Source organism: Anopheles ziemanni, chromosome X (assembly GCF_943734765.1).
Source record: "Anopheles ziemanni chromosome X, idAnoZiCoDA_A2_x.2, whole genome shotgun sequence".
Classification (NCBI taxonomy): Eukaryota; Metazoa; Arthropoda; class Insecta; order Diptera; family Culicidae; genus Anopheles; species Anopheles ziemanni.
In genome coordinates, this window is record NC_080707.1 from 6,795,768 (window position 1) to 6,867,856 (window position 72,089).

At 45.3% G+C, this 72,089-nt stretch overlaps 1 protein-coding gene across 1 annotated transcript; it reads left to right on the forward strand.

Annotated features, from left to right (window-relative positions):
- The first annotated feature begins 411 nt into the window (after positions 1-411).
- On the forward strand, positions 412-59,117 carry LOC131290940 (homeobox protein B-H1-like). The gene is made up of 3 exons (XM_058320130.1): positions 412-1,108; positions 36,101-36,332; positions 58,481-59,117. The coding sequence occupies exons 1-3, from the start codon at positions 412-414 to the stop codon at positions 59,115-59,117; spliced, it is 1,566 nt and encodes a 521-aa protein (XP_058176113.1).
- Positions 59,118-72,089: the final 12,972 nt, after the last annotated feature.

Consider the following 72,089-nt stretch of genomic DNA (forward strand, 5'->3'; position numbering starts at 1 on the left):
ACCGGAGTGTGGGGGAATTCGTGTGCGCGTGTGTGGGAATCTTTTGGGTGTGTCTGTGTGAGTGTGTGTAGGAGCAATAGAAAGAAAACAAAAGGGAGTCGGTAGTAGCAAGGAAGAGAAAAGGATAAAGAGTGGGAAGGAGAGAGAGAGGGAAGGAGAGAAAAAGAGAGAGAGAGAGAACTGGGTAGCAGAGGCAGGCACGTCTGCGTGATCGGCGATCGTGCGTTGCGTGCGATCCTCACCTTTCCTGCGCACCAGTCCCCACAAACGGCCGCCAAAATCGTGCTCCAGTGGCACATCCCGGGCGAAAGCCCCTTCCAGCACACCAAGATTAACGGCCTCGCGGACATCGTCGGGGAAGGCGACGGCGAGAGCGGCGGCGAGACGGGCGGTGGCCCACCCGGCGGCACGATGACGGTCCCGGTGCAGCGCAACTCGATGGCGATCCTGCAGCCGCCCCGGTCGCGGTTCATGATCACGGACATCCTGGCCGGCAACGGTGGCCCCGAGCCCCCGCCCTCCAACACCACCAACCCGACCGGTCCCCCGCCCGCCACCGGCGACACGGGCGGCGGCCGGGACGGCGGCCAGCAGCTGGCGAACGGGCTGAACGGGGCGGGTGGCCGCGCCGCCGGCACCAACACCGCCGCCATCGCCGGAAGCGCCAACACCAACGGCAGCAGCACCAACGGCAGCGAGGGCCGCACACCGAGCCCGCCCGGACCGAGCGATCTCAGCCTGCCGCTTCCGGATCACGGCCACGGACACGGACACGGCCATGGCCACGGCCACTCGCACGTCCCTTCCGGTGCGGGCCTGATGCACCCGGGGGCGGGGCCGATGGCGTTGCACGCTGCAGCCGCCGCCGCAGCCGCCGCCGCTGCTGCCGCCGCCGCCGCCAACGCCGGCCATCCCGGGCCCCATCATCCACACAATCAACATCACAACCCGCACCAACAGCAACACCACCACCATCACCATCACCACGGGCTGGTCGGGGCACACGCGCTCGTCGGGCACGGGCTGGGGATGGACGAGCACGAGCACGAACCGGACAGTGACAGCGATGACAGCTGCCCGATGGACAACTCTAGCGTGTGCAGCAACGGTGAGTTTAAACCTTCGCGACTCGCAACCAAAAGCGACCTCCGACGCGAAACGAGGACATAAACACACGCATACAAACACACACCCACACACACACATAAACACAAACGGGAAAGTGTCCGACCAACGTTCCCGTGACGTTGCCGTTCAAGTGTTTTGCTTTGTTGACGAGATCGGTGTCTTGTTGTTCTTTGGCTTTAGTCCCCTTTGTTAGCGAAAACAATACATTGGAATCAAAACTGCCTGAGCAGCATTTATCGATTAGTAGGGCAGTTTTCGTGCGATAACCGGATAGTAACGTCTCTTCGCTCGAGAACACGTTACAATCGTTAACCGATTATGTAACGCCAAGTGCATCGATTCCTGATCAGAACTTATCGATTAGAAGGACAACTGCATCAATTCCTGATCAGATCAGTTATCGATTAGAAGAGTTGGTTTACAGCGACAACCAGATAGTAACGCTTCTGTCAGCAACAGAATCCTTAGTCAGATCGAAGTCGTAGAAATAAAAGATCGTTTTGAGTGAAATCGTTTACTAACATCCGTCCAACGATCGGCAATAAGTACAAGAAAAGCCCCCGGACAGGGAAATTTTCCGATAATGCTTTCGATGTTAATGAAAGCAAATACATCTGTGGTATCATGTGCAAAATCGACAAGCTTTGAAATATTATTGCCGACCACTGTTTAGTTATTATTGTCCTTCACTAGCGAAAACATCCGATGGAATCAAGACCGCCCTAGTAGACATGGATAGTTTTGTCTCGTAAGCGGGTAGTAACGCTTCTTCGTTACCATGGTTAATTCCTGAGCAACATTAATCGAAGAGATGGGGTTTATTTGTCTAAGAAAAGCCTTTCATTCTGAACGAATTAAAATAGAAAACAAACGATCGTTTTCGAGTGTTTCACCGAACTGACATATCCGTTCAAATCGACAATGGTCAAACTAATCCTCAATTCAGTAGTTTGAACGCTGTCTTAGGTAAGCAAATTCGAAATAAGCATAATAAACTATTGAAGGGCAAGACGATAAAATTCCAGAACGCGTACACAAGTGTTAATAGGTAGCTCTGGCCAAAGTCGGATGTTGCACGGTTCGGCGAGCTGCGAGCTCGAAACTGACTGAAATAGCTGTATAGACAGAATAGTTGCAAAACAGTCACCAACTGCTTGCGTGTAAACGGTGCGGGGCATTCAAAGTGCAAGTGTAGCAAATTCCTAATCATTCGTGATTAGAGTCGTGTAATTCAGATTCAGATTCATGAATCTGAGAGTCGTGCTATTCCGATTGAGATTCATGATTATGAATGATTAATTGCGTTTTAGAGATTCATGAATCTTTGGATGACAGATTCGTGAATCCCAAAATTACATCAACGGATGAAAAGTGATGAGCCACAAATGGGTAGAGGGACCCTTTGGTCGCAAGATCCACGCCAATGAAAGACTCGTGAAGATTAGTGATAGAGCCATGAAAGTTTCGAAAGATTCATTAAGGTTTGAAGATTCGAATCCCTATAGATTCATGAATCCATTCGAATGAATATTAGGTGAAAGATTCATATGAATGAATCTAGCTAAAAGATTCATTAAGCACAACACTAATATGAACCGTTTATTTGGTAAGCTGTAACGGCTTTCTGTTCCGAATAAAGGCTAAGTAACGCCTCTTGATCGAGAACGCGTTACCATCGTTAACCGATGATGTAACGTCAATCGCATCGATCGAATGCTGCTTGGGCGAACCCACTTAGGCCCAATCTCGAACCAAATTGTCCACACAGACGAGAGTGCCACTCCTACCGCTCGAATCAGTCCCTGCGTCAGCACTCCAGAGGAAGAAAAAAAAAAGCCAATGTCCACGCAAGGAAACGTGACCGACGGAATTTGATTTATGTCACCAACGGTCACGGGCTGCAGGGCAGCAAGCGATAGAATCGGGCCCTCCCTCCCCCGGTTTCTTTTCCCCTCGTCACCAATTCCCCGAGGCCCTTCCTCCCCTTCCCCGTCCCGTAGCCCACCACGTTTTCGGTAATGAGCAAAACAAACCCGGTGGAAAAGATATGTTACATTTTAACGGAGCGATTAATGATTGAGCACCGTGGCAGAACCGCCGGTGTATCCGATCGTCATTAGCTCGTCAAAAGTTTTACCGCGACCGCGGTCACCAACCCCAACACATCCCCAACACCCCTCTCCGCTCCTCCTCAGTTGAGAGGGGTTCCAAAAAAAAAAAAACGTAGCACTTCTCACCAAATCCCCCCGAGCTTCCCGAATCCTCCCACACGCACCCATACACACACACACACATACATAGATACACTCTCACGAGTGCGCGCGCGCGAGCGCGGAAGGGTAAATAATGAGTGATAAATTAATTGGACCAACATTAATTGGATACCACTTGCGGGCCCCCGGTCCGTTCATTAGCTCCCGGAGCCGCGGGGTCGGAATCGGAAAGAAACCCGGCGGGACCCTCCGCCAAAACAGGGAAACGGGAGGAAGCTGTCAAAAAAGCAGGGAGGGGGCCGAAGAAAAGGGCGAAACGGGCGCACGAAAAGAATCAATCGGGGGATGACTAGAGGTATTTCGCTCCCCACAAACTCCCCCCCCCAAACCGATTGTAGAGCGGTTGCTGCAAAGTTTCGGTTTTTTGGAGGTGCTGCCTCTAGTCCGGAGTTCGGCATATTTACCTCAGCCCGGCTAAATAGCGTGAGGATTACCGGGCGACAAAAATCGATCGGACTCCGGGGGCTCCGGGCGCGTTATTTATTTTCCACGGCACCGCTCTCCCGTGCCTTTTCGGGGCGTCGGCTACCCCTTTTTTCCCGTTCGCTCCCGGAAGCGCTGAGGGCGTGTGTGGCAGTGAATTGATGAATGGCACGACGAAGGGAAGCGGGGAAGAAAGTGGCCGAGTGGAATGCCAGGGAGTTAGTGGATTTATTAGATTCGCAGGGGTGTGGGGGGAAGGGGGATGGGATGGGAGGGGGAGGTCTGATTTTATTGCACCTAATTGCCGAGAAGGGGAGCGCGATGGACCACGAAAGAAGAAATTTTCGGTAATTAACGCACAGTTAACGCGCACATAAATGAAGGTGATGGCATAAAACATAACCCGCCCGCCATCGTCCCCTCCGCGCGGTCAGAGAACTAGCGGAGGAGGGAGCTAGAGCTTTCCCGACGGGGGAGAGAAAATTTTAACAATGTTGAAACAAGCCGTAAAAAGTAATCGAATAAGTAAAGCAAAGATCATCTGTCAACCGGATCGCGTGGCTGTTCGCTAGCTTAGGTAGGAAAGGATTGGTGATGTTGGGGGGAGAGGGGGGTGGTCTTTTTTTTGGTAAAGTGCGTGACGACAGCAGGGCAAGCAGGAGGGGGGTTCACACCAACTACCACTGGACCAACGACCTAAATATTGGAGCGTTTAAAGGAAAATTAACAGTAGCTAATAGGCACCCTAGGTCGTAGAGGAACACATACATCAAAGAACTGCATAACGATAATCGAACCGCAAAACTTGGATTTTAACCGATTTCGTACAATAAGTAATAAAATATCGTTGCCCAGGGGTCGGCACACGTTTCCCAAAAATGGCCAGAAGATAAAAGAAAGACAAGAAACCGCTAAATTCCACAAACGATGTTCTGAAAGTAACATTAAACCAGTTTAAAGTGGAGATGAATCGGAAAGTAACTTACTAAAGTGATAAAAGACAATCTATTTCAAAGTGTTTCTCTTGGCCATTAATTTTTATACTTTTTTACACAAACTTGAGGCCCTTTCATCAATTTTTTTCTCTTTTCGTTGTACTTTACAATTCTTTTGAATATTTTAAAGTGATTGAAATCGCTTCGTTTCGGGAAGGTTTGAACGTTGGGAAGCATGTTTTGTTTCGTAAACTGGCAACGAAAACTTTATTCCTTGCATCTATTACGACACTGCAAAATAAATGTGTTACGCGACTGGTAACATTAAGAAAGAACAATGCTAAAAAAGGTGATCGAAAAGGGTACAAGAAGGATACCGAGACAGGGAAGTTGTCCGGTATTGATTTCAACGTTCATTACAAGTAAAACATGGTGTGTGAACGAAGCCGACACGCATTTGGCTTTGCCGACCACTGCCTTCGTGCCAGTTTTAACATACTTTCCTGAGTGAGGACTTTCCTACTTCAAAACCTTATGTTTTATATGGTTTGGTCCCACCAACTTGTTTACTGTGTGGACTTTTGGTAAAACTTTTGTTGGATTCTGTTTCCGGTTTGATAGTTTATAATTTTGTTCATGTGTTGCCGACTATAGGTCAGTACGGGGGGTTTGTTTTTGTTGCTAAAATCAAACCAATAACAGCGAGTGAGTGTCGTAAAGCGAAACAAATCAGCTGGACGTCGGATAGCTTTCGCTATAAACAGCCGTGTTCAAGCTCGCGCCACCGCTCAAGCGATAAACAACCCCCTCCCTCCCTACCCGCCCTCTCAAAGTTTGTCCGAAAACACGATTGACCTACAGTATGTGTGGTGGCGCAACGTTTAAGCGTTGTAATGTTGGGCAGGCTCAGCTGCAAACTGGAAATTTTTCAAATATATATGCTTCCTGAGCCGCACCCTTACGTACCGTGGGGGGACGTAGTCGCTCCTCCACCTGCATGGCCCTCGGTGCGTACAACAGTGTGTTCCTTGTAGCATATAATCGTGCGGAAAAAGCATAACGCGCTTTGCAAGTGTAATTTGCGTTTATTGTTAAAATGTGCGTTCCGAAACTACTTACAACGCCGATAAACTGAAACAGAGAAGGGGGGTAGATGAAGGGGGAAACAGGAAGAGTCTGGGGACTAGAAGGAAGTAGCGAGAAGAAGTAAAAGAAGGTGCTCGAAAACAAAAGTAATAATAATTAAACAGATAGAGAGAGAAAACCGCAGAATAAAGGCATCGCAGGCATGTGGAAAAGCTATCATGAATCACGTAATCGCCGGCGTGATGTGCGTGTGTGTTGACGATGGATGTTTGCGGATGTGTGTGCCGGCTATAAGCTTCTTTTGGCTGTGTCTGCTGTATAGCAAGGCGGAAAGCTCGGCGGCTCGCTAGGAAACTTTTAAGCAAGGAAGCGAGAAAAGACAAAATTTATCGAAATAAAACAAGCGAAGTGAAAAGCGGTGTGGGGGATAGAAAGCGAGGGACCGGAACCGCAGCAACACACCCCCGGCCCCCAGGACCCACGTCACACGCACGATGATTGAGGAAGTGCCTCATTGAAGAATGAGAAATAATGCTCAACCGCTGCGAAGCGATGTGAAGCGCGGTGCGTTTCCTCCATTTTCCACCTCGCCATTTGGCTCTGTGAATGGGAAATATCTTCACCTGTTCCCCAATTTATTAGTTTGCTCATTAGTGCAGAAGTGACTAACAAGTTTTATATCTCAATAACGAGAAGGGCGAGAAAAACGGGTGACCCGGTGCAAAACAATGGTGGAAATCCACCGTGCTAATGGTGTAGATACCGCTCGATCTGGCGAGAAGTGTATTTGCTGTTCGCTGCTCTCCGGTAGACACCCATTACGCACCAGGAAACTCACGAAATGGCTTGTCATACTCTCATCGAGCCGTGGTGATTTAATTTGTTTACGTATGTAAACCGATATCCGTTTAGTTTCCATTCAAGTACCGTAGAGTGCTATGTGCTTGGAGTGGCTTCTACATTATTGAAGTGTTACAAACCGTAGAACCCCGGAGTTCTGAGTCCTCTGCATATAGATTTTATATTTACGGAAGTAAGCGGCCGTTCTTTTATCACAAGTTTACCCAAAAGAAACAAAACAAATGCTTAAACATGATAACAGTACTGAGACAAAAGCATATTCGAAAGATTATACAAAACACAGTTGATTTTTGCGCCGCAGTCTTATTTTAAACCCGTTTGAGAAAGAAGAAATGACACCAAATATTGAAATGCAACACATCGCAACACTTGACAAACGAATTACTAACCCTTTCAACGTTATTACTTTTATAACTGGTTTTTCAAAAATGTATCGAATAACCACTATAGTAACCTGCATAAGTATATAGTAACCTTGAGCCCGAGTAGTAACAAACGTCATCGAAAAAAGCGCGGTAATTAATGTAAACATTACCTTTAGCAAAGTGAAATAAGAGTTAAGTGTACTTAGAGTCCGTGCTGTTTCAGTTGAAAATAGTTTTTAACAACCACTGACAACTAATCGGGCATCTAGTGCATCAACATTTCGAAACTGTTTTGCAAACGCGCTATTTGTATTTGGAGACGGGGATGGATAAATAAGTATTTTCCTACCTCTATCGAACGATGAAGTGATTCGATTAGCGCGATAGTTCGGCAAAGTAGTTCGACTGGCACGCACGCCAGCCGCTTTGGGTGGTAAAACATGGAAAAATGTGCAGCCAACTCCTCGATCTCCTTTTCCAGGCCGGTCTCCGACAGCCGGTTATTACTTACTGACCATTTCCAAGGCCATTCCTTTCAAGTTACGCCAATTAATCAGACGCTCGGATTCATGTATCCCAGCCGTTACTGCCGGCGCAGCTCCCCCCCTCCCCCCGCGCCTCTCCATTGCCGCCACCGGCTCTGTCAGGTCGTCATTTATTTTGCCTTCTCCTGCTCCTACTTCTTGGCCTACCGATGACTTCCGGTGTGCGGTGCGATCGCCCGGAAAATTCATCCGATAATTGCGGTGTCGATATTTTGTAGATAATTTAGCCTCACTTCCTCTTCGCACTGTTTTCCGTCCATCCCAGCCGATGCTGTTGTTGGGAACTAGTTGGCATTTCGTGCGCCAATCATCTGGCGTATGGGTTTGCTATGACTTATTTTTTTACCACCATCCGAACCAAATCGTTTGAAATGGATGCTTTCATGTATGAATTCAATAAACTCGAACGCCTCGAATAGGTACATTTCAGGTGCGCACTGAAATAAATGGTTTTGTCATTTCTTTTAATTTCAATTACTCGGCGAAACCAATGAGAGGCCATCGAAAACACATTTGCGCGTTACGAATACGTCCCAACAGAGGATATTTGGCTCAATTCGCATAGTTTTTGCTCACGGATTTTCTATCGCGTGCTTAAAAACATTCTGCCTACAAAATTACCTAACTTTTCTAGTTTTTTTTCTTCTCATAAATAATTTAATTTATTTAATAAAAATACTCGTTTCAGGTACTCGTCCTTTTTTCCTATAGTGTACGTCTAGTTTATAACAACATCCTGTTGGGAATGTAGATAGATTTAATTTTCCCCTAGACCTGAAGTAGGTATACAGCTACATTTTTAGTTTTTCCTATGGAAAACTTGTCTGAAAGCCGATTTCATTAAGCGGGAGGCTTATTTATTATACGCAATTCTTCCGGTGGCATATCATTTATCCACATGTTAAAATGTGTTTTTGGTATGTTTGTTTGTTTATCACTCAAGAATTGGGAGTTTTTGAAAAGTATAACAATTTTTTGATAAGCATGTTTCAGCAAACGTTGTTGTTGAAACTGTGTTCTATTATTACAAAAAAAAATAAAAAAATTATGGTAGGGTTGTTGCTGCTCACCCGGATGTTCCTCCAGATGTATTTATCGATACAATTTATCGATTTTCTTTACCGTACGGCTTATACCGGAAACTGGAGTTACGAGAGACTCAGTCTGTAGTTCAGGGAGTCGACGACCCAGCTTTAAGGGTTCGGGTAAATAATAGTTTAAGCGATGGTTTTTATTTGCCGCATGCTTAAAAATGATTGAAATATCTATCGAGACACGTACGTTAAGTTTCTGACTGCAGATTTTGATGTCAAGTGGAATGGGCGCATGGAATAATATTGCAAATTGTTTAACCACCAAGCCTACTATGATTGCGATCAAAAGCCGGAATGTTTCTACGTGGGTTACTAAAAACAGCAAGTGCGCATATCGGCGAGACAGTAGGGCGGCAAGTGAAACATGTATTTGGAATTTCTACTTCTCAAAAGTTTATCTTATGCATAACGCTACGGAGTGTAACCATGTCTTACCTTGAGAAAGGGTGTATTTACTTATTATCTGATACTTACAGATAAGTAAACGAAACAATATCCCAGTGTATTGGTGTGTGTGAAGATAGAGAAAATTGCAGTGTAGCCGCCCGTTTTTTGGCAATGATAGGGACAGATCTCGCCCAAGAGCGACGCCCACGCAATGCAATCAATCGGGTCTTCAATCAACCAGCAGTTGCATAGCTGCCATTTGAGCAGGATATTGCAACTGGTCGGAAGAAGAATAAACCCTGCGTGCTCGTCCAGCGCTTCACCAGAATTTGCCACAAACAGTCAGGTGAGTGCTTTGCTTCTTTGATCCGCCTCTCTAAGTCCGGATTCTGATATATTTTGTTTTGATAAAACTATTTTACAAGGTAGGAAGTTTCCATTCAGTGCATCAAAGCAGCTCTGAGGTGTTTGGGTTCATCCCGCCTTGTTTTGCTTGTAACCTATGATTTAATCATGTTTTTTACACTACTGTTGACAGTTGTTACTCCATCCTTGGTTTCTTTTCAATCATTATTTTAACTCGACTAATAAGTGAGCCCCTCTCAATGGTTGGAGAATATCTCCAAATGTTACTACCAACAACTTGTACGTCATCCATCATCTATCATTGGTGCTTACAATTGATTTTAGGTTATTGGAATCCACTAACTGAAACTGAAACACCCTAATGTACTGTGACGAATAACATCTCCTAAAACATGAATGCTTTGGGATTGTTTTTAATATTTAATGTGATTGCTTCGGGCATATGACACTTTACTATGCGCGTGCCAATCTGTTGTCCACTTCGTTTGCCCGACCGGGGGAGTGTTGTTCCGGTTCAGAGATGGTCATATGCACGATGTTTAGGCTGCCCAGGGCTGTTGTTTGGTTTTTATTTTTATGTTTTCCTAGTTTCTGGTTCTGATATAGCTGTCTTTTGATAATAGAATGGTATTGCGATGATTTTACATTGAACTTTTTAACTAAACAACAAGGAATTTTAGTCTTAATGACAATAAGAGAAGTTTTTTGGATTCATCAGACTAAATGAGTAAATTTTTTAAAAGAATTCAACATGAAAGAGATCATAGACCGACATCTGCCACTAAAAGGTTGGATTCTGATCTGTTTACAGCAAGAATATTAATCGCAACATACTAAACCAGGCACTGTTGACCTTTTATATGTCAAACGTGATGGGGTGCGTGAATCTTGCCTCAGATTTGGTTTCGTGTTCCCGACCCTTCTCATGAAAATGCTGTGCAACGTCGGAAGGATGATCCGGAAGCTGAGTTGTCACCTCCGAACCTTCGACCCCTCGCGTCCCGTTGGACGAAGGTAACAATGGAAAAGTGCTGACGCAGGTCCACGCACTTACCTTCACCGTTCGACAACGGCTCCAAAGTGTTTTATAATAGGAGCACGTCGAGAAATCTGTTCAACATTTCCGGAAGACTCCATTAAAAGTAGGGCACTACTATGGGGCGCCCTTTTAAGGGCTTTACTTCTGTCTGCTATACACTCCATGTTTATCCTCTATTGTGAGCGTAAAGTAGATGGGCTTAGCACATTTGTAGTCTTATCACAGCGTTCTTTCTGACGTGTGACGTCGGACGCTTATAATCGAACGGTTACGTTCTGATTTCTTTTGCCTTGGTTTCGGATAAACCCATGGTTGATGGAATCTTCCGACGTACCGTGTGCCTTACGACCATGGTTGCACCTAAATAAGAATGATGAACTTCCGACAACAGTGTTATTTTCCCTGCCGTTCGTATCAGGTAGAATCAGGTCAGTAATTTGGGCTCTAATTCTCGCGCATTTGTGCCTGTTTGGGTTTGGGTGAGTGTTCATTAGCATCACAATTCTACTGAGCAACGAGCAGAGGGGGTTCAACGGCGAAAACTGCCATGCTAGCTCGTTGGGCCGCCGTTCCTCTGTTGGCATACATACGACGTTCAACCTGCGCGATTTCCTCCCAGACCCATCGAGTGTCGAGGTTGTGTCCGCCCGTGGTATGTATGATTAAAATACTTTTTCACGGTTTGTTAAGCGATCAGTCTCTGAACGAGTTTTAGTTGCACTCCCCAGCCCTCCTTTTCATCGTGCTATCCGTTCTTGATGGCAGCCCACTGCATTTACACTACATGGTCCGAGCGTTTGGCTCTTCGCGCACCGGAGAAAGGAAGTATGAAATAAATATATGAATTAATGCATAAATATTCGTACATGCACGATAAAGCCCAACAAGCCTACGGAAGCCTCCCGTGCCCGAGGTGGTTGCTGTTATTGTTTCGTCACTTTTGCCAGTAAAAGCTTGAGTCGACAGCTTCATTCGCCGCCAGCCCGCTACCTTATAGGCCGTACCCGATTCGGAATCGTCGCGGTCAACCTTTTATTAGCTGCTCCTCTGCAAACGCCGTTGTTGGCGGTTGTTTTCATGCACCACTAATACAGCCGACCCTTTGACACGAGGGAAAATGATGAAGCTTGAATGAATGGCAGTGGGACGAGGTAAACAGGGACGCGAGAAAGAGATAGGCTGGACGCTAAAAGCGTAACGGGCAAAACCGCACAAGGAGTATGAGGTACGTCGGTGTACGTATGTGTGGGTTTGGGTGGGAGAGAGAGAAAAAGATACCGAAAGAAAGAATAAGAGCTAGCGAAAAGGGATCAAAAGGGAGACGGCAAAAGTGAGTAATAATCAACAAAAAAATAAAATTCCGCAATGAATAGTGATAGAGCGATATGCAGAAAGAGAGTCCACCCGAAGGTGTTTGTAATCGCACCATCGTTGAATCGGGGCAATTATAAAGAAAAAAGGTCACTGCCGACGACGGCAGGTGTTCTCTGTTCTCTACAATGTATTTGTTTTCTCTCGACATACATGGATAGTCAGTGCCGTCGTGGGATTCGAACCCACGCCCGCTTGGTGTGTTCTATCCTGCATACGCGCAAGGCTATCGTAGACACCCTCAGAATAGATGATTGTCGAAGAGATTAGAACATCAATGCTGTGTCATAAGCTATAGATCTTTTCAACATCGATTCTTGTGAAGTTATAACTTAGAAATAATAGTATTTCCACTTTTCACATGTTCTCTTCACCTTCGGGACTTGGAAAGTGGACATCGAAAGTTGTTATAATTTTCCTTGTGATGTGATTGCAGACCGTTCTATCACGCAGCGTGCTACTGCAGCTTCAGTTGTCGCGTTGCTCACAGCCTCTCAATCATTTCGTTGGCTGTTGCTTACTATTTTAATCAATAATGAATAATGTTCGTAGAATTGGGGCGAGCAATCCATCAACACATCCATCATTTGTAGAGTTTTAATCTGCTCGGGCGAGTGAAAGAATGGTACGGTTGCCTGCTGCTGCTGCTGCTCGTGGTTGGAAATTGAAAGACATTGTAATTGATCCGAGAACAGAGTGCCTCGGCAAGGGTTGGTATAGGCCCATCGAGATAACCGTAGCCCCCCGGATGGTGGGCCGAGAGTGAGCCGTCCGTAGCAAACGGTGGTCCGTGGTTAACGAGAAACGTGTTGATGTGACAATCATTAACTCGTTGATATATAATAGGTGCTGCTTATGTTTTGTGTTTCCCTTTTTTTTCCCCCTCTCTCTCTCCTGCTATGGGTTTTTTGTTTTTGACGAGCGGCTAGCTCTAACGCGCGACCGGTTTCCCCCCCCCCCCCCCCTCGGGGGCCCAACGTTCACGGCGTTATTTTTTCCATTTTTCCCGACCCCCCTCCCGCGCAGGCTCCTGTCTGTGCAGTGGACCGAAGGTTTTCTCGAACGGTCTACTCGCTCTCAGAAACGGTGCGCGGCAGGCACCGAACCGTAACTAAATACTATAACTTATTTGAAGCACATTTCGCCCGGCCGTAACGTTCTTACCGGCCCGACCCCGCGCCCCATTGCGCTTCCGTCGACCTGGGAGCCAGCTTTCGGCAAAAAAAAAAAAAAAAAAACAGGGGAATGCGCTCGATAGTAATCGTTTAAAGGAACGAGCAAACGAAAATATAAACTAAAAATAAAAGTTGAACGCAAGGGCGAACAACAACCGCACACCAACGGGAGGAGGGGAAAAAGGGGATATGAGAGAGGGGGGTAAGGGTAGGCAAGAGTGGAAAATAGATGATGATAAACGAAAAACAAAACAAAGAGTTGTGAATGTTATATTCGCTGGAGTCGGCCGAAGGGTGTGCGCGCGGTTCGGGGGAGGGGAGAGCTGAATTTACTGCTCATAATGATGGTAAATGGTTAACCACAAGCCTCCATCCCCCTTTATTCTTAGCCCTCCCCCCCCCTCCTCTCGCCCATCCTTGGCTCCTTCCTTCCTCATCCACTTCCGTCAACGGGTTATACACTCGGATCCCGGCTCGGCCTGGGCGATATACAGCCACCACCGCCGACATTGACTCCGGCCGAGACTCCGGAAGAGACCTCTGGTGCTCTGCCTCTAGGCCGAGCGGCCAACGTCTTCGTCAGCGGCATCGGCTTAATGAGCCATCCCGTGGCATTATCGGCCTTTCGGCACCTTCCGTCGAAACCGCCGGGGCCGGCAAATTGGCAGCATTGCACTTCCCATTTATGTCTTGATGGGAGCGCGCAGGCAAAACGGTGGGTAATGGTCTATGGTGTCGAGGCTGGTGGCTGCCGTAGCACACCACCATCACCACCACCGTCGCTGCTGCTGCTGCTGCTGCGGCTGGCATTTTGTTAAGAGCTAATTTGCTAACACTGTTGCTTCCGTTTCCATTCCACCCCCCCCCCCCCCCCCCCATTGCACTGTGTGTACAGAGCCGCACACACACACACCCACCGCTGTGCGTTGGTAGTGGGAGTCGTAATTTTGCCACGGGAGGCCCACTCGGGCATCCATCATTGTCGAGTGCTTTCGGTGAGATCCCATTGCCATTGGGATTCGGTGTAATTCGGTGTACAGTTTCATCCGCCTCTGGTACTTTTAATAGGAAGTATTCTGGCTGGTGCCCATCAAGTATCAGTGCGCTCACCGTTTCCTCCCGCAATTGTTGGCCACCGGGGCCTCTTTTGCCTCTTGCTTGCGATGTCAAGGGCCGTTAAAGTGCTTATATCAACGTTCCGCAATACTGTGGCGTGCAACATGGACGGCTAAATGTGGTGCAACATTTGGGATCACTCGTGGTGCAGCGGTAGCGCGAGAGTACGCCACGCTGGGAGTCGTAGGTTCGATTCTCGATTCGGTCGACCGGATCGATACTAGAGAGCGACCACACATTTCTCCAAGAATGTCGTACCGTCGGCTCAAATATCAACTGGACTTTCTTCTAGTCCAAAACCTCGTTATGTGTAGATAGGAATCAGTGTCACGACAGCTGGCGCAATTCACCAAAATTAATGCGATTCGAGGCTATAGCCGAGATAAGTATATATACTGCGGAAGAGCTTAATACTAATACGCGTGCTCACCATGTTTTATTGAACCAAAGAATACAAAAAGCGCTTGCCACAAATGGACGCAAAACCGTCGACGATGGATAATTAGCAATTCCCCCTCCATCAAGCCTATCCTCAGGCTCCCGTCGCGTTCGGCAGTATCGCGGCGTCTATACGGCGGGCCACACAAGCCCCAAGAACGCTGCTGCTATCGGGCGGTTGGGACACATGGGCTGTTGTACTAATTTGCTTCGAAAAGCAAACTTTTGATTGGATTTCGGTGTTATTCACACGTACCCCTTAGCACGTCAAGCTAATCGCTTCGCCCAAAGCGTGCTCGGAAAACGCCGGGGAGGAGAACTGCGGAATGAAAATAATCGTATGAGGCTTTGCTCTCAACACTATCGTTTAAGTCGTTTGTTCAGTATTCACTCAAGCAGTTGTTAATGAAATGCGTTCCCCTCTCTTTCTGCCACACACGCGCCACAGCCACAGTTTTCAACCGAATAATTTTATCTCCGTCCACCTTAAAGCGGGCGCCGTATCATTTTTCTCCGTTTTCTGTCTTTTTGCTTTGTTACCATCCAACTCTCAAACGGTTTTGACAGCAACGCCACAGTTGACTGTCCATTGGTTTGTTTTTTTTTTTTGTTGTTTTGGCGAGTATACCGAAGCCAATCAACTGCTTCGTAAAGCAATAAAAATGGGTCAAAGACTTAAGACATATCGCCAAACAATGTCGTTAAAAGTAAACGATCGCCAGCAACCGTTAAATGTTCAATTAGATTAATAAATTCGTCGAAAGATTTAACCGTTTTTGGCGACCGCTTGTATCGCGTTTATAAAACATACCTATCTTTTTAACCCGTTGACTGCCAAGCGTTTCTAGTACACTATTTTAGTACAATCTTTTTTAATAAAATAAAATTTGTTTATAACATTTGTTGAACCGATGATTTACGAAGGCCAAGCAAAGGCTTAGCTTTCCGAAAAACTTGTTTTTAATATCACTATAGTTTTTATGTTGCAATTTCATTTTTTTATTCGTCAAAAACGTTTTAGAACTAATTACAGCTGTCTCTCACTTTTGGGTGCGATGGTTTGACCCATAAATAAATGAAAATGCAACATAAAAATTATTGTAATATTTTATATAAATATTTTGGGAAGCTAAGTTTTTGCTTGGCCTTTGAAAACAATCGGTTTAACAAATATTATAAACAAATTGTAATTCAAAAAATTGTACTAAAAAGTGTGCTAAAACGCTTGGTACGCAACGTGTTAAAGTTAAGGAAATTGATACAACGAGCCACATTTTGTCGATCTTGTTTTGACAAGAATCGTCTTTGTTGCAATTTCATAACAAACCCCTTTTTGCGACGGAAACTTTCGTTTAGATAAGAGAGTTTTTGGGGTGTTATAAGAAATGGTGGTTGTGTGTGTGTGGAAAATAAAGGAAGCGTGTGCCGAAAAAGGAAGTACTTCCCTCGTGTAATGCGCTTTGTTTGTTACGCTGTAGCGCCGTTAAATGTTATCTCAGCCCTCGCGGTTAAGCCTGCTTTCACAACAAACATAATAATAAATAAAGTATTTAAAAGAAAAACCCCCCATCTGCTGCGGGCCGAAACCATAAAGATAAAGTGCGTCACCGAGCACAAAAACATTAGCCGGCTAAGAGGATATCGTTTCGATTTACTGAATCAATTAACAGGGTTCGAGAGAAAATGCGTTTAACAGGGCTGTAATCAGTAGAAATTAGATCACGCCGTAGACAAAACCGGCCGGAGAGATTTTTCGAGTGTGAAGATATTTTATGAACTTCGTAAAATCTAATTTATTCCACAACATGCAGCGGCGGAACCCGGACCACGGTGCAACGGGCCCGGGCGGCGGGCGAGAGCAAAGCGAAGCAACCGAAGGAGAAAACCAGTGATGTTTTCATTTCTTTATCCGGCGCGTTTTCTTCCCATTTTTTCCCCCGGCCTCGCATTTTCCTACCCCCCTCCTTCGGCCTTCTCGTCTCGTCTACTGGGCCGCCGGGGGAATCAACTCGATATTAAAAGAGATGTCTCCGAGCGTCGCGACAGAAACCCTTTCCCGCAAGGACTTGACAAATGCTCACAGTCGATCGCATTGATCGACTAGTGTCGATCTGAATCACCTGGAGAGACCTGAATGACCCGATGGGTTTCACAGGGAGATATATATACTGCCTGTGGGCAGAACGCTGGACGATTGAATGGTGGAAATTGATGGGATCGGTGGAGGTCGGCGGAAGCGGGGCGACACTAATCACTTAATCTGCTTTAAGTCGGCTTCGAAGTAAAACCCGTTTTCGAATGATTTTCGTTCGTTCTACTCGGCCCATCGCTCTCTTTCTCCCTCCCATTTTATTTCCCGTCCCCCTACGTGCCCGTGTCCCGAATCTTGCCTCACGCGGACATTTAGCCGGGGCGCTTTTATCTTCTTGCCTCGGGTTTGTTTTTTATTAAAGGAAGAACCCCATTTGTTTGGTTCGCTCATGGGTCAGGTTTTTTGTCGCAACGGATAATCGATTATCCGATCGCCCCGTGATTTCCAACAGCACAACAATACAAACAACCAACATCCCCCGTTTAGGGTGTAGGGGGTGGAGGTAACGTGACAGCGGTCACAAAACTTTCATAACGTGTTCCTCCCCCGGGGACCCATGTATGTCAATTGCTTGCCACGCCAGGATTCCGGTTCACGCTTCTCATAATAGACGTTTTGATAGGATAAGAACATCGGTGCCAGCGGGATAATTTGGGAGCGAAAATGTGACCATTATCCATCACCACCTCGCTAAACGATGCCCTAGTGTGCGCACAGTGGGTGCGGGCGGTACACGACGCAGGACATAATGGAGATTGTTCTAAGTATTTCTAATGCGCTTTCAGCGATTAGCTTTTCATTATTCGGGACGGCGGCGTATCCAGCCATGGCTTATGTGATATCCTCCTTTGTCAAACTACTACGAACAAATATTCATATATGTCATGAAAACAGTTTTTAGAACATTGACTGTCGTGTCACCGAGAAGCGGGTGACAGTAGCAATCAACACTAGTCCTTTACATTAATATAGTATAACACGTCGACTGCCATGGCTATCATTTTTGATAGCCAACTGTCATTAGTTCTAAAAAGTTTTCGTCCCACAATTAAATGAAAATGCAACACAACGATTTGTAGTAATATTTAAAATTAATTCTTTGGGTAGATAAGTCTTTGCATAGCCTGCGAAAATCGTCGGTTTCATGAATGTTATAAACGTCAAAAACGATTGTACTAAAAAGTGTTCTAAAACGTTCTTAGAGTGGTCTAAAAATGATTGCTTTGATCAAATCTATGACCAAATTTTATGAAAAAACTGCTTGTACTAAAACTGTACTAAAAACCGCGTTATGTGCTCAAAGTGATCAGAATGGCTAACGGTGGATGCGATAATTCTGAAAATATGAAAAGAATTTTAAAAGCTTACAAAAGCGTAGCGGAGACGGTTGTGATGGTTTTTACAAATTAGACGTGTCTAATGTATGCAGATACTTTAAATATATAACCACCTAACATGTTTACGCAGTGTGTGATCGATGCGACAGTTTCCCCTCACGTTTAGGTCCCCTCCTACCCTTCCTTACCGCCCTCCCTCACGCCACGGTATCGGACCAGTGAAGTGTTCATGTGTCGCTAACAGGCTTTGGCGGCTGAAGGCGGCTTAGTTGAAAGATTTTCTGTCACTTCTTCGCTCGCCTCGCAGCACCGCGGGCCCCGTCCGGGCCCGAGATGCTTTTGTTTTGTGACTTTTATTGCTTTTATTGTTATTGGTATTATTAAAATGATGTCTATCGCCTACTCCACATCTTTCTCAAGGCGTGAGAATCATTTAAGTCTTCGCTAATTGGGAGGGCTGTGTTTTTGAGGTTCGAGATTTTTTTGTTCCTTCCCTCTCCTTCCCTCTTTTTCCCCCGATGAATTAAATTAATCCCGGCGACCTACCTTCCGCGCCCGGAGACAAGTCTGGCGGGCAGCTTCGCGGGCTCTGATATCTCTACATTTCCGTCCCGTTCCCCTGGAGGGTCTGGAGGACGGGCGGGGCCGGAAAGAATGGAGTTGTCATATAATCTGGGACATGTTTATAGTCTTTGGCAGCATGTCTTTGGTTACTGACGAGCAGTCCGATCGAGCCAGATACAAAGTTTAGGCAGCGGGGCCCGCTAATATAATCAAGTAATTTGAAAAAGTCTTTTTGATTGAATATGGGTCCTACGCAAAAAAGCAACAAAACAAAACAAATACTTACGTTCTTAAAAACACCTAAAACACCATGGGGCGTATATGGGTTCAGGACGCATAAATTTGAGATAGCTAGATTGCAGCGTTAGTTGATCCGCTCAAAATTACGACGCGAAAGTGTAATACTGTTAATTGACATGAACGACACTGCAGATAAGCTAAACACCAAAAATTGTGAAAAGCGAAAACACTCATTTGATAACGAAGGTCACGCTAGTTTTTCCATCAATAACACACGAACAGTGTTGCCAAGCTAATCATTTCGCTGCTTGGTTTGTTCAAAACGAACTCTTCTCGTCCTACCTTTCGAGTAAAGGTTCGTCTTCTGGCGTCGATAACATTGCGTGTCCACAAGTCAATCGTGATTAAAGTTACGATTAAAGGACGATATTTCGAGACTCGCACCCTAGTTGCAATGAATTCCAATCACCTCAAACACGCTACAACATGGGGACAGGAAAATTGCGGTTATATTCGTTAATAATGGAAGCTTCCGCTTACAAACGCTTCTAGCAGAAAGTTCGAATAGCACATGTTGTTGTTTTTTTTTTCGGTAAGACCCTAATGTATCCAACACTTCGTTAAAAATGCATGTCACTTTTCTAGAATGATGTAAGTGAATCATTTATCAAAAAATAATATAATTTTAATTAAATTGACGAAAACGGTGTAACGAGGAAAAATAAGTTAACAAAACAAATTCCAAACAAAGGTATATAAGAATGAAAATCTTTCCATACGAATAACATATTTCAATTTGATAAAGAAAAGAAACAGATAAAGGATTAGAGCAACATTGTTGAAACGTACTGTTCACCAAACGTTTCCCGCTAAGCATCACAATAACGTCTAGTTTTGCGATAAAAGTTTGTCTACATGTGCACGAGGCGGTGAATGGTGTGAATGTTTGCTTGCGATAAGTGCAAGTAACACTTACATCCCGATCTTGTAACGATCTTCTACAGGGACGCCTGGGTAAGATAAGAATCCGTCGATAACGTCGAGTGAGAACGGAAAGATCGACATACGAGAACGAACGGGGAGTGCATAAAAGGTTGAAGGAAACAACACAGAAGCGCAAGAAGGCAGGGAGTGATTAATGAGAAACGACGAAGAAACTTCAGTTGCCTAATGAGTTTAATAATGTGTGGTTTCCTTTTTGTTGATGCATCATAAATGCACACCTTCCGCTCGCACCTCTCCCCCACCGGCCGAACAATTTTGTAAAAGTGTGCGTGTTGCCGTTTGAATATTATCTTCCTGTCAGCTGCAAACCCTTGCGCTCCCCCCTTCGGTACAGAATTTGTCGTACAAGTTTTAGCGCTTGAAGCCGTCACCAAAAACTGCACCTGATATGGAAGGAAAAGCCCTCGCCTAGCCGCAAAGGCCCACGCCGCAAGCAGGACGAAATTCACGAAATGTTGTTGTGTTTCCTTCCCACACGGAGACCACCGTGCAACTGACTTATATGTTGCACAAAGTCCAGGGAACACTTTGCAGCAATTAACCATAAAATGCTCGCTGGTTATTACGTTTTCCGTTGCGTCGCCGGTTCGGTGCGCTGGTAATGTACGCCTGCGACCTGTTCGATGAACCGTTTGTTTTTTGTTTTTGTTTTTGTTTTATTTTGTTTCACTTCACTTCTTAAACACTTTCATTTCGAACTTTTCCCAGCGTTTTTCCCACTGTTTGTACAAATGCCATTTGCCAGCCTAACCGCAACGCACAACTCTTTTCCCTGTTTCCCAAGTTGCAAGTTCCCCTCCCCGCCCAACCGGAATGGAAAACGCACTGCACAACAGTAGAACAGGAAAGAGAGAAGAAAAAAAACCCTAAATAATACCTGAGCAGTTAAGGCACACTTGATTATCTCCCTTTTGCATCGAGAGGGCCGATCGCGCAAGAGTCCGCAAGTGGTTGGTTATTTAATGGATTTTTTCACCCCTCGCTTCCTTGTTTTTTTTTTTTTTATCCTTGCTGGTGGGTATTTAGCATGAATATACGCGCGCGTAGTAGTTCTAAATGCTCAACCATTTCCCCACAACCGCCACACGAGGTGAAACTAAACGAATCGCAACAAAACGAAACGGAGAGTAAACCAAACCAGCAAGAATAAAAAGAGCAAATAACACGGCAAGATTATAGCGATAACATGCGTTTCTTTTTTCCCCCCCTTCCTTCCTTCCCTGTCTTCCTACATGGATGAGGGGGGGGAAGGAAAAAATGTTCCATTTCCTACCGGCTCGCCATGCGTGAAGTCCTTGCGATAAACGCGAGCTCGGGCGTCCCTATCCTGGCCGAAAGGCAGCGACCGGTAAAGGCTGGCAAAAGGGCTCTTATCTGCATCGGGCGATGCTTATCGGGCCGGACCCCTTCCAACCCTGCGACTCCCCCCCCCTCCCCTCCACCACCACACTTTCCCAGCATTTTTCACGCTTATCCACAGTGCGCGATTTTTAACGTGTTTGCTGCTGTTGCACTAATTTTTCCCAGTTGCCAGTGCCATTTCCTTTGGTTGGTACATTTCCGTCCGCCAGAAAACACCACCCCACTCTCCACCCCCTCTCGCCCGGGGGCCGTGCCCGAACGATAACGGTTTCCCAGCGTTTCCCATTTCCCATGAGAAGTGGCAGCGGGGCAGGATTTGGTCGAACGAAATTGACGCAAAGAGAGGGAAAAGGGCAAACCCGTCACCCCCTGACATCGCTTCGGGCCTTTGGGTAATAATTGGACATTGCGATTGATCATTTACGGTTGGACATTTTATATTACGAATATCCTTTCCCGCTCGGGCCATCGGTTGGATTTTCTATCGTTCATTAAAGCGGGAAATTGTAACATTTTTTAGTTGAGAAGAATTTGGTTCGATTTCGAGCCTCGTGAGTTCGCTCTTACATCACAGGCTTTGCCGCTAAACCTACTCATGATTGAGAGAGCGCATCTCGCATCTGAGATTGTCGCTAACTCATCCGCTTTTGTCCCGTGTTCATCTGGTTTTATCTTCTGAATTCAGTTTTGTCCCTCTCTAAGTATTTGGCTATTTAAAATAAACGTAAACATGAAGATTATTGTTTGTACTTCAAATTATTTTATAAAGCGGGCTAGAAAAAGGGTTAACACGTTGACTGCCAAGGGTTTTTAGCACAATTTTTTAGAACAATCTTTGTTTAAAACATTTATTAAACCAACACTTTTTCAAGGCTAAGCAAAAACTTCCCAAAGCTTTCTAAAGAATTGATATTAAATATTACTATAACTTTTATGTTGCATTAACATTTATTTGTGGGACAACAACTTTTTAGAACTAATGACAGCTGGCTATCAAAAATGAAATCAACGTCTTAATGAGACAAAATTATGAACAAATTTAAAGTTAGGTACGGACCAAAATGTGGAAAAATATAAGGCAACGATTGTAAACAAACAAAGTAGGTGACGTTTAGAAGCTTGGAACATATGTTTATACCCCCGAATTCACCGCTTCGCATGGCAATAGACACGAGCTAACTTTAAACCATAACTAATTGAGTATTTACTGTTGATACAGTGTTATTATCTAGGAAAACCGCAATAATCCTTTTGATTTTCATGTTTTCGGCAAGAGACAAAAGTTGATGCGTTAGAGACAGAAGCTGGTGGGTTTTTTCCAAACTTGGTGCCTTAAAGACAACACCACCTGCTTTGAGCGGCAACGGCTGTAGCCGTTGGACAAGCGTTAACGTAAGCGTTATTCGAATCGTAATCAAACGTGATTATTTGGCATGAAATAAAATAATTTCCATGATTTACATTTACGCTACCCAGCGGAGTCGAGGCGTATATTTGAGAAACATGTTTATACATGAACGTTTACCGAATCCTGCCGGCATATCGGTTTCGCTGGCCGTCGCAGGACGCGTGCCACACGGCATGAATTTCTTCGCCTTCTGGTCCCAATTTCACGTCACGTGACGAGGGGTTGGAGGAGAAAATCAAAGCAACCAAACCGAAGGGAAAAAGAAAAGTCGTTCGGATGGCTACCATTTCCACGTTTAGCATACTTTTTTGCTTCGGCCGCTACCGGACTGTACGCGCGCGTTCCGCTGCCAGCGGTCAGAGGGCTTCGTAATGAGGTGTTTCGGTTGGTACAAAATTCCTCCGCGATAGGCCCTCTCTCACTGGGTTTGGGGGGTGGGTTCCCGGTGGCGGTCCAAGGCCACGTTTGTTCACCAAAGTGAAACGGTTGATTATTTGATGTGTGTTTCCCCCCCCCTCCGCGGGGCGGCGGCTTCGGGAAACGACTTCCGACACGCAAACACGGGCTTATAATCGCGGCACGAGGTGGTGCCCGCAAGAAGAAGGCACGAAATTCGGGAGAACATTAGAGGTAGTTAGGACCTAAGGACAAGCGAGTGGAGCGGAGTTCTGTTGGGTTTGTTTTTCCCCGGATTTCCCGCCACCGCCACCGCCACCGACGGCGGTTTCTTGGGAAAGCGTAACGCGCGATTGTGGTCTTGGTAAGGGTTGGCGAGGGAGGGGGGGGGGGGGGGGGGGGGGAAATGGAAGGGATTCGCTGGGGGGGGGGGGAGGAAGATAGATTTGGAAATTGCGCCATTGGGTGCGATGGAGCCGCCTAATGAAGGTGGGATAAAACAATCAGATAAAGGGAAGAACTCGAAGCCGGAACTCGAAAGTCCACCGCCGGCCGGGTTGCTATTATTTGGTTGAATACTTCCGATTACAGGCTTCCGGCGAGTTTTTCGGTTCCGGCCGGAACACCGGATCGCCGCCTGCCTGCCCGCCTGCCCAAAACCCCCTCTTGCAGCAGCAGCTGATGCACGGTATTCCGTGTCGAAAATATTTCCACCTTCGCGTCAATTACGCACATATTTGGAAATTAGAAACAGGCCGTTTATCTGTGCTGCCGCTGGGTTCTCGAGAACGTTCTCGACCTCGACCCTCGGCAAGAGGGCGAGCATTGTTCGCCACTTCCAGCGGAAAGTGCGCGGTCCCGGTCCGTCTTCAGCCGACTTTGAAACCGACGCACTGTTTTCTACTGCATGACACTCAATTGCTCCGAAACTGCTTCAACGAATGCTCGAAACGCTTCGAACTTCGCGACAATCTGCCCTGGTTCCTGGGTACTTCCCGTCAGTTTGAACCTGGGACTACTGCGAGGGGATGACGTGAGGCGCCACACGAGAGACGAGAAGGTCCGGTCGAAGGAGAAACCAGAAAGAAAGGACAGACCGGAACGCCATCAGTGCACGCCGGGGCTAAGCCGTAATTGATAGTTTGGTGTCCGGTAATCAATTTGATCATCGGTAGCAGAACCCACGAACCGTATTAACCACCTCCGTAAGGTTTGACCGCCGCCAGAGGTTAGGGAGTAGACAAGCCTGGGCTGTCGAGATGTGTGGAGTTCGAAATTAAACAGACAAACTAGAGGCGTTCGGATCTACGATTGTTGGAATGTTTTCCGAGGATAACCGCGTAGAAGCCGGACTTGCAGCCAGAGCGAATCGGTAGGACGCCCTCAATGATTGGTTCGCGGAATATCGTCATCAAAATATGTTGGACTCACATTGGGATTTCATGCGCTCCAAACAAATAACTTGGGGAATTTGGTCGAAAAGGGTTGTTTACGATTGCAAAACCCAAACAGGATAGACATTTACCATCCTCCAGATAAACTAGAATCTGTTCCAAGAAGTTTGCCTCACATCGGTTATAGGAAATCATCAGCTTTAGATCTCGACTCTCTACTATTTGAAACATTGTTTGCAATGCAAATGCAACTTACGTCAAATGACACAGCTGACTACTTATTCTTTCAACTGTTTTAAGTCTGTAGAGGGTATTGAAATGATTTCTACTGCCAACGAACGTCGTCGTCTCTGAGAGACTGTTGCAAGGCACCCCGAGACGATTGTCTATGAACATTTCACACACTCTTACCCTTTGGCATCGATGTGAGGCCAAGCGAAGAGTCACTTTTTCGTTAGAGGCGGGTTACAAGGACCTCAAAATTGAATGCACACTTAGCAGAAAACCCCTCCTGGTCGAAAGTACTGTACAGAATAATACTCCCGGTTCAACGGTGATTGCTTTTTCAAGAGCAGCTGCAGTTCTGTTACGATTTTGTACACTGAGCTCGTGTGGAAACGTCAAGTGCTCCTTGATATAAATACATTTTGTGGCCTTTTTTTTCGCGTCCGTACTTCCCGCAGTTGGAGTTGTTGTCTCCGTCGCTGTGGGAAAACTCGGTGATGGATTTAGGGACGGCCTCCAGGCCGACGTCCTTAATGTGTGTGAACATTTTATTCCAGGCTTAATGCCGGATCGTACAGCGTAGGATTAGCTCGTTCCTGGTAATGTCTTAACATAGCCTTATTTACTTCCGAAACCGTCCGAAAGCGTCGGGAAAGAAGGCTCACTTAGTACGTCCAGGTTCTGCCGTGCCAGCCCTCATCTTCTGAGCCGTAATTGATCGAGTAAATAAATTGATTGCACGCCGACTTGGCCGGCTCTCGGTACGATGCGGCATTCCTACGAGGTGCGCCGAGGTTCGGCGACCGTAGGTAGGATAAAGAAAGGAAGTTATCACTCGGAAAAAAGGGCCGGTTAACTCGGTAGTCCAGAGGGGATGTGGGAAACCTACCTTCCCCGTCGTGCTAAACGAGACAGGATGATAGAGCCAGGTTCAGGATTGGTTGAATTGCCAACGTTCAACGTTGCCGAAAGGATAAAAATCACAAAGGAGGTGTCGCCCGAGCAGGCGCTCCAAGCTTCCCGGGACGTTCGCGAGCGAATGCTTGCCTGGAAGTTCGAGCGAGTCGGCATGCTAGGGTACGTTTGTGTGTGTATGTTTGTATGGCGAGATGGCGAGAGTGAGGATAGCGCGCGTGACAGAGTGCGCGCGAACGGAAGACGACTTCGGTCGAGAAACGGATGCTGGACCTATCTGGAAATGGTGTGATCCGTCGGTTGCGCGGTTCGTCTCTCTCTAGAGCTCGTTCTCTGTCGCATTCTCCCTTCATCCCTCCCAGCTCCAGCCTCCATGGTTTACCGCTGTCATCCTTACCTTTTCCTCTTACTCATCCACCATCTTCCGGCGGAGTGGTTCTAAACATTTATCCTGGTGGATGGTTCCTCTCACTTTCGGTTTCAAGCCCCATGTGTGCTCCGCACGCCCGGTAACTACTTCGCTTTGTATAAACGAAGTGTCCATATGAGTGAATTTCGTTAAGTGACTTTTGAGGTTGGGTCCGCTTGGGTCTTGAGGACATTCTTATTTTTTTTTCTCCACCACGGGAAAATGTATGATCTTTTAGCTTTAAACTTTTTCCCTCCCAAAACCACCTAAAAGGAAGGACTGTTCGTTCGCTTGCCCAATGTTATGTACTGGTTTTAGGAGAATGTTTGCGGAAATCGGTTACATTTCCATTTTACACTAGTGTTTGTTATTTTCTATTTCTGTTTTCATGTTTAAAAACACCTCTGTTGAATTTAATACAATAACAGTGTTGTGTTTAGTTCTATAACAAAAAGTTTAGTGAACTCCATTTTTAAGGCAGAATGAAGCATGTTTGGAATGGATAAGAAATCCTGAACTTGGAGGTACCAAAGCAAATATTTGTCTTGTTTCTTGTTTCACTCGACATCTCGGGTTTGTTTAGCAGTTATGTTTTCTAAGGTGAAATGAGGTATGCGTTGCAAATCAGAACTCCAAATCCTTAGTTAAGGGTTAGATATCAGCGACTGTTGGTGCGCTACTCTTCCCCTTGTTGGAACACGTCAAGAAACGCACACAGCAACACCGTTCGGTCCATTTCCCTTTGATGTCCACGAAAACCCATTTGAAGAGTGGCTAGCGGTTCGGGTTCGGGACTCGGTTACAACATTAACACTTCCTGCCTTTATCCATGCACGCTTCCGTCGCCAGACAACGGATTGAAGGGCTTTGTGGCCGACTCCCGGCGACATAAATGGGGCCCGCTGCCAAATCGGTCGTTTCGCTGACGCTATAATTCTTTTGTGCGGCTGTGCAAAGTGTTTGTTTGCGTATAAATTTCACCGTTTGCGCTCCTCCCGTGCGGGGCGGTGCGCGTGAAAAATCGGCGGCCGCCGGCGGCCGTCAGCAGTCCACCGAGAGGCACGCCGGTTTATGCCGACAGCGAGCCGGTGGTTTGGCCGAATTGGCGTAGCTAACTATCTCTTTACCGAAGAATTATGAACCACAATAATAAAACACTTCCGTGCACGACGCCGCAGCAACCCGGGACACGTCCGGGAGGAAGTTCGGGGCAGTATCAGGTTCGACAAGCCGAAAACACGCGACCAACGGAAAATGCCGCATACCAGTGCGCGACAACCGACCGAAGCCATCGGCCTATGACGCCTATGCAAACCGGGGGTTGGTGGTGCGAGCTCCTCGCGGTCGCGTCGCGTCGCCGGTCGAGCGAAAAGCCCGCTCGACCCCGGCGTTTTCCACGCCTCGCCGGTTCCACACGACGAAAAAAGGGCTACCCCTCCGCGGTCGACAGAAAGGGAGCAGAAGGGAGAACCCTACGACTTTTTCCGGTTCAGCTCGAAGTGAAGTGAAGTCCCCCGGGGGAACCGGCCAAGGGGGGGAAAAGGAACACTTTGTTTTCCTTGTTAAATTTCCATAAAACGTTAATAAAAATATAGAAGAATGGACAAATTAAGCGATTTGGCAGCCGCAAACAGAACCATTCCAGTTGCCGCGTGCATGGATAGGCACGCCGCAGCACCTCTTTCCGTGTGTTATCGTTACGTCATTTGATGCTTTCAACAAACAGAACGGGGCAAAGAGCAGATAATTGTGCTCTAGAAAGCAGCATGCAAAGCGCTGCGGCAGCGGCATACAAAAGCGATCGAACAATGTGGCTACAGCTGGCTGGAAAGTTAATGGGGCCGGGATGTGGTGGTGTGTATTAAATTAAGCCAGTCAGATCACAAATTCATTATCCTGTCTCTAGCCGCAACGCGAACCGGGAACACGAAACCCGGGGCCTATGTTTGACATTATATTGTTAGCTGAAATTGATATAAAATCTTCACTCGTTCCGCTTAATTTTACTCTTCCCTAACGGAGTTTTACTAACGCAGTTTTACTGTTGAAAAAACAAAACAAACCCACTTTTATCTCATTTGACATATTTGACAGTTAACTTAACAAGACAGAGTGTGTTTTTAAATCACACAAAATCACTCATCTTTAATTCGTTTGTAACAATTCCAACGAACTGGTATCTAATATGCCTTGATTTGCCATGTTGATGAAATGCTACGTTACATGGATGGTCAGAATCGGCGATGGAAGGTGCACCTGAACCTCCGACGGTAGCCATGCGTTGATTGATTCTTCCAACGTGCTGAGTTGAGGCTCATTTGCGGCCCATTTACTCCGTCAGGTGGAAGATATGTTATACGATCGGTTAGATCGGTCCGAAGGAGTGTGAGTAGATGAGGGTTGCGTATAACGAACGGTTGCACTTTTACAAAGCAGACTTGATGCCGGGTTTAGAACTGAAAAAAGTGTGAACTTGTTTGTTTACAGTTGAAATAGTCAACATTACTTGAGAAAGAAAACAATTGGGGCGATAGAAATTCATTATACCTCTTTATACTACCGCTCGGGTTATACTTAGCTCCCCCCCCCATGTGAAGCGTACATACATCTAAGACCTACTTTTCGAAGTGATATGCGTTTTGCAAGATAGAATGAGGCATAGTTTGAAAGGGAGACTACTAGAACGATCAACGTAAAGGGGAAAAAAGATAAATAAAGAGGAAAAGACAAGAGAATATATCAAGATCAGCAACGAACAAAATGAGAAAAAAGTCATAATGCGTAACTCTCAGTGCGCCATTCGGTCATGACATGCCAACTAATCTAACTAATCTGAACTCCTGAGCTTGCCTGAGTGCGTAAGGGAACAGCGGCGGGGATATGGAATAATGGTTATGTAGAGTTTACCGACAACTTAACAACCTTACAGCACACACAGAGCAGGCATCAGGCATCAGGCTAACGGGGTTTTGCTTTTATTTTTTTCACATTTACATAAGCACATTGGAACGGAAGGGTGGGTGGTGTGGGGATGTTCTCGTGAAATTCCACCATGATGAGATAAGCTGGCCAGATAGCTGGCACTACATGCTATGCTGCAGGAACTGCCCGCAACCCTTAGCAACTGCATTTCGTCACCTGGAGCTCACCGTGATTCTCAATTTCACTATCATTATTTTCTTTCGCTGCTTGTGCTTGTGCCTGCTAAAGTGCAGGCATTATTTGCGTTCCTATGAGGGGGGGGAGGGATGTGTATAGGTACCGGCATGTTGCATCGCTGCAACAATCATCCATCATGTGTCTTGGTGCGACGCATTTGCCCACAAGGGTAGCATAAGTAGCTGCACGGTTTAGAACACCAGTGTTTACAGCAGCAAGTTTTACACGGTTTTTGCTGTTAGAACTGGTTTTTAGTACAACCATTTTTGATAAAATTCAGTTTTAAAATTTACTAACAGTCCAAAAGGATCCTCTTTTGTAGTAACTACAGCCTGCTACTGTATTATTGCATTACAATATCAGTGTCATATCAGCGTTTTGATAGTCAGATGTCACTTGTTCTAAAAAGTGTTTGTCCAATAAATAAATGAAAATGCAACATACAAATTATATTGCTGTTATAAACTAATTCCTTGGGAAGCTTAGTCTTTGTATAGCCTTCATAAACGGTTTAATAAATGTTATAAACACATTTTATGAATACAAGTTGTACTAAAAAGAAAAAGTAAAGAAATTAATTACAAATCTGGAAAAGAACGTAATACATGTTCGAACATGTCTTCGATTGCGATTGTTGGATAGAGTACCCACAGTGCTACCTGAAACTCCGCGTAACTGTACAGTGTTCGCCTTTTGCCGCCTTTTGCCCCACCATCGAGATGCGAATAATTGCTGGCAGATGGTAATGATTGTAGCAGAATTTTTCTCTCCTTTGCGTGCCATGCACTTTATAGTGTGTATGTGTTCGATTCAGAGAGTGTGTGATTTTAACAGTAGCTTTCAGGTAGAAATCTTTTAAAACAATTTTAAACGCGAGTGCGGTTGACGAGTGGGGAGGTGTTTTTTTTTTTATGCAGAAAATGATGCCTCTCGACGATCATTATCGGCTGGCAGCGAATCAATAAAGCAGTAATTGGCTAAACATGACACGACACAAAATATAACGTGCCGAGCCCGCTACTGTTTGCATCTTCTTGGCGAGCGATGTCAGCTAATGAACTGCGAGGTGGCGAACGAAAGCGATGCTGCGAATCATTTGTGCTGCATTCTTTCACTTCTTCGAAACTGCAAGGGGTAAATAAAAACAGTGCGAAGAATGTCGTACATAACATACATGTAAACATATTAGAATAAACATAATAGAATTTAATATATAAAACATAGAAAAGCGTCCCCGTGATTTAACACGTTGACTGCCAAGCGTTTTTAGCACACTTTTTTAGTACAATCTTTTTCAATAAAATTGGTTTACAACATTTATTAAACCGACGGTTTTTGAAGGGTAAGCAAAGACTTAGCTACCCAAAAATTTGATATTAAATACTACTATAATTTTTATGTTGCATTTTCATCTACTTATTGGAACTACCTACTTTTTAGAACTAATGACAGTTGGCTATCAAAAATGATAGTCATGGCAGTCAACGTGTTAACCGGGTTTGTGAAATATCTCTTCTAGAAGTTCTATCATCAACGCTCAATTAGAAGATAGTTTCTTCCTAAAATAAAGTAGATTTCTTCTTCAAATGCATACCATACAAGACAGTGGTTGAGAAAATCTTTGTTGTGTGACATATTAAACACCGTTCGATCCACCGATGAAGTTTTCGCTATCGTTCCCATTTTCATTCCTGTTGTGATGTGGTCCTGCCACTCATCATACTCCATTGCATCGCCTTTTCGAGCGCACACTCACACTGCAACTGGGTCCATGATGCAACAAAAATGGATGACAGAATTGCAATTTTTAATTTCACCTCTTCACACGCCCTCTTTCCCCCCCCCCCCCCCCCCCGGATTCCCATTAGGCCGCCGACCGCTCGGTACCTTTTTCGTTTGCTTTGGTGATTTCTTCTCTTGTGAATTTGCTTTCGTGTCGTTTTCTTTTCCTTCGCTCACACAGAATGGTCAACCGGGCCCGTTCGATTCCACTTCCTGTTGTACGTCCCAACAGGCATCAATGATAGCTTTATGCATTGATTTCGGCACGGCTATCATCTTCCTGTCAAACTTCTTCACCGCCGTTCGTCGTACAAAACCGAAGGAAGGAACAGATCTCGTCAATCGCGAGCCGAACGTCGCTTCCTGCCTTCCGTTAGCTCTGTGTGTGCGTGTGTACGTGCGCTTGTAGGGAGTGCAGGAGTGTGTATTGCCCGCTGCGGAGCGAAGGGGAGGCAAAAGGTTCAATTAAAGCTGCGATTTTCAAGCAAATTACATTAATTAGATGGCCACAGCACACGCTTTACCTGAGTCCGCTCCCCGGCCGGTGTTGGGCCGCTCGGAGGATGCGGTTTTTAGTTAATGATATTGATTGGCTTCTAAGGTCGTCGGCGACCCGCCAGCGCCTGAGTGTGTGTGTGTGTGTGTGTGCTGGTGTGCGGCGCCTTTCGGCGACGATAAAGCGGCGCCTCGGCGATGTTCGCCTCGGACTGCCGCTGATGAGGGTACCTACCCTTACCATCTGACATTCGATAGTTTGTTTCGACTGCCATTGATGAACTTAGTGTTTCTGCGCGCATCGTGTTTCTCCCCGCTGTTGCAGTTACACCTGCAATGAGGTTTGCTTCTCTGCCCACATCGCAACGCTCGCAACCACACTTTCCAGTGACGGACCGGGCTCCAAATGAACCTTCAGACGACATCAACAATTTTGTAATCCACTAGCAAGAACACTCTTGCAGTCAAATTGATTGATGAACGCTTTTTCTACACTACATCAAGCTACCGAAAAGGCATTACAGATGGAGTAATAAGTGTAGAAATATAGCAAAACGAAACCGCAAACGAGTAAAGGTTGGCAATATTAAAAAAAAGGACGAAAGTATAGAGTTTATCAGTAAATATGCTTTCTTTACTGAATCGGCAATAACTAGAGTTGGGTAATTCCGATTCAGATTCATCGATCCGAATGGCGCTTCGCTTCGATTTCGAGATTTATTAATCTCAAACATTCACTAAGGCTAAAATAACCGATCAGTGACGCTCAAAATGTAAGAAAAATTCGAAAACACTAAGATGCGTGAAAGATTCATGAAACATTCATCAAGATTCATTAATGTTTCGATAGATTAATACGTTGCGTACCAAGCGTTTTTAGTACAATATTTTGAATTAAAATTTGTTTCTAAATACCATCGGTTTAGGCTTTCGAAGGCCAAGGAAGAACTTTGTTTCCTAAATAGCTTATTTTAAATATAACTATAATTTTTAATGCTGCTTTTTCATTTATTTATGGGTCACACACTTTTTAGAACAAGTTGCTGCTGTCGCCCACTTTTGGGTGACGTGGTACGGAACGTGTGAATCACGGTTTTGAGATTCGAATTCCAAATGATGCATGAATCAATCTGAGTGAATCCTAGGTGAAAGATTCATATGAATGAATCTCGCCTAAGGATTCATAAGACACAACTCTAGTCATAACGCAAAGAAAAGCAGCTGTTTGCAGAATTGCAAATTCTTCAAATATGAACAAAGTTATGAAATTTTGCGGTCAAATTAACCACTGCTGAGCATAGAGGGAAGGTTTACAACTAGTTCGTGCTAGTACTAGGGACACTTTACCAATACAAACAACTCCAAGTGGTATGAAAAACGCTTCCTAAAGCCTCACCTCAGCTCTTTCCCGGCTTCCGGGCTGGCTTGCATTGGAGTGATCGGTGTACTCTAGGTGTTGCTCCACATGTCAACAACCAATACGTCATTGTGTTAAACGAGATTGCAGCCGGGCAGTGACATGCTGTTTTGCTCGCCGGTTAGCATTTCCAAATAGCTTCGGTCCTGTTCCTGTGCATGCCTCTTTCTTCTCCAACCCTTATCAGGAAAAAAAGTTTGTAACGATCCATTTGCTATCATTCTATGAAACTATTGACTTTTAAGGTTCGATCCCTGCGTTTTTTTTCCATTGTGCCATCTTCTTGCACCAATCGACAATGTTTTCCGTTTTTTTGTTGTTGTTCGCAGGATAATAAAAAAGCTATTATGATAACTTCCACTCTATTTAAAAGAAGAGAAGAAAAAGAGAAATGAACCGATGGATTCCGGATCGGACAAAGCGCCTGTGTGCGCCCCGTGTTGCCTGGCAGCCCTTTTCGCCAGCGACGCCATGACGCCAGGACCTCACCACCACCACCGGGGGAAGTCGAATGGTTTTTCCATCGAAGGTCGCCGTCGTCGACGTTTTGGGGCGCGCAACGGAGGCGCGCTGGAATCGAATCTGCTGACGTAATGCAGCCTAATAGATTTTTAAATGTCACAATTCCGCACTTTTCCACCCGGCGGCGGGGCCTTCATGTTGCACTTATCATTTCTCTCCGTTGGCCCTGCCTGGGCGCCCCTCTCCGCACGCTCCGACGAACGTCATAAGAGGAGTTTATGGGGTGTACGGAGGCAACGGGGCAGGCTGCTGTGTGTTTGGGGCTGGAGGAAGGAGTGGAAAAAAAAGGGTAGCAGGCGTACCGATACCCTAAATCGAGGAAGAATACCGGTAATAGCGGGATCAAGAATAATGATGAAAATAATCGGCCAGCGCGGTAGCAACAGGAGCATCGACAGTAGCGTCGCTTACCTCCTGGCGCGCATTCACGGTTGATTGTTATTGTTATAAATATTTAAAAGCATAATTAAGAGAGCGAATGGAACCCGGGCATAAAGAGGGTTTCAATTCCGAAATTAGACGGATAAACCCGGTGGTGCAAACGGGACGGCGAGCGGAGCAAAGAAAGAAAAAACAACAACAACCGGCGGAATGAAAAGCAGGAAGTTCCGCCAACCGAACGTTGGCAGAGCGACGCGCCAGCGTTTGCGGGAAAAACCTGCAGTGTCATTACAATTTCTCACATAATTGATATCCTATTCACTTCGGAACGATTCGATGACGTTTGAGGTGAGCGCGTACGTGTGTGTGTATGCTTGCGCTAGGCCGCTCCAAGGATTGTTAAGTTTCCGCTATTCATTACTGCTTTCCGTATCGTTTAGAGGAGAGAAAGAAACTCCAACGTTAGCGATCTACGCATGCGGACATTTATGTATATCTACATCTATACCGACTGCATACTACATTGAAAGCATCAAACCCATCCATAACCTCAAAGTATGGAGCAATGACGGGGAGAAGTAGAATTCCACTCTTCGTCCAATTTTCATGACATTTCCTCTTCTAAAGATTATTGTGCAATATAAACATCCTTTGGGGTTAAATGTTTTCGCATTTTTACGAATCACGTCGAATATAAAACGGACAATTGGATAGTAAAAGTATTTGTACTTGGTTTTAAAAAAACAAAAACAAGTAAAGAAATATCAATTGGTACTAAACCAAAAGTGAAATGATACGCCTCAACATAAAATAGATAATACTAATATTAAATGCGCCAACAAATTGCCACCGATATGGTAGTAAACTAAATAAGAATATTAGTAAAACATGAAAGAAGCTCCAGGTCTTGTCCCCAATGAAATGTTTCCACGAGCGGAATGAAAAGTTGACCAAAATGCCGTCGCCAAATCGTTCCACTCGGTTTCCGCTGTTGGCTCGATGCGGGTTATCCAAGAGTTGATATTCTGAAGTAATAACTCAGTGCAAATCGCACACTGCCGACGGATTTTACTAACTCTTATTTAAAGACAAACTTACAAGAGCTTTTAAGATAAGTGTTTGTTCGATTTGAGTAGGTAGCAAGTTTTAAGTAACAACTACATGGAGTATCCAGCTGTCTAGAGCTATTGTTCGGGAGTTCTAGTTTATATTTTGCCACTTCTTATGCTTTCCACATTTCACATTCAGTTCGAGGCGCTTGAAAACTAATCGTAAAAGTGTCACACAACAGAAACTCCTGCGACGCAGCGGTGTGGCTTCGGAAATAGGAAGTACTCTACATACATACACACAACATCTCAACCCTGCGGAAAATTGTGAAAATGAACCGCATGGTACACGTCCTCCAGGCGTAGGTTGTTGTGCGTGTGTTGGCGTCTCGGCAAAGATTAATTGTCCGTGCGCGTTGAGGTGCAAGTCTATTAAATCACTATTTAGGCGCCCCTCTTCCCGGGCTGAGAGGCACTTTATCCGCTCAATCGTGACGAGATCACGCCGGCAGATCGGGATGAGGCTATTAAATGACACATCAACCGACGAACGAGTAACAGCTTGGCTCCTTCTTGGCTCTTCGGCAACTGTTTGAGATACGAATCGGATAAGCCAGGCGTTGCTTGCATTGTGCGGCTTTGCGATGGTCTAGCATTTCTCGAACAGTCCATGACGTTTCTTCACCAGCGTGTTGAAAACCCGCTCCTGCACCACTGGGGCGGTCAACTTCAACCGATAACGCTTAATTTGTGCTCATGCACGGCACGGGATGGGATGGGAGACGCCAACGGTAATCAGCATAAAAGACGCGAACCTTAAACCTACAAACAGGTCTCGTCACAAACAGAATAGGCGCTCGGTTTGAATATAGCCACTTACCGGAAGTAAATACAACCGCACCGACTCTAATTTCATATCAAATTTCCCGATAATCCACCCGATTCAGGACTTCGTCGTCGAAAAGCCGTACGATTTCGGTCCCCAACTCAGCAAACGCTCGTTCGAAAGGCATAACACTCGAGGCTATGTTAAGTTAAGCTAGGGTTGCAAGCTAAGCACAGATGCGTTGCGGTCAACCTGCGGTAAGTTAGGCTTTAGAAAACGCCCGCTTACGGTGGACTTTCGTTAGAAAAGCAGGTTTCTTATGGTTGCAGAAGGTTTGTTGGTTTGTTTCTTCTGTTGTCCCTAAATTCTGAACGTACGAAAGACTCCAAATCCTCACCAGGCATGCCTTAGAACAGTTGTTGATTTGGCAGATTATAATTTCGGCAGAGCGCACTAAGTAGGCAAGGACGAACGGCGAATCTTACGCAAACCGACTCTTCTTCCTTTTTTTATCCCGCAGGTGGCAAAGACGACGACAGCAACAGCCTCAAGAACGGGCTCGGGCTGAGCGGTACGCCGGGTCTCAGCAAAAAGCAGCGCAAGGCGCGAACCGCGTTCACCGACCACCAGCTGCAGACGCTCGAGAAGAGCTTCGAGCGGCAGAAGTATCTCAGCGTCCAGGACCGGATGGAGCTGGCGAACAAGCTCGGACTGAGCGACACGCAAGTGAAAACCTGGTACCAGAACCGAAGGTGAGCGGCATACTACTCGATAGAATGATACATCTGAGACCCCGAAAGAGACACAGTTCGGACATTGGGGGCATTTCGTTCTCTTGGAGCAGGAACTCCACACTTTTGGGGCTTACCAACTCTAAGATGGTGAAAGCGACCCGGGCGCTAATAGTGTTGCGGCTTCCGACTCCGGAAAGAAGAGGAAGGGGGCGGGGAGGGGACCATTTGATTGAACTACGTTTTATCACGTTCTACATTACTGGAGGTGAGAGCAATCAAATTAGATTCATTTAATTTGCATATTTCACACCTTAATGGTGGTTGCGGTTCGCCATTTCGCCTCGGACCTCGGAGGAGGATGCCGGCCCACTCCTTTTCGGTGCGGCATGGATGGCGTAGATGGATATATAGCCAATCAGCAAACAAACTCATCTAATCTGTCGCCAGCAAATGATTCATGCGGGCCCGGGATGTACAGCACATTATACTTATCCCTACGATGATATGCAAAAGAGCAGCACACCGACGCCGCGAGGGTGAGGGCGCACCGATTTCTCAAACACCGAATGAGGAATCAATGAGCGGCAATTAAAATAAAGGAGTTAATAAAGCAAATTGAATAGAAGTAAAAGAGCGGCGAAGAATCGAAAATTGATCCTAAATTAGACCAATTCCAGAAGAGGGAGAAAAAAAAACCCTCCAGACCCTCGTCCCACGTCGGGATCCCGCACACGTACGCAAACACACACACACACACGTGTGCGTCTATATGTACATGTATAGATATGTATAGAGCTTTATCTATATATATATATACTCGTTTATACAGACAACATCACACGCACGCGCGCCTATATGAAGGGCGCCGAAAGATGAATGGACGTAAAATGTGCGGGTCCGGAGTGCCGAGGTCCCTGGGTGCGCTGGGTTCGGGACAGCAAAAGGTGAATGAAGTGTCCGCCTGGACGTTCGGGGCGGATGATCAAACAACGGTGTACGCGGTAATCAGGCGTGGAAAGATGCCGACTAATCACGCTTCCACGGTGTTGTGTTGTGAGCCGAAACTCTCCCGGAGCCGAGGACTGGTTTCGGACCCCGAACCTAGTGTCTACCTACGCCTTTTTTTTTGGTTTTGTTTTTTTTGTTTTTCGGTTTAACCCGGTGAGGTCCGAGGTGTTTCTTTTCCTTGTTTTTTTTTTTCTCTTCTGGGGCTCTTTTCGCCCTCCTTCCCTCCTCCGGTCCTTCTCCGGAAGGTTTCGTTCAGTCCCGTTCCGTCGCAACGACGAGTTCAGATTTAGAGGCACGGAGATGGAGTGAAGACGAGGAAGGCGGTACAGGCGGGTCGTGAATGGTGCGATAGATATCAGATCACATCATCGGAACGACCTGCTTTTAGAGAGCTTTAAACAAATAAGTGGAATACGTTGAAAATTACAAATCAGTTCTACTTTTCGGTGCACCGCTTGCTTGGGGTTTTCATCTTTGCGCCGTTCCGTGCCCCGCCGGGGACTGCTACCCATCGGCGAAGGAAACACGCCCGAATGTCGGCCTTCACCCCCCCACACCCAGCCGGCTCCCCCTCGCCAGCGGATGACAACGAGAAGACGGCGGCGAAATTAGATGCCATTTGTAAGAACGAGCGCCCGCCGGAGACCCGCAGGAGTAGGAGGTTTTTGAGTCGCGAAAGCTGTCGATGGGCCTGCCCCTGGAGGGGAGAGCGATCACCCTCCCCCCACCGGTGGTTGTGTCCCTAATGGAACCCTTGCGCTCGCGCGGCCCACAGAGTGCGCCACAGAGGGCAAGCGATTTAATGGCCTCAAATGGACGGTCCGTATAATTAGACGATGAGTCGTTGAAACGCGATCTCAAGGCGATTTGCTCGGTGCGGCGGTGCGGGTGGTGGTGGACAGAGAAAGACACACCAGAAGCCGACTCGGCGGACTCCTCGCTGCCATTCGCTTGTTGCCCTCCGGGGGTCGGCGAATAGTTGCCGAGTCAGCTTCCGGCGCCAGCGGCTAGGCTATTTAAAAGCGACGGTGGGAAAAAGGGAAGCTGGAAGATCCTCCGCAACGGGAAGGAAGCAGGGACCTTTTTTGGGACCCCGGGGCCCTCGAGAACCGCAAACCGAAACCCGGGGCCCGGTTGGCGCCAGGACTTCAAGCGGCGCGCCCGAGTTCAAACGGTTTCCCTTTTTGGGATTTTGGCTTTTTTTTTGGCGGCCCGACATTCCGGGACCCTGCAAATTGTCCCTGTCTCCGCCCCCGCCGCCGCCGCCGCCGGCACATCCGATCCCGCCGTGTCCGCCCATCGGGGAGTGGAGGATCCTCGAAATCGCACCGAAGAAGAACCCGGCAATCTCGCCCGGGTGATCGGTTAATATCAATCACGAATAGGCTAAAGCTACTTGGCTCTCGTGCGGGCGCTCTGTTCGTCATCGGATAATTAACGCTTTCCGACGTTGCCCTCCCCCGTCGGGCCCCGCCGTGCGGCAGATCGCGGGGACCTCTAATAGACAGTTCAGCATCCATTAGCCAACCTTCAGAAAAAAAGGGAGAGGACAGCGCGGCACGCACGCCCTGCCCGCCCGCTGAGGGCGAGGACTCACCGGCGACTCACGGACCCAGAATTTCGCATGCGGTGCCGTGCGCCCCGTTTCCAGCCGCACCCTCAGCTATTCGCCGGGTTTTCGGAACCGTAGAGGTCGCTTTCGGGGGCGTACCTCAAGGTCCCTAATTGCGGGGATCGGTTCGATCGCCGAAAAAAAAACACCCCTGGCGACAGGAAGTTGGAACCCCGAAACTGTAAACACACAGCACTACGGGCTACGATTGCTTTCCGCCTGCCCTCTCTTTGCGCAGGGGCCTCCGCCTCAGCGGATCGTTCGGATCGATAATCTGTCTTTGGTTCTTCCGCCAGTCCGTCGTGCGGCGGAATGCGGTTATCTTTTATCCCTTCCCCACTCCTCCTCCTACCCCTCCTCCTCCTTCTTCTCCTCGCTCCGGAAGAAAATAGGAGAGAAAACTAGAATTTAATCAACACTCTGCCGGGTGCGGGGTGCGACGACCCAACGGAGAACTTCCCGGGAGAGAGGCCGGAATGAGAAATGATGATGGTTCGGGATGCGTGTGCGGTTGACCAAAGACCTGGGGCCCCTGTTGTTGTCAATAAGGTGTCACCCGGGAATGGCCGTTGGCGAGAAGATAGACATAAAATCCATTTCGGGTTTCCCTCCTCCTCGTCCTCCTCTTTCTCCCGGTGCATGGCGCGCGGTGAAATATATGCATCTAGGTGTTATACCTGGCAAGCGCGGAGGACAATGCGTGCTTGCGCTCACCCACGCGATGAAATTCAAACGGGTGCCCATGATTTCAGCCCATGAAGAGGTGGAAAAACCGCGCGCGCGCGCGCCACTCTCTGCACTCGCAGCAAATGGAAAAACCTCGAGAGACAGATAATTTATGGTGTATATGCAAATCCACAACGATCATGTATGAATAAATTTGTTAGTTTAACTGTTAATTTCTTTTAACCCCTCGGTTTCCATCAGCGCGATGTGTTCCGGATCTTTCCTCCTTCCTTCCAGCAACGCCAAAAGCGTCGCAAAGGGGAAGCGGTGGTTTGCCGCCGCGCGATTGAGTGGATTGTTGTTTTTTTTTTCGTTCCCTCGTTCGTTGTTGTGCGTGTGCGTTTTGTTGTGCTCGCATTGTTGTATCCTTCGTCAAAATCCTTATTTCCACGCCACTCCATCGACGTTTTTTCCCGCGGGGAGGGATGACGAAAATGAGATGATTTGTTACCGGAAGAACCACTCCGCCGTTTGTATATTGCGCGTGAGTTTGTGTATGTGTGTGTGTATGTTTTTTTTGTTGAATGGCTCTACTTTGACCAGCGATTTGACTCATTAAATGAACATATTCATTCGCTTATTCTTTCCCGCACGATGTTGGACCTTTCGAAGTGATTCTTTTGTAAATCATGCTTGCATGATTTCCTTCTACCCCGGTTTGGCTTGCTAACTAAACATGCTAACAAATGCATGTAGGAGAGACCAATTAGCACCAAACTCTTAGGGAATCGAGTGCGATGTTAACGTACCGTCAAACTTTGTAGATCGTAATAAAAGGGCGAAACTTTCTTACAACTTTTTGTACTATGAAGAAGCTAAAAACTAGATAAATGAACTCTATAACAGTGTTTTAACAAGTAGACTGCCTCGTTGTTTTAGTACAGTTTTAGTACAATCTGTTTTGACAATATTTGGTAATACAATGAGTAATCTTCGTAGATTCCTTTAACTTTCACACAGGTGACAGCAGGTATTAGTTCTAAAATTTTTTTGCTTCATAAATAAATGAAAAAACAAGTTCTTTGGGAAGCAAAATCATTACCTAGCCTATCGTTTATTAAAAAAGATTGTACTAAAAAAATGTACTAAAAACGCTTAGCAGTCAACGTGTTACCCCAAATATGGGTGACAGCAGTAACTAGTTCTAAAAAGTTTTTGACCCATAAATAAATGAAAATGCGACATAAACATTTTAGTTATATTAAAAAAAAGTTATTTGGGAAGCTAAGTCTTTACTTGGCTATGTTACATTTTCATTTATTTATGTGACAAAAACTTTTTAGAACTAATGACAGCTGGCTATCAAAAATGATAGCCATGGCAGTCAACGTGTTAGTTGTGAATAATAAGAATTTCAAGCTGTGTTTACAAGCTCTACGGGAAAAAAAACGTTAGTCGAACCATTCGCTAGAACTGGGAAGCAGCATCACAAACCTGCCGGAAGCATCAGGCTTGCAAGCTATGTATATTTATACATACATAACACCTCTCAAATACCCTCGCCGTGTCTCATTACAATGCAAACGTGTGCTCGTGCGAGATCAATTCGCATACAGCGGGGTAATGACAAAGAAAATTCACGCTTACGGAAAAGGTCATCAAAAGGGAGCAACCTACCGGGGAGGGCAGACGATCTACGCCGGGCCGGGGAGAGGTGCGGAGGGGGGGGGGGGGGGGGGGAAGGGACGTGATACGGAGGGGTAGCGGGAAGCGGAATGTAGGAATTATAATAAATCAAATTCAAATTAGTAGCGAGGCACGCATTAACGATTTATTACCGTTGCGTTTTTGTTCGCGCGATGCGATTCATTATTTTGCGGCCAGTAGGTATGTGTGTGTGTGTGTGTGTGTGTTTGGTGTGCGTGTGTCCCGCCGCACAAAACAGCCACCACACAGCACACCATCGCCTGTTCACGGGCACTTACGACATTCATGTTTGTTAATACTTTCCCTTTCCCTCCCCCCCGCCGCCCGGCTTCCGCTCCCGGTTTTTGCTGCCGTTAATCCGTTCGTTCCGCCATCATCGGCGGTGTTCGTACGAAAAAGTTATTCCTTAAAAATGGCGTTTGCGCTGGGAGAGACGTCGTATTCTTTCATAATTTGGTTGTTGTTTTGCTTTTGCCACACACTTCCTTACCCTTTTAATTCTCTGCTTCACCGATTTTATGTGGAACCGCACTTATTAGCGAAACTTCAGGTGAAACGAGAACGAGCTCTCTCTCTCTCTCTCTCCGGCGGAAGAAGCAGCTTTTTGGGGGAAAAGAATCGAACCCCCTCGCGTTCCACGGTACGGCGGGTTTTCTTTCGGCCGACCTCCGGGATGCGGTCCGGGGCCACGGTTCGTCGCCTGCGTTATCTCGCGAAGCCTTTATTATTTACGACCGTTGACAATCACCACCGCCCGTAGGTAGTGTGTCGCTAAAGAGGATCCCCCATCTCGAGTCCGGGATGAATTAGGCCAAGTTTTAAAGCCCATCGTGGTGCTTGTTTCATCTTCCTTTTTCTTTTTTTTTCCTTTTGAAAATGTTTCATTATCGCACGGAAACGAGTTAAGCGATCTCCTCATCCGTTCGCATTGGTTGTAATGGCATTTTGATTTGAATTATAGTGCTGTCAAGTGTCAGATGTTGGCTCAGATGTTGCGATAAACAAACATCGTACAAAGGAGTGCATCCTTCGTGAGCACACTCGCACACACGCACGTCCTATGCTTTTGGCGAACCGCACTAGATTCAAGAGTGTTTGAACATGTTAGGTTTGTGTGTTTTAAATTTGCGTTTGTTCACGTAAATCTGAGATACCAATAGTTTAATGATCAGCAATGGCTCAATTCAATTTGCACCCATTCTGCCCGCGGGTGACAGCACCAACCTTCATCAGCCTTTTGGACTGCAATAATAGTGCAATAATATATAACTAGGCTATAGCTATTATAATAACGTATCCTTTGCGAAGTTTTGACTTTGCTTGGTTTTCTCAAACCGTTGATTTAACACGTTGACCACTAAGCGTTTTTAGCACACTGTTTTAGTACAATCTTTGTTAATATAGTTAGACCATAACATTTATTAAACCACTGATGTTTTAGGGCTAAGCAAAAACTTAGCTTCCCAAAGAATTGATATAAAATAGTACTCTAAGTTTTATGTTCCATTTTAATTTATTTATGGGTCAAAAACTTTTTAGAACTGATTTCAGCTGTTACCCACTTTTGGGTGACATGGTAGTCAACGTTTTAACACGTTTTTTTATTAATTTACAATATTTTTTATTAATTTACGTACAATAATTTTTGATAAAATGTGTATAAAAATGCATGAAACAGACGGTTATTTTGATTATTTATATATAAGAATATTTTACTACAAAAATGTTCTAAAAACGCTTGGCATTATGGTTTAACACGTTGACTGCCAAGCATTTTAGCACACTTTTTTAGTACATTATTTTTAATAAAATTATCTTAAAACATTTATTAAATCAACGATTATTGATGGCTAAGCAAAAACTAAGCTTCCCAAAGAATTGATATAAAATATAACTATAATTTTTATGTTGCATTTTCATTTATTAATGGGTCAAAAACTTTTTAGAACTGATTTTTACTGTCACCCACTTTTGGGTGACATGGCAGTCAACGTGTTAATATTATTTAATACATTTTTCTTGACAAACTTTTTCACGACGCGGAAACACCACCAAATATGTTAGGGAAACATTAACTTTGTTTGTCCATAGACCAAACGTTATTAAATTTGAAAGGTACGCAAATAACAGAAGCTTTTTTTTGGGTCTAACTGAATCTACAATCACCGTGAAATAAAAACATACACTCGAAGGCAAATGACACAAATAGGTTCTAACTAATCGTTCTAATCTAAGGGTGTAATGACAATTAATATCGAGCAGGGCGACGCTCGGAATTGGAAGCCAACGGTGTGTTGCAAGCCATCGGTAACATTTTCAGTACGTTAGGGAGAAGAAAGCAAAAAAAAAACACAACGCCGTTTCCTCGATTAATCAAACCGAGGTCGCACGTACATGACGCCGGATGACGCGGTGACGAATTAATCGATCATCAACGAAACTCGCGCCTGGGCCCGACGCGGCTTTTCCCAGGACACGTTGAGTGTTGGTTGAGTCTCTCGCACACACACCGCCACTTGCATGGAAAGTGCCTACCCGTCGCTTGCCGTTTGTTTCACCCTACTGGCGGTGCTCCGTTCGGTTGCGGTTTGCTGCGCGGGAGGAGGCGGTGGCGGTGGTGTTTGTTAGAACATTAGAAGTGTTTGCGCGCATCGGCAGAGGGATAAGGGTAGGTGGTAGGCGGTGGGCTTTAGATGGCGCTTAAAAATTTACATACTACAAAACGGTTCTTTTCACCTTTTCACCCCGCGTTTAATCGTCGTATCGTCGGCCCCGAAAGGTCTTAACAAAATGGGCGAGCGCCTGGAAGGTGTATAAAAATAGCACCGAAACGGGAGAGAGAGAGGTGGCGAGGGGGGGGGGGGGGGGGGGAGGAAAATAAATAAAACATTCCCAAGAAACTTCAAGCAACAAGCACCACCACCTTGAGCTTGTACGCTAATTCTGCGCCCGGCTCGTGGTTTAGGACGCGGAGGTGTCGTGGCGCGATTGACATGTAAAAAAACGATCCACTTAACATATATTACTTCTCTACAAACAATTTAAGCTCATATTTGGGTGTGCGTGATGCACAGAGCTTTGAAGACTGTATAACATTAAAATAAATTACCACCAACCCCGGGCGGGGGAACGCGGGGCGATAGAGGGGGGGAGACGGGCGAAAACATAAGCAGCTCGCAATGGAGAAAAGCAGAGTAGGCGAACTGTTTTGGGAAAGCCGTCCGCCGGCCAGCTCCGAAAAGCGCTCGGTTGTCGCGAGAGGCCCTGTGCCCCTATCACCGCTGCATACGTGGTTTGAAACACGTTCGGGCGCTGGCCAAAGAGAGGCGTCATCACCCCAGCCGCCCGGAACCCCCGGGAAAACGCGGGAGTGCCGGCGCATAAAACGGTAAAAACCCTTGTTTCACGCTACGTCGCCCGTGAACGAACGATCTGGAAAAAGGAGTAAATTGGTGCGCCATCTGATAGAGCGACCGGGGGGAGGGGGGGGGGGGGGGGGGGGAACACCGGAAGGCGAACACCAGCGGTCATCGTCGCCCTCCGGGGGCGGTGTGTGTGCGTGTGTGCGTGTGGTTTCGGGTGAAAAGCGGACACAATCTGATCAAAGCGCCAGCTGGAGTGGAGTAACGGGTTGCTGCAAACATCACACGAACGTTAGGGAAGTTGAAAGTGTCACCGTCGCCAAGATCCTGCCCTCTCGAAGGCACTCTATGGGGCGCTCACTGCCAGAGATAAAGCAGGAGAGGTAGAGAGACGAACGGTACAGATTCTAACATCTATCAAATGACCCGTTTATACTTTAAAACCGTTCAAAATCACGCGTCGCTGCTCGCCGACGAAAGTCCAGTCTATATGCTTAACCTCTACTTCTGACTGATGAAGATTGACTACCGGCCGGTAGAGCAGGGGAGAGAGGGGCAAGATACACTCCGGTGGGCTAAAACGCACCTTCATGTTTTCGGCTGAGTGAGGCAATTTCAAAAGAACGGATGGAACATCTACGTTAACGTGTTTCATAGATCCTTCTTCATTAACACGTTCACCGTCGAGCGTTTTTAGAACATTTTTTTAGTACAAACATTGTTGTTGAAATTTGGTTGTAAAACAAATCCTGAGACTTGCTTTTAAACAAATAACAAATAGACCAAACTTTCCTAACGATACATTTGTACAATCACCCTAGTTTACTACTATATTAGTGTAATAATACAGCAGCTATCCAAAGCAGTCCTTTACACTCATATCTGAATTTATGAAGTAAGCTACATTAATACAAACATCCATCCTTTGAGGATGCTTAGTCTTTGCATGGTTTCCTTAATTTGATAGCCAAATTTGTTAAAAAAAAAAATTACTAAAACATGTACTAAAAAGCAGTCAAGGTGTTTTAGAATATTTTTAGTACAATCATATTAAACATATAACAAATAGACAAAGCTTTCCTAACGATAAATTTGTACCTTTACCCTAGCCTACCACTATATTAGAATAATAATATATGTGTTTCGTGACAAGTTTCGGATTGCCTGTCACCCACTATGTTAACACTACTATAGCAGAGGACTTATGAAGTAGTAGGCTATAATGGTGTATCGTATAGGAAGCCTCGTCTTTGCTTAGTTTTCGAAAAGCGTTGGTTCAATAAATTTGGCAACTAAATTGAAACAAAAATGATTGTACTAAAAATTATGTACTAAAAAGTAAAGGTGGTAGTGCGTGTACGTAATACAGGTAAAGAGTAAAACAAATAGGAAACATATTCGATAGTTGATCGGATTTTAAAGAGGTGTTAGCGAATTGAAAGTTTGTGAAAATGAAATGCTTTTTCACGTTAAGGGGTTCATAGTGCCTCACGCTACCCTATATGTCGATGGACAAATGTGCACAACTAGGAACTAGCGCAAAAAAAACGAAGTGGGCCAGGGCGAGGCATTTCAATCAAGTTATAAAATTATGACCATTTCCAAATCCCCTCCCTCCCCTCATTCCGGTGGCCGGTCGCGGATAATATATTTACTTGGCCCTCCCACCCACCCACCCTCCCTCCCCCGGTAATTTGCTGCACAGACGTGGGCGCAATTTGACGCTGGGTTGCGTCCCCGTCCAGGAACTGCTGAATTAGTTAGCGGGCGTTGCATCGCGGGGTCGCTGCGAACTCCCGACCAACTACACGGTCGACCGCCTGCCCGGGGAGGAATGGGGGAGGGCCCGATTGGCAGAGAAATAAATAAATTAATACATCAGAAAAAAGCCACAAGACAACGAATCAAAGCAATGGTATGTGCATGAAGCGCATGTTATTATTACTTCTTCCGCGCCGTGTTCGATCGTTCTGGCTTGCGATCCCTTCCCCCCCCCCCCCCCACACTGACGAGGTAAATAAATGAACGATTAAACGGCATTTGTAAAGCTGCTGGCTTCCTTCACGTCTCGTTTGTCTAGTATTGTTTTAGATAGAGGCCTCTAATGGAAAAAAAACATGGAAGTTAGAATAAATCGTGAACCAGCAACACCGCCGTCGATTTATTTCAAATCGCTACGGCAGGACAATTGTCACCCTCCAGCGCCTTAAACACCTAATGCTCCTACCCCGCCATTTGTGATTTGACAATTAGTGTCAAACGAATGCCATGCCATTGGAAACCAATTACGGGCGAGGGAGGGGAGGGAGAAAAAAAGGATGATAATGATGGTGTTGAAATCACTCGGGAATAGAAGGGGAATGGGAGGCCGGTTTATGTGCCGAGGAATGTGTCAAGCTGCGATGTGGAGAGTGGGAGGGGGGGGGGGGGGGACAACGTGCACTTGCAATATCGAGGTTTGGACTTCATAATGCAACCAACGACGTTCACGAGTGGCCAGGGTTGCATATCATCATCATCATCATCATCACTACCACCACCACCACCGTTGTCGTTCCGATGCAGGTGGTTTTCTTTTTTATTCTGCAATGTTGACTGTCGCCCCTTCTCGCTCGATTTTACTTCCCTCGCGTTAGGTTTGTTTCGGTTTTCGTTTTTCGTCCCCATGTTTCTCTTTCATGTTTCGACCGTCCTCTCTCGCTTGCAAACCGGCGTAGGCAAATTGGCCGATTGACGATGGCGGTTCTGGCGGGGGGGTGGGTGGATAAAGCACACCGCACACTCGTATCGTATACCCCTCCCCCCCCGGCCCGTTGAACTTCTGGGGTTGCGCTCGATAATGACATGCTTTCAGCGATCGAATCAAGCGAAATTCGAAAGCAGCCAGGGAAAACATGATTCCGTAGCATATTATCGTTATATCGTTATTTGTTCTGACACGTAATTTGATTGAAGGTAAAGGCTTGTAGACTTTCCACAGCGACCACAGTGCGGCGAGCACCGGATCGATCCCCGGCCAAAACGCCCGGTGTGTGTGTGTGTGTGTGATTGCCGGCGAGTGAGAGGGGGGAACTTTGAGGATTTAATCTACGGTAATAGACGTAGACACATTGATTGGAGGGAAAGCATCATCCCGGGTTGGCTTGATCAAACAACCCGCCAGCCCCCGCCCCCCACCGGTTTTCTTCTTCGGTAGCTGACGACCCAGACCAGAAGAGCTCAATTGTCAGTGGGCGGTGCTGAGCGGAAACCATGTTGCCTCCCCGAACGCTGGGGGGAGGGAGGCCTGTTGGGGGAGGGAGGGGAGAAGCGAAAAACTCCAGCTCGAAATAATAACCCAGCTAATAACCGTATGTCTTACTGTGGTTTTAGAGCATTATTGCCGGTCCAAACAAAAGCAGGGGTCGCACTGACCGGTTCCCCTTCGTTTTGACAAGCGCTCGTGACGTTCGAACGCGGTTTTGAAATATTGTCGTTGCGCCCGAAGTCGGCGATGTCAGCGGATTCGTTTAATAATGCAAAATGAAACCGAAAAATCACAGTCGAACATTTTTCGTTTCCTTCTTTTGTAGATTGATTTGTATCATGTCGAGAAAACTACATCACAAACAAATTGGGTAATAGAATATCAATTCTACCTGATTTATATTACATTTCAATTGTTACAAATGTTGCCTTAACATTGGTAGTAATAGTGATAGTATTATTTGCCTTACTTCGAATGCCACTCAAAGTAAACTGGTAACGAAGTTATGTGTTTCAATCGTTTGTTTATCTAAGTTGGTTTCTTTAGTTCACTTACTATCTTTCTTCAATTAACACTTTGATTGCCAAGCGTTTTTAGCACAGTTTTTTAGTACAACCTTTTTTGATAAAATTTGTGTATAACATTTGTTAAACCGATGGTTTTCAAAGGTTAAGCAAAAACTTAGCTTCCCAAAGAATTGATATTAAATAATACATACAATAATACATACATTTATGTTGCATTTTCATTCATTTATGGGGCAAAAACTTTTTAGAACTAATGACAGCTGGCTATCAAAAATAGCTATAGCCATGGCAGTCAACGTGTTAACTTAACTATCTCTTCACTTGTTCAGATCGTTCCGCACGTGGTCCAGTTGTTACCAGTACTAACATCTGTCGCTCGTTTGAATTGTCAAGCCTTTTTGTCTCTGAAGCCTTTGTTTCAATCCAGCATCCATTACTATTATCGATGCTGGATTATCGCACCTTCATTTGCACCGGGTGCCACAGTATCTTTGCCCAAAACAAAACAAATATTGCATATAAAAACGATTTAAACTTCAGTCAAGAATGTTTTCACTACTTCAGTGAAGAATGTTAACACTACTTTAGTAGTGCATTTATATTATAAGACCATAGAAACTTTTAAAATTTATCCTCTGGGAAGTCTAGTCTGCTGTCACTCGCGAAATGGATGACAAGGTAGTCAAATTTGCTACACACGTACAATTAGTAACTCTTAATTTCGGTTTGTTTGTTCCTTTTAGATATATTTTATTTATTAAGTAATTGTCCAATAGCCTTTCGAAAAACAAACAGTACAACTGCGTCCTTGATAAAATATGTAGCAAATTAAAGTGCACGTTTTCAACCAATAAATGCTTCCGGTCGACAAACTGTATGGTGAACAACACACAAACTAACCGCCACGAAACCCTTTCTGGTGTTTGTTTTGCTGTGTTTTCGTTTCGCTGGGATACAACACCGGTCGCTCTAAAATTCACAACGAACCATTGGTGGGAAAATCAATTTGGAAGTCGTTCAACCATCTCCACCGTTGCAATCGATTGACGCGGGTAGTGGAGTGAAAGAATGTTTAGGCAAACACGTTGCCTGCCAATTGGAGAAGGTGCCCAGGGAGGGTGGTATCCCGGAACATCACATTCCGCCGTCCGGGGAAAAACCGGAAATGTGACGAACCGAAGCAAACAAACAGTAAAATGAGTCAGAAAATTAGATTAAATTAAAATTTTCTCCGCGTGTTTCGGGTGTTTCGGGGCTGGCGCGATTTCACACCTTCCCGCTAGGTGTTTGTATAGGCAAGACGCTTGTCACTGTGTGTCACGGTTTTGACTTTCCGAGGCCCCTTTTCGCGTGTTTTGGGCCTTCGTCGTCTCCTTCGGCTACGCAGATTCGATGCGCTCATTCACGGCGTAGAACAATTGACGGGGGCTTGTTGGGACTGCGAGGTAACGAGACTCCCGGAATGCGCCGTCGGGAAATTGAAGTTTTCCATCCGTTTACGCCTGCTCACCGCTCGCTTTATAAAACGATACGTGACGTGGTCAGCACCTCATCGCGCCTTAAAGGTCTTGTTCCTGCTTCCGGCCGCGGATCGGATACACCACAGCGATATATAGAGAGAACGAGGGAGAGACCGTATCCAGGCAGCTATAGACATTGGAGTCCGTCACGTCACTTAACGCTTCACCGGGCAGTCCGAGCCGTGGGGTCTGAGACGTACGTGTAAACTCTCCTAGATCGATATCCGATCGGTCACGGGAACCGGTGAGACCGTTTTCCCGGCGAGCCGCAAGCCGATCCCATCCCATGCTGGCCGCTGAAACATGAGAACCGTACGAGCTCGGTCGGGCTTGTGACCAAATGTCGTGAAACGCCACACAGTGAGAAGATTTGCGACCGGGGAGGTTCCCAAGGAATTCTTACGCCTCGTTGTGGACTACTGCCACACTCTATCAGTCAATTATGACGACGCTGGCGCTCGCTGGCGATGTTCATTAATTAATGCTACGGGGAATGGGAAGCCGGGATGTTTTTTTCGATTCCGAACCAATGGCACGAAACGGGTGGTCGAATGGCAGCACTTTTGTGAGACTTCATCCCAAGTACGCTGGGTGAAGTTTTGAATTACAAATGATACTATCGCATTACGATCCGTGTTACTGGCGGTGTTACCTTACGTATCAGTTCTTGGCCCTTCCCCGAGTGGTGCTTCTTTACGGTGGCACGACGCCCCGAAGCCGATACGACCTTTCGAGCGAAGCTGATTAATAACAAATACTTCGATAATGTAGACCGAGCCGCAAAAGGGCGCGCTAAGAAATGTCAATCATACTGCAGGCCGGGGCAGCAGGCGGTAATAGAATTATTTCGTGACCCGCACTCGAGCAAATGGGAAGGCCATCTTGTATGCTAATCGTTACTTTATTACCTTCGCAAGTATCTTCTGCGTTAACTATTCCCCTTCGCAGCCAACCGGGATATAGAAAAGCCTTAATCCCGGCTAAATCTCTATATCGGGAGGGTACTGCCCTTAATTCGTAGTCAAAATTGGGTAAATAAAATGACGTGGCCTTGGTAAAGCCCACGCCGCCAGTGTATCGACGATTCTGGGGAAAGAAAATCAGGTGTAAGCGAGAGCCTCTAATTAGAGCTCGTCAAAGAGGCTTTACTCCTACGGGGTCAATTTGTACCATAGAGGAGCTGTGGTCGGGACTATTCTGTGTGGGTTTTTGGGGTACATGGAGTGGTACAAACGCACCGGGCGGAATGTTTTCTCACGGTACGAAACGAAAAACCGAGGGGTTAGTATGTATCAGAACATTAATTGCCACCGAGCCCGTTCCATCCGCTGGATCTCAGGGTCTGGAGCGACCGGTGATCCAAATACACCGAAGGACTGCTAGGGTCTCCTACGCCGTGCGGAGACTCTCCCAGGCTATAGCGCCTACTACCAGCTTACGGGGAATGGCGGAAGCTGGCACGATCTTTACATCATGAGAAGTGCGGGAACAAATCATCACGATATCTGCAAAACGAGGTATCCGTTACCGTGCACATCTTTGCGCTCCCTCCCCCTCCCTCTCCTCCCTCTCTTACACCCACCGAAAAGCAAGCCAAATCGTTTGCCGATCGGTTCCCAGTGGCACTAAATCGTTAATTTTCCACTGCAACGCCGTTTCCTGGAGGTATGCCTGTTCGTACTGGTAACGAACAAAATGCAATTTTCTGACCCTCCATCCCCAACCCCCCCCCCATTCCGGGCCCGGGAGGGAGCGAGCAAAGAAGGCCGCTGTTTTCTAACATGCTCGTGCGCTCTATGCCGGTACATAAGCTTGCAATTTGAGAACGCAACACGCAATCGCCTTATTACCACTACAGCACAATGCTTGTTAGGGCACCTGTGGGAAGCCCCTGTGCCAACTAGCGTCATGTACCCCTTGTGGAGCGCATTGCGCGCGGAGTACGTACACGCGGAGCAGTAACAGTTTACTGATATTTTGGATCCGTAAACGTTTCATTTACAATTGGATCGATTATTTGCATCTCGTTCGCCATGTCATTACTAGACCAGTTAGTGGATTCTTGGCAATTATCTCTTACCACTGTATGCTTGCAGGACTTTGTCTGTAGGCGGCCCTGCCAAAGCTGGAATCTGCGGATCGGCTTTAGGAGTCATTTGTAGGGGCGCATTTTGGAACCAGAAGTTACCAGAACTAACATGCTCTCTACCAGTCTCAGCATATCTTTCAATGTTGTAAATCAGAAAATATATAGTCCCAAGACAAGAGACCAACTATATTGTTGTAGTAACCTTTACAAGATGGTATTAATGGTTTGGATGGATAGAGATGAAGTCTTACGAGGAAAGAGCAAACATTTTGCTCCAGAAACTTTTCCGCCGATTCGCGCGTTATTTGAGACATTTATGCACACATTTTGTAAGGAAGAGCTCCGAAAATGAGTCTGAACATTCAAATCCAACAAGCTATGCGGAACCTTCTTTGCAATATTGTATTGATAAGTTGATTATAGTAACAACGTTATTCTGGCAATTTTGTTTGCAGACTGTCGAACATGGGTTTCTTTTAGACAATGGTTCATATAGCAAACATCGGCTTTCTGACAGCCTATTTGATGGGATATACGTTGTATCAACACCATTTGTTGCAGGTTTTCCGAATGCAATGGAGATTGGCTAAGATATTTGTTATAGATTGTAGATATAGACACTTCTTATGTTAACATCTATTCGAACAGGTTCCTGTTAAATGCAAAAGTCCCACTAAAGTCATGCTATACATTAAAGCCATACTGAAACCTTGTACATTCGTTCTTTGCAGAACTTTCGTGAGACTAATTTGCTCTGGTTTGTAAACCAGTATATTAAAAAGAGATACAAATGTCATCAATTCTTGCAATATATTCTCTTTTAAACGGGAATGCGATCTGCTTTTCAACTTGATTAAGATTAAGTCATATGTGTTTTGAACCTTTTTTGAGTAGAATTCATTACAATTGTTGTTGGAAGTTGTTTAAATGGAGAACTACAGTTGCTTGCAGAACTTCTTTTTCATTTGTTGCAAATTGAACGTGCCAATGTAAAACTTGTTTTGCTTCCCTGTAATGGTATTCATCACGACTCGTACACATTTGCGCTCTCAATCACAGTTGCAACAGACGACAGTGCAGTACGCTGGAATGGTTGGCGTCATGAATGCCGTTCTGCTACCCATCGCAGCTAGTTGACGATGGCAACGCTGAGCGAGGCAGTATTTTATGGCTCTCCATACCTTTTCTGCCGCAAAACCCAACCCAGAAACCGTCGGGAGCCACCCTCGCGACATGCCGCCGCGGGAGGAGTGAATCATGTTGCTGGCGTGGTAAGATTGGTGTGCGCTTGCGCCCGAACAAGACAGCCAACTTGCGTCGGTTACATCGGCGTCCTTTTCTCGCGAGCGAGTCGCGCCTCCGGAGGAGGCATTCGTCGCCTGGATTCGCTTGATTGGCTTGCTGGTGCTCCTCGCTATAACGCGGTGCATGGGTGTGTGCTTGGGCGTATGAACGCCGCGGGAATGCTTGCACCCACAATTATCGTTGCATCCCGATTGGTGTTTGGGGCCCCCCCTGGTTTCGGGACAACATCTTCGCTTCGGTTCGCCGTTGGTTGGAATTTCCACTTTTCCGAGGTTGATACCGTGGCGACGCACCCTACACTTACCCACCGTGGGCAGACGTGTGCTTGTGGAGGTTGGCGGAGTCGGCGTTTTGCCGAGTGTTCTGTGACAGTAACAAAACCGAATTACCGCAACCGGTGGTGCACTAATGTCTCGGATCTGGCACCCGCCCGGCGTGCCAATAAGAAGTGATTCCTTACAACATGCATTAGCGGACGATGGCTTTCCCGGTAATTGGCAAATCGATTAGTTCGAGAGTGTGGAGAGGGGAACCGACCCGAAATAGTACGACGTTGGACACGCCTTTCTGGAATCGATAATAGCACCGACGAAGAGGGGTTCCTTTCGAGGGCGAAGGAGGAGTACGGATACGCCTGGGCAACCCTACCGATACTCGGAACACGGATTGTGGGTGGGTTACAAAACCCTAAGATCGTATTCAGCCGAGGGCGGTCAATTATGCGCGACCCGTACACGGTTGTCGTTCCGTTCAATCGCACCGATTATGGGTTCGACGTGTTGATCAATCTATTTATTTGTTTACTTACTGGAACTTCGTTCAACACGTTCCTAATGTGGGTTTATTTTCCAGGAAATCAATGACGATCCAATGCATGATTCAGTGTCCTTTTCGGGGTATACATGAAGGACTCGACCGCTGTGTTGTGACTTTGATTTACTTATCATTATTCTATTTCTAACTAGAAGAAGGGAAGATTCGCAAATATAAGTGTTTGAAAACTTCTTTCAACTGAAACAACACGGACTTTAAGTACATTTGCACGACTGAACTAACATTCCCGTGCGCTTTGTTGGTTTTTTGTAATGTTTACTATCATTACCGCGCTTTTTACGATGACGTTTGTGACTGCTCGGGCCCAAGGCTACTATATACTAATGCAGGTTACTACACAGCAGTTTTACTAGGAACCGTTTTGGATAATTGTGTTTTGACTTCTGGCAACAGTTAAACACCATTGTCGTATTTTACAGCAATAAAAAATAGTAATAACATTTTATTTTTGACATTGAAACATTAATCGTTGCTGGAACAAGCATTGAAAGTCGTTAGTAAGCATTGGGCAAGGTTTTTATTTAACGATATACCAAGTAAAACCAACTACTTGTGTGACAATTGGTTGTTTCTGCCAGATTTTAGTGCTTTTTGAAGCTATAACATCTTTACCTCACGTCCTTCTTGAAACGTTTATAGTTCGACACTGTCAATGTGTTCTGGTCGAATGTTCACGTAAAACGTAAAATAAACCTCCAATTGGGTGGTGTAGGAAATGTTTTACGTAATGTTCAGCTCTTCGCTGAAGGCAAGTCATAATTATAATGTCTTATTAGAGATTCCAAACATCGCCGACGCAGCTTATGCTCTCCAGGGACGGTTCGCATTGGGGAAGATGCGAATGCTTTCCGCACAAAAAAGAAGCAAGAAGAATTAAAATATTTGGAACACATTTTAGCAATCGTAACTTTTTATTTATTTCCCTCACGCCCTTCGCGGTGCTAATTTATCAAAGAGGAGATTGTGTGCGATGGCAAAAAAACAAGAAACCTTATCCTGGTGTGTTAGACGAACTCGAAAAGTTCCGAAAAACCAAATTAAAGATGAAAGGTAACCCAAACTAGCCAAACGGTAGATAACTTTTGTCGCTAAGAAGTACCGAGCAATTCCACTTCACGTAACATGAACAGACGTTGTTTCATGCAGAACGAAGCAAGGGCGTGGAAGAGAAAAAAAAGCATTCTCCGACCATAATATCCTTGGAAATTGACTTTTCCTGTCCCTTTTCACTCCGGGTCTTGGCTGGGCCTATTTAGGTTTTTGACACGTCCCGAAAATGAACTTGTGCTTCCGAACATCCGTGTTACGGGTACAGTTTAACTTTTGCTTGTTGAAATCATCTCAGAATATGCTTCGAATATTTCCCATCAGCAGGCAACCATTTGCTGACCCAAAAACATAAAGCGCTTGGGTTCGGTTCTTTTCTTGCCGCGGACAAAGTCCGTGGGGATGTTGGGAGCCAATTTCTTTCACGCCTGTTCTTTTTTCTTTGTGATATGTTTAATCCCTGTAAAAGGACAGCGGAAGCTTCATCGCGTTCCGTTCGTTAAAGTTTCATTAATCACTTTTCGTGTTCTCCTTATCCATTCATCTCGCTCATCGCCTGCTCTTCGTCTTCCGCGGTGCCAAGCCACGGGCAAAATAAAATAATAATAAAAAAACAACTATTCCGTTAATGCGTTCGTATTAAGATGCTACGATGCCTCGGAAGGACACGTCCATGGCGCACGGGCGAGGAGAACGGGAACGGAGCAAAGGGATAAGAAGAAAGTCGACGAGGCAAGAACCTGAGGACATCCTTCGGGAATTATCGCTTCCTCACTTTCCTATCGTTGTTGTCGTCAATTGGGCCACCGCTTGTTCCGCCCTGTATGAGTGTGTGTGTGTGTGTCCTTTTTTTAACTCTCCAATTATGCCACCGCCACCACCCGTGCCCTCCAGCGCCGATCCCCAGTTCCCTTTGTCCTCTACCAGCTAGATTTCGCTCAAGGGTGTTTTCCCTCCTTTTGCGCCTCGGAGTACTCGAGATGTTGTTTCCTAAACAACGTGCCACGGGATATGAAAATAAATTAATTCATCATGCTTTTCACCGCTTTCATTCTTTTGTACCGTAACCGTGTGCCTTTTTAAAGCCGTCAAATGAGACGCTGTGCACCCAACGTTCCCAATGTGCGGCTACAGTTTTATCGTTTAATAAAAATTAGGTTAAACCGAGAGGTAACACTGCGTCGGGACTAATATTTTACAGGAGCATTACCTTTGTTAGGGCTATCAGGTCCCTGCGATTCAAATACGGTATTGAGTCCGTTGTAGTTTAGCATCGGTTGAAAAGGTTTAACGGGATTTGAATTGCCGCCATTTTTGGTTTGGTCCAAAATTTAGTTATTCTGATCAGTTACGTGTTTGTAACATCAGCTTTCAGTCGCCTAGGCTTATAGTTTTCTACATTTGGAGAACAGGAAAATATACCAGAACCAGAAGAAAGAACACTTATATGAAGATGTGTCAATCGAAAAGCTGTAGAGTTCTGGCGCGAAATAGGTCAACAGCTACTTGGTGTATTTTATGTATTCTCATCGAGCTGTCAATAGCTGGCCTTGTTGTCGCAAGTAGTTCCTGACGGCAACATTAACGGCTGGAAGAATGACGATTATCAATGAGCTTCATGAAAGCAGAAACGGTCCCCGTGTGTCAAAGGGAGCCTCTTTTGCGCCGTCAAGCGATAATCGCAAGCCTCGCGACGTCTCGTGTCAATCCATAGCGCAAGCAAAATAATGGATAGGCGATGGTTCTGGGTGAATTTCTGCTGCACTTAGCGCAATTGGCCGCCTGTCCACTTGCAACCACAATTCATATCACGTGGTCATGACCCTATGGTATATCTGCTGTCCTTTCATCTACATCCACATGCTCGATGCCGGCCGGAGAGAGCCTCGGTGCGGTGATCGGTGTCCCCCGATAAAGAAGAGCGGCAACTTTTGCGCGCCGTTCGCTTCATTTCACGGTCCATCTCCGTCCGAATGGTGGTAGCTTGATGTCGCTTGCTACAACCTACTCAGGGCCGCCGCCACCGCTGCTTATCTTAAGCCCGTCGATGTTAGGTGTACGGCAACAATTAAGGCCTGTGGGGAATGTTCCGACTCATAATTGCCACGTAACAGTGAACAAAACAAAACCGGGAACAGGAGAAAAAAAAATTGGAAGGCGAAAGAAGACGACGCAGCGGAGTGTAAGTGCAGATGAGGTGTGTGTATATATATATATATAGTTAAAATACACCAGCGGACCATGGATTAGAACATGCCAGGAGCGTTGGGCAAGTGTTGGAAGGCAAAAAGAAATGCACTCATCCAGCTGCAAGAGAACGCGAGCGTGCAGTTTATTTTTTTCTTGTCTTCTCGTCTTCTGCTCTCGAACAAAACGCTGCCAATGCCTTCGGTATGTGTCGTGTTTAGTTGCTATTAGGATGCAAGGGAATGGTTCGGTTAGGGCGGTACGAAGGTGTATGGGAAGCGAGAAGGGATAGAGCCAGAAGGGAAATAGATCCGCCGAGTGAGGGAGTCGTTGGGAGTCAAAGGGTCATGAATATCAAGAGGTAAATAGGAACCGTAATGAGCCAGTTCCGGCGAAGGGTAACCATGCGTGCGAAGGCGTCTTAATGTTGTGGCTCGTGGTAGCTGCGGACATCTTCACGTCCGGCTCCAGAGGTCTCCAAAGTCACGGGCACAGGAACTCATCACACACAAACCCACCGCCCAAATGATCTTTTGATGATGATGTTCACAGATTAATGGGAAAATATATAATTCGCAAAAAACTGTCTACGTCTTCTCAAAACTTTGCTAAATATCATGTAGGCGCCGAACTACGAAGAAATAATAAAGGCGGAACAGTGACAGTAGGCTCAGCACATTAGCGAACCCAACCTGTACGAATTCTGGTTCCTGCTTGGCGCAAAGTGTGGAATAGACATGACTTAATTTGGAGCATGCGACTTTGATGTAACGAATATACCTGCAGCCACATTCTGACGATATGTCCTGATATCTGATATCCTGATAAACAATGAATTGTTGTCGAGTTACACCTGCTAGCATATTTTGATAAAGCCCTAATATCTGATATACTGATAGACAGAAGTAGTTATTGAGTTACACCTGTTGAGTTACGTAGCTGAAGGCATATGTGATAAAGTTCTGATAACTGATATCCTGATAGAGGGGAATAGTTATTGAGTTCCACGTGAATTCCAGCGGATATTGACGTTTTCCTTTCCTATTTCTTTCTAGAACCAAGTGGAAACGACAAACAGCCGTCGGGTTGGAGTTGCTAGCTGAGGCGGGCAATTATGCAGCCTTCCAGCGGTTGTACGGTGGACCTCCGTACATCGGTGGCTGGCCGTACCCGACCCAGTCCGGACCGCCCGGAACACCCCAGAGTGCGGTTGATGCGTACTACCGGCATGCGGCCGCCGCCGCAGCACTCCAGAAACCCCTGCCCTACCGGATCTACCCGGGCGTACCAGGCCTCGGCGCTCTCAACACGATTCCAGGTCCGAGCGGTCCGTTCCCTCACCTGTCGGCCTCCAGCTCACTGTCGACGCTCAGCAGCTACTACCAGGCGAGCAGTGCGCAGCAGGCGGCGGCAGCAGCCCAGCAACATCAGGCTCCCGGTGCTGGCCCGGGTGTTCCGGGGCGCGACGGAAGCACCCCGGTTGGGGGCGGAGTAGGTGGTAGCGGGGGTACCGGTGAGGGTGCCCTTACAGCAGGCCATGGGAATTCTTTCGGCGGCGGTAGCAGCAACAATAGTCTAAGTAGTCAAGCGCGACGGACTCCCAGTCCGACGCTGAACCCCGGCAGTCCACCCGGACGCGCTCTGAGCAACCCGCCCGACAGTGAGGACGAGGATGAGAACATTCAGGTCTGAAAGACTAAACGATGTCCCGCATCGACACTCCGGCCACATCCCAATCACACCTGGAATCTGAACTTCTTCTTCTGGCAAGAGCGCCGCAAATCTAAGTAAGTCCAACTTCAACTCCGGCTCCAGACAACCGCCCGTCATTCTCTACGTAGACGTGAGAGCTCTACGCCATCGACTTTTTATCTACCTCTGAAGACACGAAATCAAATCTATTCGGTGAATTCCGATCATGATCAAAAGTGTAGAGGAGATACTGTGAGATCTTCCTAGTTCAATTCAACTACTCCTGTCTGGAGGCAACTGGTGTCTCATCCCTCACGCAGTTTCTGCTCACTGCTCACACTCTTGGCTGCCACTTGAACCCAGAGTTATTAAAACGTTGATCACCTGTGTCTAACAAAAGCTTGTCAATCAAAGAAGACTCCATAAGATTAATCAATACTGTCGTGTCAAAAACAAGCAGCGTAGGTTCACTCCGAGCTCTGCAGCAAACTTGCTTACTCGCACAAGATGGACAAAGCTTGTGCACAATCTAACATGTATTGCTGGAAAAATTTAAACACAGTTTCGTTTTCTTTGTGCCAATCAAAATGGTTGTGCAAAATGGTAGGTACAAAAGTAGCACAATCCCTATCTGGATGGCAGAGTTGATATTAAAACGAAAATGCGCGGCACGAAAACATAAACCGGAGAAAAAGATCGAATGCGTTTGTCCAAATGCAATCCAGTGATGAATGATCAGTAGCAAGTAGTATTTAAATTAAATTCCAGCTCATATGATTCTGCCTGAACGCGCATACTTCAAATAGTTCGAAATAAAGATGCCTTCCTCAGTCCCTGAACTTGCTAACTCCAGCAAGATTACAAGACATTTGAAACTATTTTTAAATTTGTCCTATTTTATTGGAAACTGATACCACGGCACCAGCAATGGATGCCTTTTACCCCCATATGAGAGGCGATGAGACTACGGTGGAGAGATGCTTCAAATCGGCGCACCAGAAAATATACACCAGTATTAGATGCACCATCAGCGCGCATTACTTTGAACGCCGAACCTTTGGGCAGGACGTGGCAGGAGCTTGGACATTTATTAATTTATTCAAACGAGTAAACTCACAAAGGATATCGAGCATCAAAGGAGTAAACAGTACAGTAAAGTTAATGTGTGATTACAAACATCTTAAAAGAAAAAGTAAACAATAACTTTTAATAACGATAACAGAAAAACGGAAAAAACACAAAGCGACGTAGAGAAGTAAGCAAGCGAGCAAAATTAAACAAATTATTAGTTTTGCTTCTGTGACTGGTAAATAATTCTTAGTTATTATTTATAAATGAAAGCAAAACAATTATTGAAAAAGAGAAGAAAACACCGAAACAAAACAGCATAATCCTAAGGAACTAATGAAAAGGAAGAAGTGGAGCAAAAAAAAAAAATACTGGACGTAATAAACAATCATAAAAATATATATTTAAGAGAATCAATTATACTTCAGTTTTATGCTTAGATCGTAGATATGAATAAACGTCAAGCGAAGTAAGCCGGAAGAACAAAGTAATGATATTGAATTCAAATAATAATAGATAATGCAGCAAGCCGGACAACGAGTTGTCCACATCAACCGATGTTTTGCGATGTGCGAAAACTATTAAGAAGTAAGTAAAAATCTTAAATCAAAGATGAGCAGTGAATGTAAGCTTTATAGATAGTTATGGAATTGTAAATAGTTTGTGACGTTGAACCAATGCAAACTTAAATCGCAGCTTCACAAAAAAAAACGGACGTGAAATTTATAATTGCAACCAATTCAACCCGGTCCTACTAGCAAAGTGAAAGCAAAGAAGCTACGATTAAAAACACCGATAAGGCAAAACTTCCCCAAAATCGACACTTTCAAGCAAACTTGTCTGCCGCTGAGCAGAAAGCAACACAAACGAACACAAACGAACACATTATAGTCGGCATGGGTGTGAAGTCTTGTCAGATATATGCGGATATGATAGGAGCCTAGAATTGCAACACAGAGATCGTAGCTGTCCCACAATTCGCTGTTCCAATAATAACGAAAATAAGATACTTAATGAGTTTTACAACATAAGTGATTAATCATAGACAAACCGCTGACCTCTCATCCCAAACAGTAGCAGGAATTGATAGCGCTAGGAATGGAACAGAGGTACACGTGGACATCGGGGGGGTGTAAGGGTAGAATCTACCGGTCACCTTCGCATCTTCGACTCGTTAAAAATTTAAGGAACCGCATAAGTTGTTTTACTTTTTCGCTTTGATTTGCAGCACTCGCGCAAGACTCCGTTTAACGCTGCGGTCGCCGGCATCTCGATGGGGTGCATGGTGTGTCCAATAAGTTGCGGTACTGATCATTCCTACAGACCCGTTCGTTACACTAGAACAAGATAGCGCTGTCAAAGTTGCTACGCAGCACAACGAAAGCAAGTCAAATGTCGAATGGTGTCAAATGATCAACCCCTGTTTTCTTTACCGCTTTCATTGTTTAGAGAATAATCGTTCGAGAAAATAACCTTCCGATTACGTGGAATTTTAACAGCGATCGACTGTAGAGAGGCTCAGACACGATTAAAGCGACATTCCTTGTTGTTAAGCAAAAGAAAGATCCCCAGTACAACTCACCGATAGCGGGATCATCACAGTTTTTGGTTGAAGAACACCAGTACGGAAGCTTATTGGAAACTATGAACACATCATGTATATACAACTTCGTTCATTATCAACTCATAAAACTCATCCCCCCTTCCCCCAAAATATAAATACCAGATGACGTTGAGAAGCGAAACAAATTAATCATGAAAATAAACTATTAATGAAAAATGTACCATTTTCGCATACTTTGGTTTATTTCTGCACATCATGGAAAACGAAAGAAAAAGTAATGGAAAAAGTAATGGAAGGTTTGAACAAAATTGAAGTATTTGTGCTTTGGTTCATTCTTGGCAATGTTTAAGGATAATGTTCAAGGGGTCAACATCTCTTGGTTCCGAGATTTTTGTAATCTTATTCTACTCCTTCCAATAGTTTCTATTAGTACTGCGATCAAATGTTGTACATTTCACTCAAAAACAATGCTACAGCAGCAAAAGCACGTTACCAAATTAGACTTTCAAGTGTCTAGTTACCATTTATAATCTCTAGCATAGGTTGGTAGGCTATTTATATGTTTCCTTGTTTAGTTTATCATTTCGCATTAATATTTTAAATGAAACTATCTCTATCTATATTATTGACACTTTCTTCTCTTAATAGATCTGTTACTTACTTCTCATGATATATTTGTGCCCAGTTTCTCTTCTCTCATACGTTTAACACCTAGAACCAGCTAACAACAAGCTTATACCGATTTCCGACGGCAAAAACAGTCTTGAAATCGTGTGAGTATTTCCACCGGCATAAACACGATATATAGACATATGGACAATCGAGATGATCAAGAATGTTTGAGGGTTTGGTAGAATTGTTTGCTGTACTTAGCGTTCCTCGCTTTTGGTAGGTTTGCAATCTCAAGTAGAGTCGTTTCGATTTTGCAAACCAAAAACATTTCCTGTTTTCCTTTCCGTGGTTTTTTAGTTTGAATTTTCAGTATTCCAAAAGCTGATTTTATCACTTTAAGATCTTTAATACACTTTTCAAGAGCATTATTATGTAATCAATCCCGATACCCATATTGCCATCGGAATTGAAACTGTTTATTTAAATAGTTGTAAGTTTTTGAAATATTTTGCAGGACACAATCCAATCAAAACGCGTCCACATTGTACCAGCGCGCAGCAGGATGTTTGTCACATTCACAAACCCATGTAAGAGTTAATTGCTATTCAACACTCTCATCACAATCGACACTCGACGAAAACCCCTCGACTCGGGAGAAACCCCTCGGGGAGAATAGCACGGCAGAGGGGTGGAATGTGAAAAGTGCACTCAATTGGCTCCGCAGATGGCTTTCCACAAAAAGGGGTTTTCGCGCGAAGGGAAGGATGAAATGGACCGAAAGTGTGTATTTCTATGTACACAAGGCGTGGATGCAGGGTGCGAACGAGCAAAAGAGAGAGAGAGAGAGAGAGAGAAAGAGAGGAAGGGACTCGAAATTCGCCACGGACAGAAGGAGCCAGCGAACGCAAGGCAGCGAGTGATCCACTTCACAAACATCAGCGGCTCAGCCTAGCCTAAGTTTATTAGTCAAACTCATAATTTAAGGGGTGTTATTCACGCTTCACGTTACCGCAAACTCCCCTCTAATCACGCTCTCGACTTCCCACTTTCGTTCACCCCTCTCGACCCCTCTGCGCACTTGGGCGCACATGAGAAAGACAAGTAATAGCTGTTTTCGATTATTATTTACCATATTCATTGCGCTGGTCCGAAGGGATTTTTTCATCACCTCCTGGATTCCATTTTTCCCTAAAACAAGATTTTCCCGCGCAAGTCGGAAAACATTCGTAGCATTTCTGCCATCGTTCTCTCTTTTTCTCCTCTCTCTTTTCTTCTCTCTCTTTCTCTTTTTCTCTGTCTATCTATCTATCTTTTTCTCATTCTCCTTCGCGCTTTTGCTCACTTTTATATCATCTATCGCTGCTCACTCGCGCACTATTTGTCTCCGAATTTTCCCGAATGGTGTTCACACTTGCTCACCCTCTATCTCCCTCTTTTTTTCCGTTTGCTCTGTTTCATAAAGCAGCGAGGAAGTCCTTAGGCGGTTTTTACCCACCGAAAAAGGCGCTACCGTGGATTTGCTTTTCCGTTACAACGGGAGCTGTTTACATTTGACAGGGGAGTTTGTTGGTTGCTGTTCAGCTTATTGGTTTTGGTTTTCCGTGTGTGTTTTTATCGAGGCCCTTTTCTTTCGTTTTTTTATTCTGTTTTTGTTCGGATCCACCCGGGTGCGTTGTTCGCAATTGCTCACCCCTCCTGCGCCCGCCGGCTCACAATCCATTTGATTTGATTTGATCAACCCTCCGCTCGTTCGCTCACTCCGCCTTGGCTTTTCCGAACCGCCGCACGCCGTCTCGCTTACCTGTACCATCTCCTTTTTTTTTTTTTTTTTGGTGAATTATAAGTAGCGTATCATTAGTGTTTTCCATCACCTTTTCCTTCGGGCTCGCTCTTATCCCCCACTGGGCTGGGTTTCTGATTTATTACCATTTCTTCAAGTGGCCGCTCTACTCAATTTGGGCACTTTGTGGCTAGTGTGTGTGTGTGTGTGCGTGTGTTCGTCACCGTTTTTCACCTTTTCTGCGACAACCTTTTTTTTCGATTTTCTCGCCCTTTTTCGGGCAGGACTTTTCCGGTGTGGTTGTTACTTTCACTGCCGATTTTGCATGTTGGTGGCCTCATTCTGCTTTCCTTCTAATGTTTTCCTTCAACTTTATTATGTTTGACGTAGGGAACTGCACGAAAGTGTGTCTTGATGGCCTCTAATTGCTTTCTATTCTCGCATAAGCGAAATACTGGCAAAAAGTGGAAGCATGCGAGTTTTGGAAGCGCACCCTGAACACATCTTGCTTGCACATCAGTTGTTGCTCCGACCGCAAGGAAAACAAAGCTCGGATCGGATCCGTGCTCCGAACATGTCGTTCGGAGTGGGCGATTGAGGGATTCGGGATCCGGGGGGGAAGGAGGAACACACCGAGATGCGAGAATGTTGTTATGATAATGGCATTAAACCGTCCCTTCGTTCGAAACCTTCACCCCTCCCGGTCGATCGGACGATCAAATGAGCCTCGAGAGAGAGAGAGAGGGTGGTGTTTGAAGTCATGCCCAAACAAGATTAATACGAAATGATTGTTCCTATTGTTGTGCGGAAAGAAGTTTTCCGGCTAAAGAAACTCCTTCCCCTTCCTACGTGCGAAGGACTAATGATTGCTTGCGACAGCCGACGACCGTACGTCGTCGTCGTCGTCGTCGTCGTCGGGTCGAGAGGACTTGCTTTTCGGCACGAAATTCGCCTTTGCGGATTTTCCACCCGGCTTTCGGTTGTGGTTTTGGTCTGCCGTTCGCCAAAAACACATTACTGCGCCTTGCCGTTTGGGAAAAACGAAGAAGTTTGTTCGCACGTGTGAGTATGTGAGTGTGGGAAGGGGAGGGAAAAAAAAGCACGAAAGAGATAAACATAGCGAGCAAGAGTGAGCGAGAGAGAGAGAGAGAGAGGGGTACCACGAAAAAACTGCTTGTTTGAAGAATGAACCGGAAAGGGAATGATTTAAAAATCAACTCAATTATATATTCCTTTGATGCTTCACGCTAATGTACGGTCCCCCTCTCTGCCGAAAATGAGCGTATCCATATTCACTCGCACACGCACAGCCTCGGCAAGGATATCCTGTACGACATGATGTACGCAATCATCCTCCTCGCATTACAATCGGCGCTCGGGACTCTAGGAAAAAGCCGAAGCCAACCCTCCCGAAAACGGGGGCCAGAAGGACGCGCGCGGCGGAACACTGGCTGGTGCGACGGCCGCGGACGGAAGCAGGAAGCTTGGGGTGATGGAAATTAAATGAAATTGTTATTGTTATTTATTAGCACTTAATATGGGACGTATTAGATGAATTATCTTCGCATGATATTCCCCCTCTCGAATTATCCCCGGGCACAATCTGATTGCCGCGGGAAAGGGGGAAAAGCCGGCTGAAGGGGGAGGTTGGGAGGGTGAGGTGGATGGATTAGTGCGAAGGATGCCACACGGATGAGCCCGGGCGGGGGGGTGGGTGGTGGGTTGGCGAGCTAAATTTTTCCCTTTGTTCGCTCGCCTCGATGCGATTTATTTTCCGGTGGTGGTGATGGTGGTGGTGGTGGTGGTGGTGGTGGTGGTGGTGGCGGAACGGACTAATGGGATAAGCGAACTGAAAGCGGTATGCTGCGAGCAAGAAAGCCAATTTTGCTAGTTGTTAGAAACGGTTTCCCGCCGAGCAGGGACATAATAGAAGTGCGGATTAGGCACATTTTAGTTCTACCACGTCTCCGGAGTCTGTTAATGTGCTTTTCCTTTTGTGCTTTCTTTTGTCCGCCCCGCTGCTGCTGCTGCCGCCTCCTCCCTCCCTCCCTTCCCCCGCTCCCCCTGTTTCACTTTTCCACTGATTTATGTTTTATTGGTTTATATTGTACGTCTCCTAATTTGTTTACTCCTCGGCGTAGAGGGATTGAATTCGCGTTCTTGCGTTGAAGCGTGGTGTTGCACACATTTTATGACGAAAACGGTTTAACAACACTGCCTCCCGCTCCCTCCCCTAGTCATCGGCCCGCTGCGAACAGGGACGGCATGCGGAACCGGATGCGATGCGGCCAGGATACCGATAGCAATCACGAGCGTGATTTCTATCTACACCTACTTTGCGAGCTGGCTTTGCGTTCTGTTTCCCAGATGCGCCGATAAGCGACTAGCTGAAGCGGGCCATATGTACACCCCGAACGGGGTATCCAGCTAAGCGTTGCAACAACATGTCACCATTTTTATCGGCGGTCAGCTCGAATCCGACCTAACCGGTGGGTTGTAAAACCGGCCAATTTGCGAGGATCGCTCTTGTTACAAAAGAGATAGCTCATTTGAGCCCTCGAGCAGCCCCCGGGGGTAAAAGGATTTGCAGCTTCCCCGGATGGAGTGAAATAAGGCATCGAAATATTTACACGAGGCGAACATCCTCGGGAGGTATGCGCAGTTGAAGGGTAATAACATTTATCATTCGTCCAAATCGATCCGGTAGAGCAGGAAAACTGGTGACATGCTATCATGATAGGAACAATAGGTTGTCAGAGCACTTTACCGACAACATAGGTTCCATGTGTTCGTAGCTTTACATCGTTACTATGAAAGAATCGCAATTCAGGTGGAAAAAACCGATTATATCGCTTTACAACAAATATCAAAAGAATTTAATTGAAATCTCTTAGATACTTTTGTAATAAGAAAGATAACCGACATATAGACGTTCAGAAGAGTAGAAGTAATATAGTAATATTAAAAAGTAGAAGAGTAAAGTAATATTAAAAACAAGTTCTTTGGAAAGCTAAGTCTTTGCTTGGCCTTCAAAAACCGTTGTTTTAATAAAAGTTATACATAAATTTTATTTTAAAAAGATGTACTAAAAAGGTGTACTAAAAGCGCTATCAGTCAACGTGATATACCAGCGGGCTTACATAGTAGTAGGCTATAATAATTAGCAGAATGTATCCTTTGGCATGCGTAGGTTTTGCTTAATTAACACGTTGACTGCCATGTCACCTAGAAGTGGGTGACAGCAGCAATTAGTTCTAAAAAGTTGTTGACCCATAAATAAATGAACATGGAACATAAAAACTGTGGTAATATTAAAAACAAGCAAGCTAAGACTTTGCTTGCCCTTCGAAAACGGTTGTACTAATAAAGTGTACTAAAAACGCTTGGCAGCCAACGTGTTAAGCAAAAACCGTTGGATCAATAAACTGTGTTACAAAACTTTGTCAAAAACTATTGTACTAAAATTATGTACTAAAACACCGTGGCAGTCAAATATTAAACTTCTCAGAGGAAACGTTTTTGTAGTTACTATATCCTTATTCTATATACGTGCACTACTATATTAGGGTAAGGGGCTGCTGTCACCCGCGAAATGGGTGACCCGCGTGTTTAGAAAACACTATCGAAGTTGAAAGCACCGCTAACGCGGGTCTAACGTTACGCTTTTTAACGTTAAAAGGGTGTATTAGTCATGGATAGAAAAGAGCAACAACGAGCGAGGAAGCAAATGGGAGCTCTCAGTAGATTATTAACGATTGAAGCGTACTTGAAGCAAGCCACAATTTATGAGTCGCACGTGCCATGAAAGGACGAATGTGTCAGAAGCTAATGCTGAGCACATTTTACGTTTAACCTGCTGAAGAAGTGTTTAGCGATATGGAAAAGGGCTGACTACAAGATAATGTCGATGATTCTCGATGTGAATAAAACATCCACACACTATTCAAGCTGTTAATAAAATATGTACGGACGTTAATATCTGGGAAAACAATTCTCTGGCCAAGAATAACTTTTCTCGGTGTGAATCCGTAACTTCGTTTCACATCAGCTTTACACTCTGTTTGCATCGGAAAGCATAAAAAAACCCTATTGCCAAATTGTACAAATTTTACATGAAATTTATATTCAAATCCACGTTCTCGTTTTTTTTCATGTTTGCTTATGTTGTTTTCGGAGAGAGGGTGTATTTCGCATTTCACCCTCTGTATTTGGACAAACTTGCACTACATTTTAAATATTTGCTTTATTAACACGTTGCGTACCGCGTCACCCAAATATGGGTGACGGCAGTTTTAGTACAAAAAAGTTTTTGACCTATAAATAAATGAAAATGCAACATAAAAATTATTGTAATATTTTATATAAATATTTTGGGAAGCTAAGTTTTTGCTTGGCCTTCGAAAACAATCGTTTTAACAAATATAATAAACAAATTGTAATTAGAAAAATTGTACTAAAAATTGTGCTAAAACGCTTGGTACGCAACGTGTTAATACTCTTTCGTACTCGCTACGAATCGACTGCTCAATAAAAATCAATCCATGCGGTCACTTTTGTCCCGAGTAATGCATTTTCGAGAAAACCAAAATTGGGGTGAACGTTGGCAATTGTCGATTTTAATGTACACTGCGCGCCTAAATCGGTTTGCCATCGTGATGACGCGCTAAGGAAAAATCGAAAGTGCGTGGCCGAACGTAGTACGTATGGCAAAACCTCTAAGATTTCTACCCCGCCGATGTTTGTACGGATGTAATAAATTGCTCTCCATCCGAATTGATTTACATAATGAAAAGGAAATTGAATTGGAAATCAAGCCGCCTACAAAAAGCCGAACAGCCGAAGCAGTTCCGGCAGCAGGAAAACCCCGGGGCGCACGGAAAACTCGGGACTGCAAGGCAAACAATGCACAGTAGTCGATAAATGAATGAATGAAAAACTAGGAAATAGCGCATAATCGGGCGTAATAACGCATAACAAAAGGTACAACATCATCCGCGCACAGACAAAAGCAGTCGGGTGCAGTGTCTGCCGACGGGCAGCAAAACATTTTTCCACACACATGCAACGCAGCAGGCAGTAAAAAAAAAATAAAATGCGCCGCTTCTCACATATCGTTTAACGTGCGAGCACGGAAACAATGTGTGCTACATTTGTACCAGTCGGTCGGCCACTACATAAACGCCAAACGGAAACAAAATTAGCAACACCAGCGTACGACTAGCGCCCACTTTTACGGCTGATGATGCAGTTGTGCAAATGCGTGAAGCTGCGCTTTACGCGTTACGCTACGAAATCTAAACGTAACGATGCACGAACATCAAAACAACAGTTGCAGTTGCTAAAAGGTGTCTCTATGTGCACCTTTCGATTTCGAATAGATTCATGAAATAAATAACTTTGATTGTTGCTGATTTGAAATATATTATATCATGTTTCTCAATGTCAAATACAGGCCAATTTTCTGTGGGTTATCATGTTGACTGTCATGGCTATCATTTTTGAAAGCCAGCTGTCATTAGTTCTAAAAAGTTTTTGTCCCATAAATAAATGAAAATGTATTTTTAAAATTATAGTAATATTTAATATCAATTCTTTGGGAAGCTAAGTTTTTGTTTAGTCTTCAAAAACCGCTGGTTTATTGAATGTTATACACAAATTTTGTTAAAAACTATTGTGCTAAAAAGTGTGCTAAAAACGCTTGGCTGTCAACGTGTTAATGAGTCATTAACACGTTGCGTTCCAAGCGTTTTAGCACAATTTTTAGTACTATTTTTTTAATTAAAATTTGTTTATAATATTTGTTAAGCTTCCCAAAAAATTAATATAAAATATTACAATAATTTTTATGTTGCATTTTCATTTATTCATGGGTCAAAAACTTTTTAGAACTAGAACTGCTGTCACCCATATTTTGGTGACGCGGTACGGAACGTGTTAAAACGATATATGCATTCTACTGAACACGTTGAGGGTTACGCTGTTTTAGTACCTTTTTAGTACAATCAATTTTGGAAAAATTTGGTTATAAACTTTTTGAAAACAACGTGTTCAAGAAAGCAGGCAAATACTAGAAAGATGTATATTTGTTGTGATCGTAGCTCACTTCTTTATTAGTGAACTAATACATTTTTGTAGAGGACTGATGAGGATTGCTGCTGTCACCCGCGAACGGGTTGTCGCGCCCGTACACCTGGTGAAAAGAACCAAACGTTCGGCAAAGCTAATTTAGCAACATATTAGTTTTATTAACCTATAGTTTGCCGCCATATATGGCTCTTCGGTTCCTGTTTACGCCTCGCGGCGAAAAACAAAACGTTTATAGCCTGAAATAATACTGTAACAACAACAAACGGCTGCATGCGATCGGTTGGTAAGGAAAAACAGAACAAATTTGCCGCCGCGCAACACAAAGTGCGCCGTGCGAACGCGGCGAACCGACGGTGGCGGTGGCGTGGAAAAGTGTGTGGAAAACTCGCGCGTTCCGCTACATTTGTGTGCAATTGAGGATGAAATATAAAACTGAATCGCGACGCGGCCTCCGAGCCGGCCAGAAGTGCCGAAGCCGCCGCCTCCGATCGCTTGAAACTGTGGCTCTGAGTATCAAACACACAAATAGTAAGATAATTATTTCCTTTTAAGAGAGGACGCAAATGATGGGGGGGGGGGGGGGGGGGGGGGGCCGGCAACTGTGTGTTGGAGTCGCTCCGTTTTCGATTTCGAGACCGTCGAGTGGCAAGGTAAGCGCCAACTTGCTGTCGGTTGCTGCTGCTCGTTTGATTTGTTGCTGATTCTAATAGCAGCAGCCTCACAGGTTCCTCCTACATTTATCATCATTACCGGGCAAGGAGACGCGGAATAGCATCTTCGACGGGGGAAGGATCGCAAGAAGTAGGCATTATAGAGAATTAAATCGAACACAACAGCAGCATGATGATTGCAATGGCGCGTTAATCACGGCGCATGGGTAATGATCTTGCTCTGTTGCTGGTGTTGGTGATATCTTTTCATCGATAACGAAGTTGATGACGGCCGACTAAGAGGAATTGGACTAAAACAAACCAGAGAAGTAGTAGAAAACAAGACAAGGGCGACAGGGTCACTACACATCCATAAAGCCGAGCGATGACGAATCATCAACAACGTGGGAGGGTACGGGACATGCAGAGCATGCGAACATCCTTCCCCGAACAACCACCGAAGCTATGCTATGGAAAACTGTGTGTGTGTGTGGAAATTTATGGATTTATTCATACTTCTTTTAACACGTTGACTGCCAAGCGTTTTTAGAACACTTTTTTAGAACAATTATTTTTAATATAATTTGTTTATAACATTTATTAAACCAACGAATTTTGAAGGCTATGCAAAAACTTAGCTTCCCAAAGAATTGAGATAAAATATTACTATAATTTGTATGATGCATTTTCATTTATTAATGGGTCAACAACTTTTTAGAACTGAGTTTTGCTGTCACCCACTTTTGGGTGACATGGCAGTCAACGTGTTAACACGTTGACTGCCAATTCATTTTTAGCACAGTTTTTTAGTACAACCATTTTTAATAAAATTGGTTTATAACATTTATTAAACCAACAGTTTTTGAAGACCAAGCAAAGCCTAAGCTTCACAAAACCTTGATATTAAATATTACAATAGTATTTCAGTTACATTTTCATGTATTTAAGGGACAAAAAGTTTTTAGAACTAATGACAGCTGGCAATAAAAAATGATAGCCATTGCAGTCAACGTGTTCAACACATCGAAAGATAATTTAGCACTCCAAAACTATGAAAAACTTTATGGAAAAACGTACATCATTATTTTAAAAACACTGCACTCTTGACTCAAAACTTTTTTTCAGTTAAAATACGTTGCTTTAAAGTTAAATGTGGAACAAAATATGTGTCTTATTTCTTTACGACCGCTTTATTAGTTCCAAAAACCGAT

Bases quoted from the DNA above. Each gene is read 5' to 3' on its own strand.
- LOC131290940 (XM_058320130.1), top strand. From the start codon at position 412: ATGACGGTCCCGGTGCAGCGCAACTCGATGGCGATCCTGCAGCCGCCC. The intron at 1,109-36,100 runs GTGAGTTTAAAC...TTTATCCCGCAG, and splicing joins CTCTAGCGTGTGCAGCAACG to GTGGCAAAGACGACGACAGC. The intron at 36,333-58,480 runs GTGAGCGGCATA...ATTTCTTTCTAG, and splicing joins ACCTGGTACCAGAACCGAAG to AACCAAGTGGAAACGACAAA.